The sequence below is a fragment of the Hibiscus syriacus genome, unplaced genomic scaffold, assembly GCF_006381635.1.
Source record: "Hibiscus syriacus cultivar Baekdansim isolate YM2019G1 unplaced genomic scaffold, ASM638163v2 tig00004035_pilon, whole genome shotgun sequence".
Classification (NCBI taxonomy): domain Eukaryota; kingdom Viridiplantae; phylum Streptophyta; class Magnoliopsida; order Malvales; family Malvaceae; genus Hibiscus; species Hibiscus syriacus.
In genome coordinates this window covers 418,890-490,978 of record NW_024061993.1, presented here as the reverse complement: position 1 = coordinate 490,978, position 72,089 = coordinate 418,890, and the positions used below count along the sequence as shown (strand labels likewise).

The 72,089-nt window shown below is 35.2% G+C and overlaps 2 protein-coding genes and 1 pseudogene across 3 annotated transcripts; 1 reads left to right on the top strand and 2 right to left on the bottom strand.

Annotated features, from left to right (window-relative positions):
• Positions 1-35,771: 35,771 nt before the first annotated feature.
• On the bottom strand, positions 35,772-43,294 carry LOC120187014 (phosphatidylinositol/phosphatidylcholine transfer protein SFH3-like). Its single transcript, XM_039190815.1, has 13 exons — positions 43,234-43,294; positions 42,892-43,156; positions 42,701-42,800; positions 42,356-42,622; positions 42,206-42,283; positions 42,003-42,104; positions 41,873-41,922; positions 41,685-41,784; positions 41,462-41,590; positions 41,287-41,377; positions 40,807-41,189; positions 35,902-35,979; positions 35,772-35,807 (listed from the first exon to the last, which is right to left on the bottom strand). The coding sequence occupies exons 1-13, from the start codon at positions 43,277-43,279 to the stop codon at positions 35,784-35,786; spliced, it is 1,713 nt and encodes a 570-aa protein (XP_039046746.1). The 5' UTR covers positions 43,280-43,294; the 3' UTR covers positions 35,772-35,783.
• A 1,095-nt stretch (positions 43,295-44,389) lies between these two features.
• On the bottom strand, positions 44,390-51,582 carry LOC120187004 (annotated as a pseudogene).
• A 6,091-nt stretch (positions 51,583-57,673) lies between these two features.
• On the top strand, positions 57,674-68,688 carry LOC120187165 (diaminopimelate decarboxylase 2, chloroplastic-like). 2 transcript variants are annotated; one of them, XM_039190948.1, is made up of 8 exons: positions 57,674-58,188; positions 65,864-66,038; positions 66,715-66,864; positions 67,145-67,306; positions 67,621-67,806; positions 68,053-68,175; positions 68,251-68,340; positions 68,542-68,688. In XM_039190948.1, exons 1-8 carry the CDS (start codon positions 57,695-57,697, stop codon positions 68,620-68,622), a joined length of 1,461 nt encoding a protein of 486 aa, XP_039046879.1. In that variant the 5' UTR covers positions 57,674-57,694; the 3' UTR covers positions 68,623-68,688. The 2 variants fall into 2 exon arrangements, with proteins under 2 accessions (XP_039046879.1, XP_039046888.1); XM_039190957.1 differs by lacking the exon at positions 68,053-68,175 and having other exon boundaries at positions 57,675-58,188.
• The last annotated feature ends 3,401 nt before the right edge of the window (positions 68,689-72,089 follow it).

Below are 72,089 nucleotides of genomic sequence, written 5' to 3'. Positions count from 1 at the left end.
CTTTTCTTTCTCCCATTCTTCTATGCGTGACTTGAGGGTCACTTGACATTCATGAACTTGGCTTGGAAGCATTGGTGCTAATATGATTTTTCTCCCTTGATGCTAGAAAGAGTACTTGTTAGAGAATCCGTCATGGGTAGCCTTCTTATCATATTGCCAAGGACGCCCGAGTATAAGGTGGCTTGCACTCATTCGCACCACGTCAAAAAGGACTTCGTCTTGGTATCTTCCAATTGAGAAAAGTACAACAACTTGTTTGGTTACCTTGGCTTCACCCACATCATTGAGCCACTGAAGTTTATATGGATGAGGATGCTTGGAAGTCTTGAGATCTAATTTTTCCACCATGTGAGTACTTGCTACATTTGTATAACTTCCTCCATCAATGATCACCACGTAAATTTTATCTTCCACGTGACATTTGGTATGGAAAATGTTCTCTCTTTTTTCATCCTCTTGACTTTGAATGTTCAAAGTCCTTTTGACTACAAAGATGTTGGATGTAAGAGACATGTTAGCAAATAAGGAAAAATTGAAATGTGTGTAGGACCTTACCATAATATACTCTCACAAAGCCTCACGAGTCACTCCAAGAAAACTTGATGTCATTCAATCCGCTCATGTTTGTACTCTAGGACTTTAATGGCTTTTACTTGTCCTCTTCTGATTTCACACATTTTCCAGCCTTTTTCCTCTCGATTTTCTTGTCTCAAGTTCTAGAGAACTTTTCTCAAGACTATATCAAGTAAATTTTACTTGTTTGGCGTTGGCTGCAAAAGGGTTAGTAGGAATAGAAAGCAAAATATAATGAAAGGGTGGCATAGAAATAGAAAGAAAAGAATAAATGGGGTTACTTACACAAGTCACTTTACAACCTCTTATCACCATAATCAATTTAAACGGCTTACTTGACTTGCTTGGTGATGAGAATTGTTGATGAGTTCTTCAACTTCTTTCTTTTCTTTTCTTTGCTTTTCTTCTTTTTGAATGCTGAATTTCTTTCTTTCTTTTGGAGTGCTTCAATTTTTTTCTGATTTTCTTTTTCTTTGACTTTGCACTTCACTTGCACTTCTTTTATATTTTTTTCTTTTTGTTGTTGTTGCACGTTGCTTCTTCCACCAAAGCTCTGATTTCCGCTTGATGTAAGGCTCTTCTGATGCCTTAACAAATTAATTATGGATCTAGGAAGGAAGCAAAACAACCTGCAAAGTGAATGGCTCAAACAGAATGGTTAAGGGTGGTAAACGTATGGGTGATTAGGTAGGCTGTTTAATTGAGAGATGGAAGCGGAAGATGGTTGATATGGCTATGGTTATGGTTTATGAAACAAAGGGATGGTTGTGAGGATAGTATCTTAAAGAAGACTCAAAGAAGAACCAATGCTATATAGAGCAAAGACCCAGACTTTATATTGCTTTTTTAAGGGGTGGTATGAAGTACTTTGACCCACTAGTTATAAAGAACAAGGAACCAGAAGTATCAAGATGAAAAGAAAGAGGTTGATGCCACAAGTATAAATTATACTTGATAAGTCGATAAAAGTCACCAGGACTTAAGGAAGAGAATAATCTCACTTTAATTAAACAAAAGGTCTGATTACAAATGATGAATGCTTTCCTATTTATAGGAAATGGAGAGACATGGCCGACTAATTACAAGGCGATTCGGCCAGCCTTGTGCCTTCCTAAAATGACATAATTTAATTCATAAATAACTTGAATAAATAGGTGTTGGTTCGGTTGAAGTGTAGGGGTATTTCTCATGGCCGAATAGCACTTGAAACCCTTCAAGTTGGTGCCAAATTGGAGGAGTAATGGTGTTTGGCCGAATGGATAGATGGCCATTCATCTTGGTGCCTAAATGAACCATATGCAAGGCACATGGGGCTGATCACATGCAAAACACATGGCTTGGCCGAATAGGGAGAGAACTCTTCATCTTGGCGCCTAATGATCCACATGCAAGGCACATGGGGGCTGGTCATATGCAAGGCACATGGGTGTTCTAGGAAGCCTTGTGGTGCAGCCTTGTGCATGGAATGATGGCTGGTAATGCTCTCTCTCTCTTGGGCGTGCATGTATCTCCTTCAAGCTAGCTTGAGTTGTGGAGCTAGCTAGCAAACATGGGCTGTTTATGAACAAGCTTCCTAGCTAAGTCCTTGTGAGCTCCTCAACATTATGTTCAGCTACATTCAGCTACCTTTGATATCACTTTTGGCAACTCAGCTCCAAATATTCCAACTAGTTAAGTTTAGCTAGCCTTAAGCTCCTCCAGCTGAATCGAGCTTCCCTTAGTGTTCCATGAGCTGCCTTGTACTTTGTAAGCTATTTGTGAGTTGTATATGACGTCCAAATCATTCACCAAGCTACCTCAACGTGCATCATGCTCCAATGTACCTACATGTGCAAGGAAACAAGGTAAGTCCATGATATTGAGCTAAGACGAGCTAAATACCTTGCTGCCATGTTTGATTATGGTAATGTGAGCTAAGTTTGAAGGCCATGAGCTAATTATATCATCTCATAATATGTGTAAGATGATGCATGAGGCTTAAGAGTTAATATGAATGCATATGAACTAACGAAATGCATTATAAGTATGTTGCCTTGATGTATAAATAATAATCATGCTTAATATGTTTATAAAGTTATCCTAACATGCTTAACATATTAAAATAACAATGTGCCAGATGTATTCATACTATGTTATTCTTTGACTATTAAAACATTATATAACATAACATAGGAGGTTGTTAAGTTATTAAATGAATCAAAAGCTTCAAGACACTTAGTTAGGAGAACTTCCCTGAATTGTTTGGCCCTTGACATAGTAATGGGACCTTGCGGCATGACATCCGGATCTGGGGTAGGTGAGATCACATCATACTTCATTCACCATAAACTTCTTAAACCAATAAAGTAGAGTTGCATGTTTATAAAAGAAGACATAAACTTAGCCCATAAGCCTTTACACAACCTAGAGCTAGAACCAAACTTGAATGGATCAAAGAATGAAGAAGAAAATAAATCTCTTCCAAATAATTTACCTATTGTTGCCACTATTGATATACCAATTGCTCAATGAAAGGGAATAAGAAAGTGCACTAATCATCCAATTAATAGAATTATTGCATATGAGAAATTAATGTCTAGTTTTAAGATATTTACAATAAATATTGATAATAATCATATTCCTAGTACAATGGAGAAAGCATTGAAGGATAGTAATTGAAGAAAAGCAGTAGAAGATGAACTCAATACAATTTAAAACAACAACACTTGCGTCATGAATGATCTCACTAAAGGCAAGAAACCAGTAGGTTACAAATGGGTGTTCACTGTGAAGTATAAGGCGGATGACAGTGTCGAGAGATATAAGGCTAGAGTGGTGAAAAAAGGGTTCACTAAATCTTATGGAGTAGATTATCAAGAAACATTTACACCAGTAGTAAAGCTAAACATTGTAAAAGTGTTGTTATCTTCAACAATAAATAAAGATTGTATGTTGTACTAGTTGGTTATTTAAAATATATTTATGAATAGAAATTTGGAAGATGAAGTATACATGTAAATCTTACCAAGTGTGAAAGAGAATTCAGAAAATCAACAAGTTTGCAAGATTTTAAAGTCCATTTATGGCCTAAAACAATCTCCTAGAGCCTGGATTAATAGATTCATAAAGATAATTATTCAAGTACAAACTGTGTTAATCATATCACAATGTTTGTAAAAATCTTACTTAGAAAGAAAAAGACAATTTTAATTGTTTATGTAAATGATATCATGATAACCATAGATGATTTTGTATATAGCAAGATTGTAGAAATTATTGGCAAAAGAGTTTGGGACCAAGGCATTGGGAAATTTAAGGTACTTTTTCGATATGGAAGTTGTAAGATCAAAGGAAGAAATTGTTATCAAACAAAAAAAATTCTAGACTTGCTTTTAGAGATTGGAATGACTTGATATAAGCTTTCAGAAACTCTAATAGAAACAAACTTGAAGATATGTAAGGAGAGATGGAAAGTCTAGTGAAAATTAGCAGTACCAAAGTCAGTACATAAATGATCCGAGAGAAAAACATTTAGAAGTTGTAACAAAATTATAAGGTATTTAAAATTGACATCTATACATGGATTAATTTTAGAAAAAATAAAGACAAAATAGATAGTTTTTTCATATTCAAGTTGGGCAAGGGAATTAACCAGTAGAAGATCCAATCTAGATATTATTCAGTTATTCAGAGAAATTTGGAGACTTGGAGAAGAAAAAATAGGCTACAGTTTCTAGAAGTAGAGTTTAGGGCAATAGCACTTCGAATCAATGAAGGAATTTGGTTAAAAACACTTTTGACTAAACTGGACCTCTGTGACAACAAGCATTTGAACTTCAAAGTGACAGTAAGTCTTCTATATGTCTTTTTCTGATCTATTTTAAGATATATATTTTTAGTTTGTTTTCCATTATATATTATTAGATGTTGATTCATCGATGCACTTTTTGTTGTATTTTACAATACGAGAGATTGTGTTTTTCATGAGATAACTACTGCGGATTTCTGATATTTTTCACGACTTGAAGGTCTTGATCGATAAAATGATTTGGTTTTTCTTTTACTCTAATGCATTTTAGATACATCCGGAAGTTAGTAGGTCTAACAAACTGATGATGGATAAATGAAGAAGAAAGGTAAGTGAATGCTATAAAATATTATAAGTTAGTTATTAAAGTTTATTATTAGAGAATATATTACAATTGAAGTCTATGCCACTTGATGCTAAGTAGCAGCCTAATAATAAATAAAACTGAAAATTCATAATTTCTTTCTAGTTAGTAAATTTTGTGTCTGAGAAATTATTGCTTCGGCCTCTATTTTCAATTACTGCCAACAAAATAACGAATTGGGTGAGTAAAAGGGAATAATTTTTTTGGTTAAAGTATGGTCCCCGATTACAGAGTATTACTTTGTTGAGTCTTTCAACTATTAAAAGTTATAAAATGGTCTTCTAACTATAGGTTGTCACTTTTTTTAGTCATATGACTATTGAAAGTTACAAAAATATCCTCCAATTATAGGTCACTACATTGTTGAGTTCTCCAACTATTAAAATTTACAAAATGGTAACATGATTATAGGTCACTACATTGTTGAGTATGGCAATCCCCATATATCTCTGGTAAAGAGACCCAAGAAGTATTAGATATTCTATGGTTTATGTGATGATGATCCATTTTTGGACTGATCAATGGTTGAGAGAGCCATGAGGATTTTTGTGTGGCAGCTTTATCTTACCCCCCAGGGTAAGCTAGAGTGTGTCACCATATTACTCAAGGGTGATGGTATCGACTCGTATGAGATTGTAGAGATGGCTTTACAGCCTGAGATGCCTATGCATGAGCAAACTCTAACTGAGGGTGAGGATAAGAATATAGGTGAAGAGTATATGAATGTTTTAAGGATACAATCCTCCTAATCATTTAAAGAGATTGTATAATGTATAAGTATAAGATAGAGAAATCATTTGGTTGAATCGATATGCTTCGGAGTCAATTTCAACTAATTCCTTAAGGTACAAAAGGTCATTTGAAAGGCTTGTATAGATGTTCATCCATAGTGGAAGTGAACCCGTATAGAGTCTTTTCAGAGTTGACATGGTAGACTAAAGCCTTGAAAAAGGTACAGAGCATGAGGATGAGTTTTTTGGGTGGGTTAGACACCTAGAGTATGAGGATTTATGTATCAACAAATATATATCAGTCAATTGATATCAAGGCCAAAAGAGCGGAGGAAAATGATGTCAACTTGGTCACTCTATTCGAGTCAAAGGTCGAAGTAGGATCTCATAATAGATCAGTAGTTTCACCGTCTAGCTAGTATAATAAGGTCCAATATAGTTTTGGGTTATCTAGAAGTTGATCATCGTAACAAGAATCATCAAGTGAGGTGTTTTAAGCTTAATAAGAAGTGCTATAGATACGGATCCTCAAAGCATATGGTGAATGGAGTGCCCTAGTTCAGTTAGTGAAGCCTTAGCTCTTGGGGAAGCGATCCAAATAGCTTATCATTGTAGAGGATCTTCACATAGGGTTTTTAGTGTTATGTAAGATCTAAAAAGGAAGTGGATGATATAAATGATTTATCAAGTACATTTTTAGAAACTCCAGTTTATAATATTGCACCAGTATATGCGAGTTCGTTTATTCGTTTGTGTTGTTCAAGCGAACTAAGTAGGAAGAACACTTGCATAGAAGATCCTAGAGTGAGGATTCAAGTGCCTACTCGATGGGCCCTATTGAAATAGAACAGAGTTTCCTTAGATTCTTTCAAATTCTTGGGCGAGGGTGAGGTAGTTGAGCTAAGCAAACCGTTAGCACAAGTGTTGCTTAAACCTCAAGGTTGTAGGTCTAGATATATGAGAATATATGGTTTTTACTTATTGAGTTAAAGGTCAACCCTAAGAAATATATAGCTATAGAATCATCCACCCTTGTGTGTTCCCTAGGGAAGTATCCCTATGTGTTGTCAAGATGGATATCAGATTATAAACACGTTTTTGCATCATTAGTGGAGGGTTTGTGTAACCAATTCTTTAAAGATTTAGCAGTCTCAAGTCAGCATTGGAGATAAGGATATCCATGAGAGTACTAAGAATACCCAATTTACTCCAACTTGTAAGATGATCACCTTAGTTTTTAGACTTATCAGGATATGTCCCAGCTAGTGTCAAGGCACTTCAATTGCTAACTGGGTATAAATGCCCCAAGTACTAAGGGTTTTGTAGGTAAGATAGTGAGTTATGAATCTTGAGGTACAGAGATCCCTTCGATTTCCTCAGGATGCATTCGTGCATGAACAATAAGTGATTTACCTAAGTGAGCCAAGCCTTATCTGTGAGTTCATCATATGGGTATATGATTGCGAGCTGTTTACAACACATAACAATATTAAGTATTGTGTGGTTCCCTGGATTTTAGTGTCGACGACTAAAAGAAACCAAGTAACGTTAAGTGTTGTTTGACTTGTGTTAGTTGTCATATAATAACTCACTGGTGGTAAGTATTAGTGAGTGCATGATGTAGAGTATCAGAATACTTAAGTCATAGTGTACTTACGTGAGGACTCTATTTTGTGAGGCGTATACTCCAAGAAAGCCAAACGTTGCTAGTATTGTTAGACAGTTGGTTGATTCTCATTTGTGAGTACCATATATGCACGATCAAATGAGCAGATCACACATAAATCGTATGGAAAATGAGAAATAAATAGGTATCATTGACGAGTATGGAATCATTTTTGCACAGTAGAAGTGTATAGATCGATGTTTAGGAAGTCGAGAATTATCATCATATAATCAGTGGACAACATAGAGACCATGGATGGCAAGTTTTTGTGAGATCTTGACATGTAGTATGATGAGTTACCTATGTTCAGTAGGAGAGACATATAGATTTCAAATAGTTGACGTATCAATTGTATCGAGTTAAATAACAAAAACAGGTTTAGTTGTAGCGGTTGAAATCATGGAGTAGTGTTGTCCTTGTATAACATTCCAAGTATTTAGTGTAATAACAACCAGAATAAGACTCTGTGGTTTTTTGCTTCTACAGGGTTTTGCTTAAGGTTTATCGTGGTATGTCCTTTGCAAAATCATAGATTGATTTTGAAATGTTCTAAATTACATGTCATGATATGGAAACTTCTTCTATGAGGATCATATTAATATGAGTTTAAGTTCTTTAAAGTTTCTAAGTGTTTGACCCAATGATAGGTAGTTGTTTGGACCAAGTAAATTTTGAGGATGAAATTTTTCAAGGAGGAGAGAATTATAACACCCAAAATTCCCGTATGGTAGTTTTAGGTTTACTTGAGAGGTATGTGAACCTCATGGAGTTCGTAATTAAAATTGTTGGGCTAAGTATGAGTGATTGGGTTCGATCAAGCCCAATTAGTCATAAAAATGGGATTTTTTTAATTAAATGTAAAATACGAGGGACCTAAAGTGTAATTATACTATTAAATGAGAGAAAATGATATCCTAGTCTTTTATTTGTGTTTTGTGTAATGCCCCAAATATCGAATTAGGGACTTTATTGAAAAGATTGAAAAATTAAGGATTTATTTGACTAAGTGATAAAAGAGGAGAATGATTTATATTAGTGGTTTAGACTATAGTGTAACAAAGGATAAGTAAAAGGGAATTTTAGTATTTTATGGGAGAATGAATTTAAAATTTATTTCTTTAGTGAGTATTAAAGCAAAGAAAATGGGAAATTTATGGATCTAAAATCTATCCCTCTTTTCTTCTCCTTCCCGTGGAAAAAGCCCTCCTTCATAGTTAAATGTGAGTTTTCAATTTACTAGTTTATTCCTTCATTTTTGGTTGGTTTTTGAATCATTGAGTATAATAGAAGCTTAAGGAATGATTAAATGAGATCAAAACTAAGTTATGGATGAGATAATAGAGATTGAAGAAAATGGGTTTTTTAGTGTTATGTTAGAATATGAGTTATAAATGATGTTTGTTAGTATATTTGACTTGTCAAATATGTAAATAAGAGATTAGAAGCCTTGGATAGGTTTAAAAACAAGTTAGAAAAAGTGGTGTGATTTTTAGTTTGAAATGTTCATGGGGAATGTTAAGTGTTTTAAGAAGTTAAATAAAGGAAAGTCAGTATAAATAGGTAAAGAATAGTTTAAGAGTATTGTTGGGTGTAAACATAACGAAATTTGACCCCATTTGTGTAATAATCGGGTGGAAAACTGGAAAATCTGGGCACGGGTATCGATATTGATAGAATAATACTGATAATATTGGCTTAAAATAGGAATAACAACTGAGTAGTATCGATACTGATGCAAGAAGTATCGATACCGAGAGGGGGTATCGATATTGTGAGGAAGGTATCGATACCATTGTTAACAAAATGCAAAAATGGTATTGATACCATAATAGAGTATCGGTGCCATATTATAGTAGTATCGATACCATGGTAAGGTATTGATACTAAGGAGCCTAGAATTGTAAGATATGTTGATATTAGTATAGAAAAGTTAATAATTGGTTATATTGATTAATGTTTAAGTGTAATTGTTAGGAAATATACTAACAATTAATATTATACATGTATTTAATGGATATCGAATAGATCGAAATCAAGCTCCTGTGTCTAGTAAAGCAAAAGGAAAAAGCCATGTTCCAAGTAATTAGTTTGCATTTTGGATACCAAAGCGAGGCAAACCAGGTGAGTGCATTTAATTATGTACGTATATGTTACGGCAGTCATAGATGTATGATTGATTGATATATTTATGGTGATTACCAAATGGCACTAAGTGTGCAAAAACTTAAGAAATTCATACTATGTGGATGAATTTCCATACGGGAACTTTATGTGTAAACTTAAGAAATTCATACTAAGTGGATGAATTTTCGTACGGGCAATTTTTGTGTAAACATAAGAAATTCATACAAAGTGGATGAATTTCCGTATGGGCACTTTATGCGTAAACTTAAAATTCATACTAAGTGGATGAATTTCCGTATGAGCACTTTATGTGTAAACTTAAGAAATTCATACTAAGTGGATGAATTTCCGTATGAGCAATTTATGTGTAAACTTAAGAAATTCATACTAAGTAGATGAATTTTCGTATGGGGCCTTTATATGTAAACTTAAGAAATTCATACTAACTGGATGAATTTTTGTATGGGCACTTTATGTGTAAAACTAGGAAATTCATACTAAGTGTATAAATTTTCATATTGGTAATGGGTGTACAATCCACGTGCACTAGAGTAATGGTCTAGAAATGACTATATTAGTATTACAGAAGTAAACTATTGAATGTTTAATGAATTGAAAGAAGTAATGGATATTAGAATTGTCATAATATACTTGTATGTAGAATTGTGCTTATGATTATTTATGCCTCACTAAGAATTTTCTTAGCGTGTTTAATTTTACGCGTAGGTTTTACTACAAGGGGAGTAAATAGATTATCAAGCAGCGAAGCAAGGGTCGCCCCGTCAATAACAGTATGATTGACATGTCTACCTTTTGATATATTTAGTTGGCATGTAAAATATTAGTAAAAACGCTCTGGAAAACATTTGATTTATCATGATGTAAGATAACGAAACACATGAACAATACTTTTTTTTGTAATTAAGTTTAATATATGTTTTATATTAGTTTTAATTAAAATATTTATAAAAGGAAACAAAATTTTACGGGTTTTCATAGGAATAACAATTTTAAAAAGTGATGTGACATCTATATCTCATATTTGGAAAGGTATACGAGAGATGGGTGTTATATTTAATGGTATCATAGCTATAGGTTTAGCCGAATCTCGGTCGAAATTGAGTGTATTTTGTTGTAAAAAGAGTTTACATGCCACTAAGATGTCAAGTTATTGATAGGTTATAGAAAGAATATGATAGATGTCTCTCCTTACTAACTTAAGTACTATCTTTATGTATGTTATACTAGATGTCAGATTCTATGAATTCGAGAAAAGTGGTTGGATGAGAGAGTAGAGATGGATTGGGTAGTGAAAGTTATGAAGAAAATAGTGAAAATCCAATTCCGTCTGAGAACGCCAGTGCACCTGCACCTCAGGGTATGCTTGTTCTGAAGTTTAGAGCTTTTATGCAAGCTCTCGATGCTATCTTGACAAGGTTTCAACCTTCTCCTCCTCCTCCTGCTCCTCCAGCACTGCGAATGTTAATCCCTAAGGAGCTAAGAAGTTTGGGAGCTCCTGAGTTCAGGGGAGAAGAAGGTGAAGGTCATAGGAACACGAATTTATGGTTGAATGATGTTATGATGATTTTGGAAAGTCTACAGTGCCTTGGTCATGAAAAATTGGGCAGAGCTGTATCGTTACTCTAAGGATCAGCTCGGGTATGGTAGACAAATAGGACTATGTATGTATCGCCAGAAGAAGTGAACTGACAATTCTTTCAATATGAGTTCAAGAACAAGATGTCGGGTAACAATTTATGAGGTCAATGCTATTGAAGTTTCTTAACTTGAAACAAGGCGATCGAGCGATGCATGAGTATGAGGCTGAATATAATAAGCTCAACAGTTATGCTACCGAGGTAGTTCCTAATGATAAAGCTCGTCGAGATTGGTTTATTGAGGGTCTGAGGCCAAAGTTGAAAGAGATAATGTTGGCCTTGAACTTGCCTATCCTGCAAGAAGTTATAAACAGAGCGAAGGCTATTAAAAGAGCTCAAGAGGAAAATATGGCAGCGAAACAGAGTATGCAGACAGGAAAAAGGATTGGGATGTCTTCATCTACACATTATGCTAAGAGGAGCAAGGGCTCAGGTTCTCGATACACTGACTAGTTGATTCTGTTGCAGCTTCACAAAAAACTAAGCAGTCTCATTCCTTTACTACTAGCTCGGGTAGAGTTTATCGAGAGAGACCTCTATGTCAGACATGTGGCAGGTCATACGGGGAGTATGTAGATTACTCTCCGGCGCTTGTTTTCATTGTTGTGAATCTTTTCACTTTGCTTGGAATTACCCAAAGAAGCCGGGAGATAGATCAGTACAAACTGAGAGATCAGTGGCCGTACTAAATAGAAGAAGATGAAGAGGAAGATCAGGTGGTTAATATGAGACTAGCCAGAGACAAGAAACTCGCGGAGTGGCCCGAGTTTATAATATAAATACTAGTGAAGATATGGATGATCCAGAGCTTATAAAAGGTAAATTTCACCTTTTTGATGAGCTTGTTTTTGTTTTAGTTGATCCTGGTTCTACACACTTATATATTAGTACAAAGTTGGTTAGAACTAGAGGAATTCTTTTAGAACCATTTTTTAGTGAAATGGTAGCGGTAAACCCTATGGGTCATAGTGTAAGGATAACTCGAGTGTGTAAGAAATGTCCGATTAAGATTCAAGGGGTTGTGTTTTCGGCCAACATAATGGAGTTGCCCTTTGATGAATTTGAAATAATTTTGGGCATGGACTAGTTGTCTCCATATTATGGATGGGTAGACTATCTCCAAAAGCGATTATTTTTTAAGGATCGAAGGCTCCGAAATTGTAGTAATAGTGAGAAAGTGAATCCCTGTCCAATGTGATATTGGCCATGACCACCAATAAACTGATGTCAAAAGGATGCGTAGCTTTTCTAGCTAATGTGATAGACACTCGAGTGCCAAAGTGAGATTACATGATATCCCCACAGTTACAGAGTTTCCAGAGGTTTTTCCAGAAGAGTTATCGGGTTTGCCTCTAGATCGTGAAGTAGAATTTAGAATTGAGGTTTATCTGGGTACCAAACCTATTTCTATGGCTCCATATAGGATGGCTCCAATGGAGTTGAGGTAATTAAAGGCACATTTGCAATAACTACTCAATAAAGGATTTATCAGACCCAGTGTTTATCCGTGGGGAGCACCTGTGCTATTTGTGAAAAAGAATGATGGGTCTGTGCGGTTATGTATTGACTATTGTTAATTAAATAAAGTAACGATAAACAACAAGTATCCTCTTCCGAGGATTGATGACCTATTTGATCAATTGAAAGGTGAAACAGTGTTCTCTAAGATAGATATGGGGTCAGGTTACCATCAGTTAAAGATCAAAAAGGAGGATATTTCCAAGACGACTTTTTAGACTCGGTACGGACATTATGAATTTATGGTAATGCCGTTTCGATTCACTAATGCTCCTGCATCATTCATGGGCATGATGAATAGAGTATTTTATCCTTACTTGGATCAATTCATGTGGTATTTATAGATAATATATTAGTGTACTCCAAGTCAAGATAGGAACATGATGTTTATCTTTGAGTGGTTCTACAAACACTGCGTGAAAAGAAGTTGTATGTAAGATTATCTAAATGCGAGTTTTGGTTGGCGAAAATTGTTTTCCTTGGTCATATAGTCTCTGGAGAAGGCATAAGAGTGGATCCCCAAAAGATTCAAGCCATATTAGATTGGTAATCCCCAAATAATGTTACGAAAGTTCAGAGTTTATTGGGGCTTGCTGGTTATTATAGGCGATTTGTGAAGAATTTTTCAATGTTAGCTTTGCCGCTAACTAAGTTGTTACGAAAAATATACCTTTTGTGTGGACGGGAGAATGCCAAGAAAGTTTTGAAATGCTAAAGAGAATAGTAACCGAGGCCCTACTGCTCTTACAACCTGAGTAGGGTAAAGATTATGTCATTTATAGTAATGCATCCGTAATGGGTTGGGATGTGTACTGATTCAAGAAGGGGAAGTTGTGGCTTATGCCTCAAGAAAGTTGAAGAATCATGAGAGAAATTACCCAATGAATGACTTAGAATTAGCTGCAGTAGTGTTTGCTTTAAAATTTTGGCGCCATTATCTGTACGGTGAGCGTTGCCATGTTTACAAGGATCATAAAAGTCTAAAGTATTTGTTGACTCAGAAAGAGTTAAATTTAAGAAGAGAATATGGATTGATCTCTTAAAAGATTATGATTTGGTTACTGACTATCATCCAGGAAAGGCTAATGTGATAGAAGATGCGCTCAGCCGAAAGACTTTTGCAGCTTTAAGGGCTTTAGATGCACGTATGTCTTTAAAGGAGGATGGTTCTTTGATTATTGAATTAAAGTTAAAGTTGATGTTTTTATATTGAGCAATAGAGCTGCAAGGTCGAGATGAGAAATTCTTGATGAGATTGGCACAAGTTGAAAAAGAATAGGCCAAAGATTTTGAAATGAGGGATAATGGATGTTTATATTACCGTGGAAGACTCTATATTCCCGATGATGATGAATTGAGGAATGATATTCTTTGTGAGCCACACTATAGTCCTTTGGCAATGCATCTAGGCAGGAATAAGATGTATTAGGACTTGAAGAGTCATCATTGGTGGCCTGGTATGAAAAGAGTTGTAACGGAATTTGTGGCAAAATATTTGACATGTCAACAAGTGAAAACAGAACATTAAGTGCCTTCTGGATTGCTACAACCGATAACCATTCCTGAGTGGAAGTGAGAGCGAGTTATAATGAATTTTGTTTCGGGGCTACCGTTGTCACTAGGTAAAAAGGACTCGATTTGGGTAATAGTAGACAGATTGACCAAGATGGCTCATTTTATCCCAGTTCGAGTAGATTATCCGATGGATAAGTTTATGGAGTTGTATATAAAAGATATAGTTAGACTGCATGGAATGCTGATATCTATAGTATCCGATCGAGACCCAAAGTTTACTTCAAGATTTTGTAAGTCTTTGCATGAGGCATTGGGTACTCGATTGAACTTCGGTACAACTTTTCATCTGCAGACAGATGGGCAGTTAGAACGAGTTATACATATACTAGAGGATATGCTAAGGGAATGTGTGATGGAATTAAAAGGATCATGGTAAAAGTATTTGCCTTTAGCGGAATTCACGTATAACAATAGTTATCAATCAAGTAGTAAGATGGGCCGTATGAAGCTTTGTATGGGAGGAAATGCAGAACACCCTTAAATTGGTTTTAACTGAAAGATCGAGACCTGGTTGGCCCAGATTTGATGAAAGATATGGAGGATAAAGTGAAAATTATCCAGAGCAATCTAAAGATAGCCTTAGATCGCTAGAAGACCTATGTAGATTTAAAAAGAAAAGAAATAGAATATCAAGCGGGAGACAAAGTATTTTTGAAAGTATCGCCTTGAAAAAAGGTATTACATTTTGGATTAAAATGAAAGTTGAGTTCGAGTTTAATTGGACCGTATGAGATATTAAAAAGGGTTGGACCTGTAGCTTATCAGTTAGCTTTGCCTCCGGATATAGATAAGATCCACAATTTGTTTCAAGTATCGATGCTTAGGAGGTATATATCATATCCATCTCGTGTTATCACTCTTGAAGAAATAGAACTCCGGCCAAATTTAACTTATGATGAGGAACCAGTGAGGATCTTCGCTAAGAGACCAAGGAATTGTATAACAAAAAGATTGAATTTGGTTAAAGTACTTTGGCAGAATCACAAGTGGAAGAAGCTACTTGGGAAAGAGAGGAAAATATGAGAAAGCGGTTTCCACATCTCTTCGTTTCAGGTACTTCTTTAAATTTGAGGACGAATTTTCTTAATGGGAGAATTGTAATGCCCCAAATATTGAATTAGGGACTTTATTGAAATGATTGAAAATTTGAGGATTTATTTGACTAAGTGATAAAAGAGGAGAAATGATTTAGATTAGTGGTTTAGACTAAAGTGTAACAAAGGATAAGTAAAAGGGCATTTTGCTCTTTTATGGGAGAATGAATTTAAAATTTATTTCTTTAGTGAGTAGTAAAGTAAAGAAAAGGGGAAATTTTTGGGATCTAAAAGCTATCCCTCTTTTCTTCTCCTTCCCATGGAAAAAGCCCTCCTCCATAATTAAAGGTGAGTTTTCAATTTACTAGTTTATTCATTCGTTTGGTTGGTTTTTGAAGATTGAGTATAATAGAAACTTAAGGAATGATTAAATGGGATCAAAACTAAGTTATGGATGAGATAATAGAGATTGAAGAAAATGGGTTTTTGAGTGTTATGTTAGAATATGAGTTTTTAATGATGTTTGTTAATATATTTGACTTGTCAAATATGTAAATAAGATATTAGAATCCTTGGATGAGTTTAAAAACAAGTTAGAAAAAGTGGTGTGATTCTTAGTTTAAAATGTTCTTGGGAAATGTTAAGTGTTTTAAGAAGTTAAATGAAGGAAAGTCAGTATGAATAGGTAAAAAAGAGTTTAAGAGTATTGTTGGGTGTAAACATAACGAAATTTGACCCCATTTGTGTAATAATCAGGAGAAAAACTGTAAAATCTAGGAACGGGTATCGATATTGATAGAACAATACCGAAACTACATGCTTAAAATGGGAAGAACAACTGAGTAGTATCGATACTGATGCAAGAAGTATCAATATCGAGCGGAGGGTATCGATACTGTGAGGAAGGTATCGATACCATTATTAATAGAATGCAAAAATGGTATTGATAATGTAATAGAGTATTAGTACCATAGTATAGTAGTATCGATACCATGGTAGGGGTATCGATACTAAGGAGCCAGGAATTGTAAGATAGCTGATATTAGTATAGAAAAGTTAATAATAGGTTATATTGAGTAATGTTTAAGTGTAATTATTAGGAAATATAATGATAATTAATATTATGCATATATTTAATGGATATCGAATATATGGAAATCAAGCTCCCGAGTCAAGTAAGAAAAAGGCAAAGGCCAAGTTCCAGAGTAATCAGCTTTGCATTTTGGATACCAAAGCGAGGCAAGACAGGTGAGTGTATTAATTATGTACGTATATGTTACGATAGTCATAGATGTATGATTGATTGATATATGTATGGTGATTACCAAATGGCACTAAGTGTGCAAAAACTTAAGAAATTCATACTAAGTTGATGAATTTTTGTATAGGCACTTTATGTGTAACCTTCAGAAATTCATACTAAGTGGATGAATTTCTGTATGGGCACTTTATGTGTAAACTTAAGAAATTCATACTAAGTGGATGAATTTTCGTATGGGCACTTTATATGTAAACTTAAGAAATTCATACTAAGTGGATGAATTTTCGTATGGGCACTTTATGTGTAAACTTAAGAAATTCATACTAAGTGGATTAATTTCTGTATGGGCACTTTATGTGTAAACTTAAGAAATTCATACTAAGTGGATGAATTTCCCTATGGGAACCTAGAGTAATGGTTGAGAAATGACTATATTAGTATTATAGAAGTAAACTATCGAATGTTTAATGAATTGAAAAAGTAATGGATATTAGAATTGTCATAATATATTTGTACGTAGAATTTTGCTTATGATTATTTATGCCTCACTAAGAATTTTCTTAGCGTGTGTTAATTTCATGCGTAGGTTTTAAAAAGTGATATGACATCTATATCTCGTGTACGAAAAGGTATACGGGAGATAGGTGTTACATTTTGGGCATGGAGTCTCCCATTTTTCCTCTCTTCTTTATTTCTTCTTTCTTTCTTCATCTCCCTCCTCCATAACAAGTTCCAAACTCAAAGTAACTGGTTGAGGGTTTTTCCTTTCATCCGTAAGATTCAAAATTGCCCTTAACCTTTTTAATTTCAATCTTTTGTTAAGAAAGCACTTCTTGTTTTACTAGAGAAAATGGTGGATAATCAACCAAGTTCTAAGAGGAGAGGGTCGGTTACTTAAATGAGCTTCATTTAGGGATTCTTTTAACCAAGGTATTATATTTATACTCCTTTGTGGTGTTAAGGCTTTCATAAGCATGATGATTTACTAGGATTTGAGTATTTGAGCATTTTAGGGTTTATATTTGATTTCATGATTTGATGTCATTTTTAGAGAAAAACATGTAATTATTATGACAATTTATAACCCTAAGTAACTCCTTAAATCTTTAGCACATAATTAGGAACCAAACTAAGACCTTTGATATGAATTTTGGGTGTTTTTCGAGCTTAAATAAGACATTTTTGGGTACGAGTATAGATAGTTGATGAACAATATCGATATTGCATGAACTAGGAAAAATATTAAGGAAAATAGCTGAGAGTATTGATATTTCCCTATAGTGTCGATACTCATGGTAACAGTGTAGATATTGAGCCACTTTTCAACAAACAGAAGCCTTTTTTGTACTGATACTCATAGGGTATCGATATTTGATCCAAGGGTATCGATGTTACAAGTAGAGTACTCACTTTGGATGGATATATTTGAACCTTTTAAGGCCCATAAGAGATAAGGATGATCTGTAATGGTGGAACTTAGTCTTTGGGGGACACAAAGGGCCAAGAGGGCTTAGAACACTCACAAGAGTGGGTTACAACCGAAGAAACCATACTAAGTAAAATACTTCTAAGTACCTTCAATCGAGCACGTATTGAGTAATTGTGAACAAAGGATCATTCCGAAGGATATGTCAGCGAATGAGACGATGAACGACGTGACTATTGTGATAGAGAAAATGAGTACTACACGAACACTTATAATCTAATATGTATAAGTTGCCTACATGTTCAGGGGCGAACCAATAGAAAGTATGACGAGAACGAATAGGGAGTCGTTATCAACGAACTATTCCGAATCAAATGTTGGGCTAGTTATAATATACCAAATGGGTGGCAATGATTATGAATTGCCTTAAGGGCATAAAACACTAGAATACTATTAAGCTTTCGCATAACATTCTAGTGGAGAGAACGATCAAGATAATAGTAAGTAAGGTAATGATTTCACCTACTTGTGTTGTAATGGATAATGACAAGATAATTATGAGATAATAATATTATACGTGTGATAATTGTAATAACCTTATGAGGTAAAATTCCATAAGTCTTATGCCTTTGTTTGACACTTGGGAAACGATAAGGACACCCGAGCTACTTGTATGCATGAAGATCGTTTAAAGTATATGAATTTTGAAATATCTGAATATATCAACGATTATGACTATCCCCACCAGTGCTAAGTCACTTTAATATCAGTGCTAAGGCACTTCTGTTACTCGATGACAATGCCACCATATATATTTATATATTCAGTATTATGCTCTGTTTTATGCTTATTGCATTGTCATTTTTGTGTATTGTGGTTACAGACGTAATATATGTATACTCATGGATTAGGCTCTTAGTAGAAGACTAAATGAAGCATGAGGCTCAAACTATACCGATAGGACCTTGAAACTTAAGTAAATAGCACTTGATTCTGATCATGCATATACCTACTACTTATTACCCTAGCTTCTAGAATGCTTATGTTTATGAGATTCATATATTGTTGTAGATTAGCAATTATACTATTAAGCATTGTAAGCTCAGCATTCAGATGTTTTCGTTCGTAGGTTATTAGCTTTAGTTGTTCGAGTAGAACCGTCACAGTAGGGTTTCTAGTATTGCCTTACTAAGTATTATATGAATACTTTAGTAGGCATCTATACTCATATGACCCTTATTTATGTATTATGTTTTGTAAACAGGAGTTGTATTAATTGATTTAAATTGTTCATGGAGCTCCAATTTATAAAAAGGACATTACTATTAATTTGAACTATTAGTTTTAAATAGTGATTATGAGTATTGCTTTCAAAAAAATTACTAACCATTTTGATGGTTTCGTGTGACATTCAAACCCTCTGGACTTCAGCTCAGATCGAATTAGGGTGTTACAATCCCTATGGTATCAATATTGAAGGTGTATGGTATCGATTCTAGAGAAAATTTTAGCACTTTAAAGTTGTTTTTAGTATCGATAATCAAAGGAGAATAAAAATGTATTCTCAATGGTAGGATGGAGAGTTGAGTCTCTTAGGGTTCCAACACTTGTAAGATTCATTGCTACAACCTTCTTTATTGGTTTGACTTTGATGCTTAGTGAGGTTGTGACAGTTTTTATATAGTATAAACTACTCAACCAACTACTCTAAGTGTGACAACACCAATAAAGTCTTCAATAGATAAACTAAGAAGAATAAAATAGTCAACTTTTATGGTTCAGGTTATGACGATTCAATTTTAGTCGGTCGGTAGTGGAGAGAAACCATGAGAACTTTGAGGCAACTTCATTTTACCCTAAAGGTAAGCTATGATGCACCACTGCTTTGCTTAGTAGGAGACTGTAGACATGACTCTAGAATGCAAGGTGCCTACGTGGGATTGGTCTCTTAGTGAGTATAGGAACAAGTATATCAGTAAGGAAAAAATGGATGTCTTGATGATTGTAGTCCACCCAATGAGTTAAGAAGATTTTAGGATATATGAGTACAATATAGATTTTCGTTGGTTAACTCGATATGATTCATAGTTGGTTCCAACTAAGTATTTAAGTGTAGAAGGTTGAGGGGTTCGTATAGGTATTTATGTACAATCGTAGAGTCGCCTAGAGTGTTTCAAAAGTTGATATGACAAACTAAGGTCGTGGAGAAGAAGCAGAGTATGAGGATGAGTTTGTTTGGTGAGACAAGTACCTTGAGTATGAGGACTTGTATACCAACAGATCTATCATAGTTGGATGTCAATAAGGCTAGAGATTCACGTGAACAGAGAAGAGTGATGATACCTCAATCACTCCAATCGAGTCAAAGGTTTAAGATTGGATCTTGTACAAGACCACATGCTTCATAGTTTGTGGCAAGCTTTGGAAGCTCCGATAGAGTATCGGGATATCCAGAGTGTAAGCATTATGGAAAGAGACATTGAGGGATATGCTTTAGACTCTCTAGGATGTGTTATTGATGTGGATTCTTAGAGTGTCTTGTGAGAGACTAACCTAACTAGGATAGCTATGTTATTGGTTGACATCAAAGAGTAATTCCAGTAGCCTAGTATGACAGTGAGTCTGCACAAAGAGGTGTCAGCGTTATGATCGGGCAAGAGAATTGAAGAATAGATCGATTAGTTCCTAATATGGTTATATACATCCTAGCATATCAGATCACCTTGAGGTATTTAGTGGATGTTGATGTCGTAGTTTTGATATGGAATGATTATAGTTTATAATATATTACTAGTAGATTCAATTTCATGTATTCTTTCGTGGTGTCAAGAGAACTACGTAGGAAGTTAATTTCGTATAAGGTATTGGTGCAAGGATCGAAGTGTCTAGTAAAATGGGCCTCAATAGGATAGACAATGTTTACCTTAGAGGTTAATCGAGGGCTTGAGTATCAATACTAGATGAACTAGGATAATTTATGTGAAGTTTTATAGGGAATATCAATATTGCACCTCTAGTATCGATATTGAGGGTGTCTGATACCAAATATTAGAGAAGTTTTTGGCACTTTGAATCTATTTTTTGTATCAATACTCAAGGGAGTATCGATAATTGACTATTTGGTATCATTACTACATGTAGGTTATTGATATTACTCATTTTGGATGGTTAAATTCAACTTCGTTAAGGTCTGTAAGAGTTAGATATTACCCGTAATGGTGGGACTTAGTCTGTGAGAGACTTAAATGGCTAAAGGTGTCTAGAAACACTCTTAGGAGTGGGTTATGATTTAAGTAACCTTAACAGGTGTAATACTTCCAAGTATCTTCAATCAAGCACGTATCGAGTAATTGAGAATGAATGATCATTGCAGAGGATGTACCAGTAAGCAATATGATGAACTAAGTGAATTACTTAATAGAGGAATATGTACTATAGAACATCGATGAATCAAGGACGTACAAGTCAGCCTCCAATTCAAGGGTGAATTGAGGGGAAGTGTGATAAGAGGGACTAGAAGGTCACTACCAAGTAATGAACCTTAGTTGAACGTTAATATATCAAATAATACATGAAGTGAGTAGCGATAACAATGATTGAAATAAAATCATAAAACCCTTAAAGACCTCGTTAGAGACATAAATAACTAAAATGCCCTTGAGTGTTAAATGACCATAACATAGTAGTTTAGTATTTGCATAACATTTTAGATAAGAGAACGATATAGTTAGCAGTTACTGAGGGGATGACCTCACATAAGTGTGATGAGCTATGCTAGTGTGTAGCTAAGCTATCTTAGTTGTCCTGGTAGGGAATTGATTGTTATGTGTGGCCTTTGGGCTCCTAGCTATACATGTGTGATTGCATTAGTATTGTACATCATATATCCTTAATGTTTGGCTTGACGGCTATATGGATTGATCTAATACTATGTTTGGGTGAGAATTATACCAAAACTTATGTGAGATCGGGTTTCCCTCCATGATCTACCTGAAGGCTTTGTGAGACTAGGAGATCATTCGACAGCTTAGTGAGAATTTTACTGAGGCTATGTGATTATCGAGTTCCCTTAGTTGACTAGTATATGATGTCTATATGAGACCAAATACTAGTAGTGTGTTGTGTTTTACATTTAGAGAATGCATAGTAGTTATAGATATTATAGTTAGAAACCCAGTAGAAGTATACTAATGGCGAAGGAAGCATGATATTCTTACTATAGGGATAGAACAATTGGACCTTAAGTAGGTAGCACTTGATTATGATTATGTATGTACCTATCGCTTATCTCCATGTCTTCTAGCATGCTTATGTTTATGAGATTCATATGTTGCTCTAGATTAGCGATTATATTACTAGGCTTTGTAAGCTCAACATTCAAATGTTTTCATTCGCAAGTTAGTATATTGAGTCATTTGAGAAACACTGATACAACAGGACTTTCAATACCCCTTTCAGAGTATTGTACTATTACTTTCGGTGGGCATGTGTATCAAACTTTGACTTATATTAGTTGATTAATATAAGTGTCACAAGCTCTGTTTATAAAAGTGTTATTATAATTGTCATGTATGTTTGTTTTGGTACCATAATAAATATTTTAAATGGAAATGAAAAAGGTTATAAAATTCAGTGGTTGCCCGTTCTGCCCAATGTAGCATTTTACGCCCATTCGGATTTAGGGTGTTACACTTTTAATAGTTGAGTGACTCAACAAAGCAACACTCTATAGTTGGAGGATCATTGTGTAACTTTTAATATTTAGTGGACTCAACAAAGTAGCACTTTATAATCAAGGACCATTTATGTGCTTTACCCTTACTTTTTATTCGCATTTGAACTTTTAAATAAAATTTTAATTTAATTTATAATATTTAATTAAAATATTAATATAATTATTGAAAATATTAATTTAATTATTGAATTCAATCAAAATTTGTTGCATCGATCGTTGTTGACCATTTTCATCAATCACCACTTACATTGTTACTGAGTAAAGAAAAATCAATATTTTTATCGTCTTGATTAAACTTGCAACTAATGATATCTTTTAACATTTTAACTTATAAAATTATATGATTTATATAATTTAGTATGAACAGCTAATATTTTTTATTAAGGTAAAATATATAAATAGTCTTCAAACTTTTAGGGTGCTTGCATTTTGGTCAACCACTTTTGAAATTTGGATTACAGTCATCTAACTTTTAATTCATTTTCATTTTGGTCTCTACCATTACCTGCCATTAGTTTTTACTAACATGGCACTTAATCCTGTTAACTTTTGTGATGTGGCAACTTCTTTTTCCTTCTCTCTTCTTCTTCTTCTTCCTTCCTACTTTCTTCTTCTTCTTCTCCTCCTCCTCCTTCCTACTTCTTCTTCTTCTTCTTCTTCTCCTCCTCTTCCTCCTTACACACTCTCTCAATGAAATATCATATCCAAAATCTTGTCATTTCTTGAATTCTTTTTCTCTCTCTATTTTCTTGAGAAAATCCTTAATTTTTTAGGTGGATGCCTCAATTGTTGATTTCACTTTGATTCGAACAAGACTTAAGCTTATATTTTCCAGTGTGCTTATTGATCACCAACTTGTATTCATCTTTATCCTGCTCTTTTCTTCAATGTTGCCGAATGAGCTTGCAATTTTGGAATTTATACATCTCTTAGTTGAAACCATTGACCGCCATTTCTTCAACATGGTAAGTTCTCCCCTAAGCAGATGTATTAGTTTCAAATCCCCTCAAATTGACTGGAATTGAGTATTTATGCCTTTTACTCGTAGTTATCTCTTTGTTTATCAAAATTTATTATAGTGTGAGCTAGATATCATGTTTCATTTTGAGAAGGCGCATTTCATGTCGGAGGAAATAATTATGAATGTTTCTATGGTTGAGACAAGAAAAGCTAATATTTTATCTCCAATTCAGCTTATGGAGAAAGCATCGTGAAGAACGAAAGAGGTTAGTTGATTTCTTAATTAAATATCATGATTTTCTTTGAGAACCCTGGCAAATCGGTTGTTATTTTCCCGTTTATTTATGTATTTTATTCTCTCTTTCCTTTTCTATATACTTAAACATTCAAAATTTAAGAAGTTGTGCAATAAGCTATATACAAGACAAACTGTGGGCAGTTTTCTCCTTATTGAATCGTATGCAGTGTTTGTGTAACGCCCCAAATATGGGTTAGGAGTTTTGGGTATGTTCAATTTGGACCTTAGGATAATTTCTCTTAGCCCGTGAAGATTTTGACCCAAGTGACTTTTGATTTGGGTTTGGGAATGGCCTAAGAAGCTTTAAAAAGGGTGTTTTTATTGTAACACAAATGAGGAAGGACTAGGTGAACAATTATGCCATTTTTAAAACTAATGTTAATTCCAAGAGAGAATAAAATTGGGATGATATCACGGTCTGTTTCATCTCTTTTTCATCACCTTTACTTTGTCTTCTTCCTCTCTTCTTTGCCAACTTCTTTCCTCTCCAAGAAATCATCAAAGGTCCAAGCTTTAGGAATTCTAAGCCTTCTTTGAGAATTCTATGGTAAGATTCACAATCTACAACTCCTAAGCTTTCAACCAAACATTCTTTTACAATATTTGGCTTTGTTACCCAAAAGGATTTTAGTGGGGGTTTAAGGAACCTTGAGTTCTAGCAGCTTTTATCGGATTTGAGAGATAAGGAAACATTTTTAAATTTGTTCCAAGCATGTCAATGAGTTGGTAACTCATTTCTTATGTCTTAATTAGTGCAAAAAAGGGTGAGAGCTCTAAGGCAAGGGGCAAGGAGAAACTCACTCTTGGGTGATTCAATAAAGTTTTTTAGTAGTTTGGAATCAAGGTAACATGACTCTAACTTGTCCATACCTCATGTAGGTTATTTAATGTGTATAAAAGGTATGTTTTGTTCATGAAATCCTGCTAGAGTAAATTCATGGTGAAATTCGTATTTGTTGTTTGCTAGCATGAAAGTTGATACCTTTTAACCTCTAAGACCCTAAATAAGACTTAAATAAGTTTTTCTAGTCTTAAGAGAGTGAATGAGTAAGTTTTGGATGCATTTTTGTGCTCAACACAGGACACTTCAAGTCGTTAGTATCGGTACTAGAAGAACAATATTGATACTATTCTTCGTGAAAGACAAAAATAAGGCTATTTTTTAAAGGAAGTATCGATACTCGGGGTCCAGAACTGATATTCAGATGGTAGTATTGATATTGAGGTATTTTTTTAAAACATCGAGGCTATTTTTATTATCGATACTCCAAAACATTTTTCAAAACATCTAAGCTATTTTTTGTATCGATACGCGGGTGGGTATCGGTACCCAAGGGCCATTATCAATAATGTTGGTACAGTATTGATACCATTGCCAAAATTTTGGCAATTTGATTTGTTTGGTTTTGAGGTTCGGGCTTGGGTGTTTTGAGTTCGTGTAAGCTACAAGTATTTAATACAAGTGAAAACAAACTAGTTACCTAATTTCTCGCGTAGAAATGAAGAAAGATAGGATGACATAAGATTGGTGATCCCATGTAAATATATTGTGTTGTAGCAGGTAAATTTGTACAAGTATACATAATTGATGTAAGTAATATAGTAGTGAGTGAGTATCGTTTCCACATGGATTGGAGGTATTTTAGAAGCAAGCTATAGCAAACAAAAGTTGTCACGAACTAAATCTAAAACAAACTAAATCTAAGTATATGTCTACAATGGTATAAACAGATGAAAGTATAACTGCGGCAGATGGTATGTATAAATGATGATAGAATGATGGAGAAAGTGGAGTGAAATTGTTGTGGCGAAAGTTGTTGAAGATGTAAAAGTATGTTGAGGCAAGAATTTAAGAAAAGTGCAAAAGTATGCTAAAGCAGTAAATAAATTGAACTCTGGGAAATGAGATAAGACTGACAACCTCACATGATCAAGCTCTCTAGAGGTAAATGGCATGGACTTTCTATGGAAATAATATTATGTGCTATGGATGATCTCTACTTCTATGAGTATGTTGCCCGATAAGATTTGCTAAACATGCTCATAAACTCTCTCAAGAAAGGAACCTAATAAAACTAATGCTACAACAATACCTCTTAGCGTGAACTGCAACACTAGCTTATCGAATAAGTCCTATCCCTTTTAATCAAATGAAACCCTCTCCTTATCTATAAGATGGGTTAGAACCTCCCCATCCTGGTTTGGCTCACATACACACGTAGATCTAACATAGCTCTCTCAATACTAGATATCTATACTTAGAAAATAAAAATCTCTCAAAAGCTCTTATAAGACTAAACATATTGTGCTACATCAAACGAAAATCTCTCAAAAGCTCTTACAATGCTACAACACATGAAGACAAAAACAATGAACAAAACAACATTTAAACATCAAAACATCAAAACCATCCATTAACATAAAATAAAATCATCCAACATAAATCCAACACCAAATAAGGTAATACATGGTTTGGCTAAGTTCATCCAAAATCATTCAAGTTTAGTACAAGCCCAAATAGATATAAAATAAAGCACAAAGAGAATAAAAACTCCCAAATGAGTTGTTATCATGACTTAGCTCCGCCGCTATGCACCGCCCTAACGAGCTAGCCTCTCTCGAGGTCTAGCTTTTACCTCTTTGAAGCTCAGCTATGGAGGATACCATGAAAAGGGGATGAAAAGGGAAGAAGGAAATTGAAATGTGTAGTTGCCTTTATCTTAGGTCACCTCCCAAAAAGCTCTCTTAAAAATCTAGGGTACCTTTGTATTTATAAAGGGAATATTTCTAGGGTTTTAGGCCCAAAATCCCTTTGTACCCTAGGTGGCATCATTTTCACATGATATTTTTGCTATTTTGTCTTTAAAACAAATATTAACATAAGTAAAAAATATATATAATACTACCTTTTTACGGGGTTATCAATTGGCCCTTGTATGATGCTTGGGAAACCGCTAAGACACTTGTATTACTCTATCATTATGATGATCGTCCTCTATTTGTGAAATATCTGGATATTGTTTTACTTGGTACACATCACATGCATTTAAAGTTTGGATCATACCGGTATGCATCCGACGTATGTAAATTCCAGACAGTTCCCTATGATTTAATAAGTCTAGGATGTGGAGTTCTGATGCACGTAAATTATGGACCTCACCCTAACCTCTCGAGTATCTGATGTAGATTAAGGGATAAAAGTTTCAATGCATGTAAATTATGGTTCGTACCCTGAAGCTATCACGTTCTAGATAGGCTAGTGTGTTATCTGAGATGCACTTAAATTCCTTTGACCACATCACTTTGGCCTATCTCATATTTGTTATGTACTTTTGTATGTTTATGGCTCTGTACGCCAACATGTTCATAAAATGAATACATGTAGTATTACATAGTTATTTTTGTGGCACTGAGCTTGTGAGCTCAGCGTATGGAATGTATTTCCGTATACATGTTAGTTAAGGATCGTCGAGGAGCCTATCATATCAATACATTCCAGATCAAACGTTTGCAGAGTATGTCTTGAGTCTATTTTAGGGGCATGTATTTTATATGGATCTTTTGTACGATCGAGTTATAACTCCATTTTGATTATACTCTATGGATATATTTGTACGTATCAAAAGACTCACATGTTTTGTAAACTTGATTTCAATTCCACTTATATTATGATTAATTATTTTGACGTTTATAAATGTTTTAAAAAGAAATTTTTGGGTTGACTATCTTGGTGGTTTCGTGTGGCATCGTAATCCATGGACCTTCGGGTCAGATTGGATTAGGGTGTTACAGTTTGCTTGTGCCTTAGTATTATGGTAGAAGGGGTTGTGTGACATTTGATTACTTGGTGAAATTGGATGAAAATATCAGTTTACACCCTAGCGGCCTAGCCTTACACTTGTTCGTGTTTGTACCAACTAACCATACATCAATATTCACCCATGTCTTTAGTCTCACAATATAATATTTGCTTCAGTCTTATGGATTCTAAATTCACAGTGGTGATTCTATATTTCTATTCCCTATAGGTTAAGACATAAAGTGGTATATTGCTTTGAAAAATTGATATGGTATAAAGCTCATAATCCTTGTGTGAGTATGTATATATGGGATTCTTGCTTCTTGATAGGAAATACATTATTTAATTTAGTCTCCATTTTTATTATTCTTTCAATTGTCATTGACCCTCTACCCATTCCCTGAGGGGGCAACCCTCCTCTTGAGACTTGGATCTCAGTCTTCTGCCCAAGCACTCAGATGTGCCTATCCATCTGCACAAAATATCAATGATTTAAAATACTTTTTGATGTTGTTTGACAGAATTTTCATCAGAAAAAGTTCTTTTTAGTAGTGAATCATCTGCACAAGGAACTCATATCTAAGCTAATCAGACTCATAGCAAATCAAGGATGGCAAACAGGTACAATTTCATGGGTAGTGGGCGGGTGTGGATTTAGAAAGTGGTACCCATCGCGGGTAGTGGGCGGGTGATGGGTTTGAGACCTTACCCGCCCTGCATCCACCCGCCCCACATCCGCCCGCCCTGCATCCGCCCACCCCACATCCACCCGCCCACTAAATATCCATTAATTTTTTGACCATTAAGAATTTAGGTATAATTTTATAGACTAATTTATAAATATTAATATTGTTTAAGATATAATTTATAATTTAACCAAATATTAGGGATAAGTTTATGAATCAATTTTTTCTTTCAAACATCTCGTACTTTTCTTCCTGGTTACTGCGTCGATATTTTGGTAGTTCTTCTTCTCTAAGTTTCAAACTCTGGACTCCAGCTCATTCAGGTACGCCTTCTTCCTCTTCTTTACTCTGGTCTCCTCTGCGGGTAGTAGAGTTGTATGTCACATTATACACAGATCCAAAACCACCTTCTCTAATCTTGTTTGCTACATCGAAGTTGTTTGTGGCTACTTTAATTTGTTGTAAGGTGAATACTCCAGTTTTCAGATCTAATCCTCTTAGTTCTGTTCAAGATACAATGTCAATAGTCAATACTCCGTTATTTTGATTTTGATATTCTGCTGAATCTAAGAGCATTCATATAATGATTTTGATTTTTAAGAAACAAGTTATATATACGTATATTGAATTATCAATTTTGGTATTCTTCTGAATTTAAGTGCATTCACACATTCTGATGATTTTGAAAATTATGAATAATTTATGCATTATAATTTGTATAATCATGCATTGAAAAAAAAAACATCTTGAAAAAAAAAAGCCCAAAACCAATACAACTTAGATTTGATCTTCTTTTTCTGGATTAGGATAATGCAAAGGTAAAGATCCAAACACCGGACTATATAAGGATTGCCCTATTCTAGATAAGGAAGTTTCCCCAAAGTAAATCCAACCAAAATAGGGGTTTTGAATACCCTCGTCCTTTTTTAAATATAAGAATGATTTAATAGAGTCTTTCAACCGTCATTAAACTACTTTTCCCTTATAAATTTGTAACCCTAATTTAGGGTTATACGAACTGGTAAGGCGTGCCCACACCTTAACTGCAGACTTCTTTTGTGATAGCTCAAGATGAATAAGTTATGCCCACGCCTTATGTGAAAACCTCCTCTGGTCTTCGAATATAGCCCAAATTGTTTTCGGGTTTTTGAATAATCCGAGCATGTTTTTTTATCGATCCGTATCCGATCCGATAATCCGAAAAAAATTTGGATACCCGATCTAAACTATCCGAATATTGAAAAACAGATCAGATATCCAAATTTTTGGATCCAATCAATGAATCAACGGATCAGACCAGATTTTTTTACACACCCCTAGCTGTCAGACGGGTCTAGTCGGGTACGTCTCCAGTTGGATAGTGGGTGTGGGGATGGACTTGAGAATGTACCCCCATGGGTGGCCATGGATTTAAAAAATTTTACCCATCATGGGTGGTGGGAGGGTGGTGGATTGGAAAATATTAGGTGGGTATGGGGATGGGGGAGGAGGTATCCGCACCCAACTTGCCCGTTTGCCATCCCTATAGCAAATGTAGGGGTGATCATCGTTCATATGTTTGCCTTTATGTGAACTAAGTTATATACTTTAGGTCGCTTTTTCCCTTTTGTTTGATCATTGGGAAAAATAAATTAATTCCAGGCCTAGTTTGGCTTTGGGGTTTCATGAGAAAGTAGAGAGAGAAACTGATTTTTTTGGGAAAATAGAAAGAGAAAAAGAATTCAAGAAATGACAAGGTTTTAGATTTGAGATTTCATTGAGAGAGAGTGTGTGTGTGAGAAGAAGAAGAAAATAACCAAAAAAAAGAGGAAAATGAAGAAGAATAAGTTGTCATGTCAAAAAATTAATGGGGGATAAGTGTCATGTCAACAAACACTAACGGAAGGTAACGACAGAGATCAAATTAAAAATGAAATAAAAATTTGACGACTGTATTGTAAATTTTAAAAGTTGGGTGACCAAAATGCAAGTGTTCTAAAATTTAAGGGATTATTTATATTTTACCCTTTTTATTATAAGAGAAAATGTTACAATGTCTAATTTAAAAATTACATGTTTAGTAAAAATTCTAATTACAACATGCAATGTTACATGAGTTTCTTAATTGAATAAAATTTATATTGATGGTATCTTTTAATATTTTAACTCAGAAGAATAAAAAATGAGTATAATCGTCGACAATCGAAAATGGCAGATACAACATGAAACATGTCTGTTGTTCACCCATAATTGATATGTTGAGAAAAAAGAAAAATGAGATTTGTTTATATATATATATATATATATATATGAGATTTGTTTATATATATATATATATATGGGATAGGATCCAGTTACACAATGTAAACCTCTCTTAGTTTTACACAAATTTAGGATAGTTGAATGAGTGAAAATAGATGACTAAGATTAACAATAGGAAATGAGAAGATATTCACTGAAAAAACAAAGAGTCAATCTCGATCATCTATTTTCACTCATCCAACACGCGTATGTACGTAAACGCGTGTGTGTACTCGTGTGTGCGTGCGCATGTGTAGATCTAGGTGTCAATCAAACCTAACATGTTGATTATTATATTAAAAACTCATTTATTAAACAAATTATTACAAAAATAAATAAATTGATTATTTTACGATATCATTATTAAAAAGTTAAATATTTTTTTATAAAACTTTGTGATGATCTTAATATTCTTCTAGATGTAGAAGAAATTAAAAATTTTCGAATTATTTTTTTAACTATATAAAATATCTTAAAATCTGGTTCTCTTATATATTATAAATAGTAATAATAACTCAATATTCTCTTAAAGTTTTTAGAAGTCATTTTTTAAATCTTTTCATACAACAAAATATTACTATTTTTAAGAATTTTCTAAATCATTTAAATACTCGTTTTAATATTAATAAATAAATAACTTTGCAAAAATAGATTTTATATAATTAAAGAATTTTTAAAAAAAACAACTCAATATTCTTTTAGATGTTGAGGAAATAAAACAATTTTGGATAAACTACACTAGATGACATCTACTTATAGGCGTTGTATCGTTTATATCACTGAAATTTTAAAATTATCTATTATCGCTGTGAACTATGATTAAAAGTTCAGTAGTATAAACGATACAGCACCTAAAATTCGGTGTCTAATGTAGTTTATCCAATAATTTTTGACATTTTTTAAATGGAGACCGATCATATTTTCTTAGATGTTAGGAATCATTAAGTTTAAAATGATAAACATTCCCTTCATTGATTAAAAGTTGCAACTTTTATGCCTTAAATCTTTGGGATGAGTAGTCACCTTTTGTAATAGGCTTAAAGTAAAGATAAGTAATTAAATCATGCTTATTTTTTTCTTTAGGTACTTGAACTATTTTTTGTCAAACTAGATATTTAAACTATTATATTTAATTATTTTAAGTCTTAAGATTTTTTTGTTAAAAAAAATATTTTTTAACTAATAAGATGTTGCTAAGTCATATAAAATTAGGTACTTATTTTGACCAATAATATTTAAGGGGATTAAAGCAAAAAAGAGGTGTAGTTTAGGGGCTTGTTTTGACCAAAAAGTAGTTGAGATTACAGTGGTTATATATAATAGTTTAAGTCTATAGTTTGACCAAAAAAATAGTTTAGATACCTAAAGCAAAAAATAATAATAATAATAATAATAATAATAAATAGGATAGTTTAAGTACCATTTTTTATTTAAACCTTCTTGATATTATTATTTTTTACTTAAAATAAGGTAAAGTAAACAAATGATCCCCGACTATAGGGCCTTTCTTTGTTGGGCCCCTGATTATTAAAAGTTCCAAAATAGTCCCCCAATTATGACGTTACTTTGTTGAGTCCCTCAATTATTAAAAGTTTTAAAATGGCCATTCGACTTTTCATATGTTCCAAACTCATCAATTTTTGTTAAAAAATTGATAACAGTCTGAGCTGAAAGTTAACATATTGATTGTGATATGATAAAATACGATCTTAAAATCTTAAATGACTATCATATATAGTTAACAAGTTAACGTCCAACTCAGATTGTCATTATTTTTTTGGGTAAAGTATAGTAATGGTCATTGAACTTTTTTAAAGCTTTCATTTACGTCCCCCAACTTTTAAAACTTGCAATACATTCCTCCAACATTTAGTCTGTTTGCAATATAGTCCCCGACCGTTACACTGTCGTTAGTACGTTTGCAATATGGTCACTAAACTTTTCAGGCGCTTGCATTTAGGTCCCCCAACTTTTAAAACTTGCAACACAGTCTTTAATTTTATTTTAAACCCTAAATTCCTTTTCAATCTCGAATTTCCTTTTTTTCTTCTCTCTTCTCATTTCTAGCGTAACATTTCAGCTGGGGATGCATGGGAAATTCTAATCTAACTTTGAATTATGTGGAGGTGTTGACTTGAATAATGGTTCATTGAGAGAAAACCCGGCCAAGGGACTATCAGGAGCATCAATGATTCAAGGTGTAATGTTAGATACAGGTCATCTCAAGTGAAGAATAGATGTTCGATGAAATGCTTGTAAGAAAAAAATGGGGTTATAAATACAAAGTTGACAAATACTACTAAGATGAACTAAGTATCATTGTTGAAAGTCACCCACAAAGCTGGAATTATTTTGTATAAATGGCATATAATAATTTCTTCTTTTAATCCTTTTGGTTAAAGATTTTCCAACAGATGATCAAATATAATGAAATCCCAAACAGTGCATTCACATCTCAGTCTCTTTCACTCACATGAACTCTTGTTTGGTTTTTGTTCTTTAATTTTCCGCCATGTAAAATTGTAAACCCAAGCAGTGCTTTATCTTTCAGCTTTTGATTTACAAAGAAAAAATAGAGGAAGAATTGCTGGAACGCGACATCGATTGCGTTTATTTCTTAGCATATCCCCTCACTTGCAAGAATGTATTTATTTTCTCTTTTGGGATATCCGAAAGTAAGCTTTTCCTCTTTCGCACTTTCCCATTTTTAGCTCGCATTGTGTGTTTTTTTGTTGAAATTTTTATGTTTCTAGAATTGCATGTCAAGGATATGGATATTCAGTGTTAGTTTTGAACTAACCCATCTAATTCTCTTTCCTTCTTCTTAATCAAAACTTTTAGTACTCCTTATAAAAGATATTCAGTCCATTAGAATAGAAGTGAAAAAGGGTCCTAGGCTAAATTTTTTTATCTTCTTTTTTGGTTTTTCTTTAAATCAGAGAATTGGTTGTGAGTATCGACATAGTGAAATCGCCTGGCTCAATCCGAGAGACTACTGGTACTAGTTTACTGGGAATTTTATTGATCCGACCTGTGGTTTTCGGTGTCCTGTGAGCTCTTATTCTTTTTAATAAGTTCATGTTGATTATGGGACTGATATATCGTGAACGAATTGGATTTTTTTACATGTTTTGGAAATTTTACAGTTGAATCTGTATTGAATTATAGTTTTAGAAGACAATTCAGCATGCACGCAACTTGAAAGGCATCATGACAATGTAGTATATTTAGAGCAGCTACTTGATATGTTGCCCGGTCATTCCAAATTTGCACCTTCATTTCTGGCATACATATGTTTGTTACAATGTCTTCTATGTTTTATAATGTCTTTTATTGCTGACATGCCATGAATTTACAAGAATTATGAGGTCCTATGATTTTAGTTCCGCTATTTGCTTTAGATTCTCATCATGTTTGTCTATTGAGAAACATTAAACATGGAGCATTAGAAGCAATTATATGTTAAAAGAGTAGGCCATTAATGTATTTGCAACTGGTAATGTTGTATTTGGCATCTAATGTCTATCTTAAACAACTCATTTGACGCCTTAGCTTTTGGAGTGACTATGACCGAATCTTTTTCCCTTTATTTATTAAGTCCTCCTTTTGAATGAGTTATTAATTCATATTCTTGGTTTTTTTTAGTTATTGTTTGGTTGTATGTTGTAGTCTTATGAACTAAAACCCTTTACTATTTTCGCAGTCATTGAATGTGCATGCTCAAGTTCCATCCAAACCTATTGGATTGTCAAACTAAAGTGTGGCAACTACGAACAAGACAAATTGGCCTTGTTACTTTTACTTCAACGGTTTATGCAATAAACATGATAGATGCACTTTTCATGTTCAAAGTGTGGCAGTCGCTGGATGTGCATGCAATAAACCTCAAATTTATATTGAAGTAAACATTGTCAAATAAAAAATTCATATTCAAAATTCCAAAACACTTCAATTACATTCTAAACCCTAAATTCCAAAATACTTTAATTATATTATAAACCCTAAATTAAAGTATTTTAAAATGTAGGGTTTAAAATATAATTGAATTATTTTGAAATTTAGGGTTTATAAGGAAATTGAGGATTGTGTTGCAAGTTTTAAAAGTTGGTGGACCTAAATGCAAGCGCCTGAAAAGTTCAGTGACCATATTGCAAACGTACTAACGGTAGTGTAACGGTCGAGGACAATATTGCAAACGGACTAAATGTTGGAGGACTGTATTGCAACTTTTAAAAATTAGGGACCTAAATGAAAGCTTTAGAAAAGTTAAGTGACCATTACTATATTTTACCCTATTTTTTAAACGAAAAAGGATGAATTTGGAGCATGAATAGTCTAATGATCATTTTGTAACTTTTAATAATTGAGGGACTCAACAAAGCAACTTCCTATAGTCGGGGGATCATTTTGTAACTTTTAATAATTAAAGAACTCAACAAAATAACGTCAAATAACCAGGTGACTATTTGTGTATTTTACCCTATAATTAAATGACATGTTTATTTTTATTTTAGTATTTATATTTCATCATATGAAGTATCATCTCGTGTGAAATTATTTCTTAACATTCTTCTAGATGTTAAAGAATGCTAAGATTATTTCTTATAAAGAATTTACTTTATTAAAAAAACAAATATTTAAAACTGATTATTATGTAAATTTTATAATATCATATTGATTTAAATATACACTATATCGTGTTCTTATATGGAAGCAAAAATATTTATGATCAAGTAAACATCGTTCTTATTGATCATATTATAGAGAGTGTTAATTCTTCCTCATATAGAATTGTGTCTCGAAACCTAACTTTAGTTTTCGTTGACTTTAACATTCTTTTTAACTAAGCTTTAACTATGTTTATATTTTCCAAAACATAGTCCATTTATGTCCCCCTGTTCCATATCCTGGTAGTAGGATGAAATAACATAGTGATGGTTGTCTTGTGAAAAGCTGCGTTTCTTTTGCATGTATCTAATAGGCTCGGTTTGGTGAGGCAAGTGGAACTGATTGCATGCATAAACAGTGAAGAAGAAGCCAAATTACGAGTATATATATGTCATTTCACTGGTTTTTCTATTGTTTATGTAAGTTACCCAGAATTTCTGTTTTTATTTCTGGTTTCATAAAATGAACTCGGGCAACCAACAACCTCCATTTTGAGCCAATAATTGTTCAACATATAACGGTATTAAAGAAATATGCCAAACTCCTTGGCTTAAAGGGGCTGGGAATTGAATATTTTACAAAGCAAAACAATATTATCGTTTAGCAGTCCATCTGTGGGCCGAAATCCCGACATTTTTTTTCAACTTAGCCAGCGTAATGGGTTCTGCAGCCACAAAAACAAGATAATTAGACGTCAGATAATCCTATATGTTACATACATATAAAGTGTGTGAATGATTTGATGTTTGATAACTTACGAACTTCCTCTTCTTCTTCTTATGCTTGTCGATGTAGGTTTGGAGCTCCTGCTGTTTATCAATGGCTGTCTCAAGTGCCTGCATGTAGGCAAGAAAGGAAAACAAACGATTAAGATTCAAATACAGCGACGAATTCTTGTTTTCATAGGGGATTTGAGTTTTTTTTTTTTTTCTTTCTAAGGCATAATATCAAAATTAACCTCCTACCTTTATCAAAATAATCATTTTAGCTCATTATTTTGTTTGGAGTATTTTAGCCCAATATTTTACATTAGAACAAAAAAACTCATAATGTTTGATAGAATAGTGACCCTACTTTGACCCAACGTTTCATTTTAGAGTAAAAGTAACCATACTTTGACCCAACGTTTCATTTTAGAGTAAAAGTAACCATATTTTGGAGTGTTAAACATTTCTTAACTAATTGTTTCCATTCACAAAAGAATTTTTTTGTCTCGAAAAGAAACGTTAAGAATAAAATACTTCAAAAAAGGAATAGAAATCAAAGTCACTGTTTTATCAAACATTAAGGTTATTTTCTGAGATTAGGAAGACATGGGTAAATGATCGCAACGTCTTGGAAAATATGCTAGTCTTTGCAACAGCAGCAGCCGATTGGAATAGGGATGTGTTCGGCCACATAGGAAAAAGAAAAAGCAGCTACTAGCACGACTAAGGGGCATCGACAAGAAATTACATCAGAAACATTCAGAATTCCTAATCAACTTGGAATCTCAACTTCGAGAGGGACTCATGACTGTGCTAGAGCTTGAGGAATCTCTGTGGAAATAAAAATCATGCTCCCAATGTGTACTTAAAGGTGACAGGAACACAAGATTCTTTCACGCTTCAACCCTTGCACGTATACGAATAAATACTATCTCAGCACTAAAAAAAAGGCAGATGGGAGTTGATGTACCGATCAAAAAGAACTCTCGGCCATGGCTTGCAAATTCTTCCACGACCTTTTCACATCAACAGGGACGACTCCCAACATCCTTGATGACAAAGGAATGTTCAAAGCATTATCCACCGAGGCCTCTAAATCTTTGGAAATGCATGTTACAAAAGAAAAAATAAAAACAACTTTCTTTAATATGGGAGCTCTCAAGGCACCCGGACCAGATGGACTAAACGATTTTTTCTTCGTACATAGCAGGGACAATGTGGGAGACTCAATTTGCAAATATATTGAAGGCATATTTCAAAACAGCACGATCCCCCCGAACTCAACAAAACCCTCCTGGTACTGTTTCCGAAAATAGCTACGCCGGAACACATCAAACAATTCAGACCGATAAGTTTGTGCAACGTGGTCTATAAGGCCATTACAAAAATCATTGTGAACCAACTAAAACATTTCCTTCCTGACTGGGTCTTTGAAAACAAAACAAGTTTTATTCTAGGAAGAGCTATTACTGATAATATCATCATCACACAGGATGTCATTCATACTAAGCGAAGGAAAGTAGGGAAAAAGGGATGGATGGCTGCTAAAATCGACCTTGAAAAGGCATACGATCGATTGGAAAGATTTCATTGATGATACTCAGAGAATTAAACATACCAGACAAACTAAGGATCCTAATTATGCAATGTATATCCAGTCTCTACACGGATACTATGGAATGGCTCGATGACAGATGCTTTTCAACCGCAAAGAGGAATCAGACAGGGAGACCCACTCTAACCTTACCTTTTTATTCTTTGTATGTAGAGGTTAACTCACTCGATACAAAAATCAGTCCAAAAAGGACATTGGAAGCCGTTCTCAACATCCAAACATAGTTCGACAATATCACATCTCCTTTTCGTGGATGACATGATACTCTTTGCCGAAGCCTCAATGAAACAACAATCAATCATCAACACAAATTTAAACCAATTTTGTGAAGCTTCGGGACACAAAGTAAGCAAAGAAAAGACGACTCTGAACTACTCAAAAAACGTCTCAATGGACCTAAGAGGGCAATTAGACAATGCTTTCGGCTTCACACAGGTAAAGGATTTAGGTAAATACCTCGGAGTTCCTATTCTTCACAATAGAGTTTCATCGGCTACATAAGATTACCTAGTTCGGATGGTTCAATCGAGACTCAATGGTTGGTCGGCAAAAAGCCTCTCGTTAGCAGGGCGAATCACTTTAGCTAAAGCAGTCCTAGCTGCTATCCCCAATTATACCATGCAAACATCAGTCCTTCCAAGGAAAACGTGCATAGAATTAGAAAAACTGATAAAACACTTTGTTTGGGGATTCAACAAAGACGGGAAAGGAATTCACTTAGTTCGCTGGGAAAAAATGTGTACTCCACTCTCTCAAGGAGGAATCGGATTTAGAAAGCTCAATGAACTGAATGAGGCGTACCTAACCAGCTTTCAAGGTAATAACAAATAAAGAAGCAATATGGGTCCAATTTCTCCGAGCAAAGTACAAATGCCACGAAAGAATACCATCACCTTCAACGAGTAAGATCAACTCAAGAATCTGGCAAGGAATCTCGTTAGCATGGAATAATGTAAAGGAGAACATTGTATGGAACCTGGGTAATGGTTGCTCCAATGACTTCTGGCGAGATCCATGGATTAAGGATACGGATCCACTATAATCGTATTTCCCCACACACCTTACACCAACAATAGGGAACGAAAAAGTTGCAGAAATGGTTGACCAATCAGAAGAATGGATTTGGGAGAAATTCCAACACCTTTTACCGGTTGACATTCTACTTTGAATAGCAGCAACTAAAGGACCGGTGCATGAATGTCCAGAGGACGCATTAGGATGGAAAGCAAGCAGTAATCAATTATTCTCGATCAAAACGGCCTATGGGATACGGCTTGAATCAACAGTAGAACAGAATGGAAAACAATACACAAGTTTAAAGGACCGCAAAGAATCAAAATATTCATGTGGCTGATTTACCTTAACAAGATCATGACAAACGCGGAGAGAAGGAAACAGAATCTATCAACGGATGATAGCTGCCCCATATGTGCGAATACACCAGAAGATATAAACCATATAGTTTGATGGTATCCCCAAGCAATTAGTATATGGAGCATGTTAGTGATACAAGAAAAACTCAACGAATTTCTCACCATGGATATACGTCAATGGATCCAAACCAAATTGCAAAACCCATATACCATGGCAACTGAAGAACAGGAATGGGACCTGCCAGGGATTTAAATAGCGTTCGCGGTCACGTTTTCGGTCAAGTCGCGTTTATCGCGGTTGCGGACATAACGAATGCAATCGCGATCACTATGGGTGTCGCGGTCGTGAATTTTTTAAAATTTACACAATTTATCCTAAAATATAATAATTATACTTGATGACCCATTTTTCCATCATATATTTTAAGGTAACAACATATGCTTCTAACTTATAAACGGTAACAAGTTTACCACATTTTTTAATTGGATTCTTAATTTAATTTAAAATCTAAGATCCATACACCAAAAAAACAACATCAAATTCAAATTATAAACGGTCCATGACTTTAACAACCCAAAAATTTAAATACCCAAATTGAACCCCAAGCCCAAATCCTTTCCTTGACCTAGACTAAGTCTTTGTCTTCTTCTCCACGACAACACTCCAACAATCCTCATCAGCAAACATATGCAGAGAGCACCAAAACAAAAGAAAAATTAGAAAGTCCCAAAAGCAGCATGTAATTCTCAAACAAAAACAAGAAACCCAGAAAGTATAATCCATAAACAATGCAAATTAGAGCTTCAAAAAAATGGAGGAAAGTGACAGTACATACCATCTTCAGCAACTGAAGAAGAAGATGAATGAGCATAAAAAACGAAGACTCATTTGCTTATCGACAAGCTCTCAGCCATTGGTAAGAGGCTTACTTACTTTCTCTGGCGTTGCTTGCTTTTCTCTCTCTTTAATATTTGTTCTATTTTGATAATGAGAGTGAACTATGGCAATGGGTTTCTTTTACGCGAAAACTTGTGGATAACGGGAATAGCGTCCCGTTATCGACGTTATTTGCCGTTAGACGCTAAATTGCGGCCGCGAAAGACTATTATTGTTGTGATTCCACCACCCACCGCAATTTTCCGATTATCGGTTTTGGATGGCGACGTTACCGCGAAATAGCGGCTGCTATTGCGGTTGCGCTCCGCTTTTTGATTCCCTGGGACCTGCTATTCGGAGCAGTTATATGGAATATTTGGCTGTCAAGGAATGCGGTTGCTTTTAACCCAACCTTTGAAGACAATGGATCCATCATTGACAGAAGCAGCAGGATCCAAATGATGAGTATCCGAGCCAATCAATCAGAACGAGAGTCACACGACCAGGAAGCAAATTGAATTCCCACAAACATGGAGGAGAAGCGGATTATATGGACAAAACCAGTAACTGATTGGTTCAAAGTCAATACAGATGCAGGGAGAAACGCAACCAACGGTAACACTACATGTGCAGGAGTAATCAGAAACCATGATGGGAAATGGATTGTAGGGTTCTACAAATACATTGGCATCTGCTCCATTCTTGAAGCAGAACTGTGGGGGATATACATAGGAATGACGATTGCATGGGACCAAGGAATTCGGCAACTAGAGGTCGAAACGGACAGTAGAGAAGCTCACAGTATTCTCAACAAGAAGGACGGAATCAATGGTGCTCAGACCATCATATCTCACATCCGGAGTATCGAGATAAGAGAATGGTAAGAGAATGGCTAATTCACAACAGCCACGTTCGTCGTGAAGGAAACCAGTAGCTGACTCACTGGCAAAGATAGCAACCCCCGGAGAGCTCTATGTGCACATAATTTACGAACCTCTACAGATGGTGATCAACATGCTCCAGGATGAAGAACACACGTAGTAGTTAGATAGTTACTTTCCCCTACTTGCCAAAAAAAAAAACTAATGTACCTTCTTAGTTGCAGATAGCTCTTCTTCCAGGGTTTCGACCCTGCTTAAAGCAGCATTCAACATCTCCTTCTCAGGCGACAATGTCGCCAGTTTCTCGATGAGTACGGTCACCTTCTCTTCCAGTTCATCCATACGTTTCATCATGGCAAAGAATTCAGCGCCATCGATAGGTGGTTCTTGTTGAGCTGCAGGGCCTTTGATCATTGGATCATCATAGTAATCTTGACCGCCATACAATAGAGCTTCGATTACTTTCCTTGGTATGATGCTGCGGGACAAGCGAACCAAGGCGATGATCCCCATAATAATGGCCAGTATTCCTCCGTAAATGTTGGTCCCCATTCCTTGTGTAACCATCCTAACAACCTTTGTCTGGTAACAAGCTGAAATGTTTTAGGGAAATTTGTCCCGTGAATGCTAACGACTCGTTTTGAAGTAATATCCTTAAAACTCGAGGAAACATATCCGAAATGCAAGTACCTTTGGACATGGAAAATCCTTCATCTTTCAATGAGTTTGTCCAGTAAGGGTCTACCAATGGATCGAAATGTGCCTTTCTCTTTATGGGAGTCTGCAGTATATAAAAACATGTAGTTATGTCGCATGAACTATGGTTTAGCTCAATCCATGATCTAATGACAATGAGAAAACTTACTTCAGGAAAAGAATCTGCGTGGCATTCGGCGCTGTTCGTATCCATCTTTGCATTGAAAGGGAGGCTTTGTTTCTGCTCTGCATCTGATATGTTCTTCCTTATGCACTTGGATTGACCATTTTCAACTTTCTACTCTCATAAAAATGTGGTTCTCAATTTCATTATTCCAAGTACAATATTAGATAGATATTCACCTAAAATCGATCAAGCTTTAGGAGACTACCTTCAATATATCGGGATCGTTCCATGGACCCTTGTCGGAAGTCATGCAACCGCCTTTGTCGGCACAATTACAAGTACCCCCCAAGAACTCTGGCAATTGACTGGTGAACGCCACAAGAAATAGATGTTTTAGTTCTATAAAGGTCGAAATGCATGGCACATTATGAGACAAAAAGTGAAAGAACTCACTCTGCATCAATTACTTCAAGCAATTTGCTCTGGTACTTGTTACCCAAAACCTGGAGAAAAGTTCTTCAGCAACATTATAGTACCAAATGTCAAATTTAGAGTCAGGTAACAATGGTGAATCAATACTTACATTGATCTTTGCAGTGGTTTTTGGGTCAAGGAACGATTTAACTGTGTTCCATAACAACCTAAACCCGGAGCCAGCATTGATGATAAACATGCGGTTCAAAGTCTGCAATGTTGGAACCATTCAATTAGCCTTATTTCGGTGCAAGAAATAACAGAATCTACAGGCACGAAAACTGAGCTTATGGAGTAAGGAGTATCGAGTACTTCGGGATAATTATCACCGTCAATTTTCTGAAGGCGCTGAAGGAGCTCCCTTGCAGACTTGTTGAAGCTTGAAAACCCCTAAAAGTTTATATATGTTGTAGGCGTTAGAACTGCAACGAAACGAAACTATAAGCAGTAAATCGGACATACCACTCCTTCCACGTCCAATATGGTTGTGCTCTGGTTAATTTGCTTCTTTGCTGCAATGGATGCAGCAGGAAACTTAATAGCAAAGGTCTTCTCAAACTCCTTTACATGGTACTTCAAATATCGGTCGATCGTCGTAACTTTAATCAGCTTGTTAACATCCACTTGACCGAGCCTTTCAATATAAATAGGTCGTCCATCCTTATCCACCCCATGATACCCTTGTGGATAATACTTGATCACTTCACTGTATTCCTTGAAATCAAAGTCCTTAACAAAGAAATCCCAAGGACAAAGGTTCAGACACAGTTCATATATATTCAGCAATAAGGGAACAGTTGTATATACCTCCGTGATCGTGTCGGCCCCGAACTCCTTCCTCCATTGGAGCATATCAACCCACATTTGCTTTGCTTTATCAACATCAAATTTCCTAGCCCCAAGAAACCTGTATCATCAGAATGATCAAATAATGAGTCAACTGGCCTAATCTTTTTCATTCAAAGCTTACTAATGAAATAGAGATGAACGATTGCGACCTCAACATCATATGATGATCATCATGTTTAGCAGGCTGTAATTCATCTAAGATGAGTGCTTGGCGGAATGCATCCACGGCCTGCAGCTCTTCAGAATCAAGGTCATCCTCTATATTTACGACCGACATCACTCTACTATGTCTCCTGCTTTTCTTTCTAAACGAATGTTTAAACTTGCTCGAGGCACTCATTGCCTTTTTCTTAAGTGACACAAGCTTTGCTCTCTTGTCATCTTCCGAGTTCTCTAAATCAATCGTTTCGGACCCTGCGAAAATGGAGATCGAAAAGCACCATCAAACCAAATCTAGAAAATCATGTGCCAAATTACAAAGCCCTCACCGCCTATTCGAACTTGTCGTTCCACAGGTTGAGACAAGGTGTCAGCCATGATGACAGTTCCTTTGAGCTCAAAATGCAGCACTCACACAAAGATGTTCAATATTAATGCTCTGCCTAACTAGGTTTTGACTCCTAGAATCCAATCCGAACATCTGCAAATAAGCCATTGGAAATAACATATGATAATGGGATTGAACTGATAACAAATTATAAAAAGTATGAAGATCCAATGACTAAAGTGTTATCCAAAGATTGAAGAGAAAAAGATTATACCATATGATACACTACAACAAATTTTCTTATTAGTGGCATCTAGATTATTGTCACTTAAACTTCAATTTATGTCACTAGATGTATTTTGTGACATAAAAGTCAATGTCACGACGATCGTCACCCTAGGTGTGTCACTAAATGTCAAAAGTGACGATGTATGTGTTATCGTCATGTATTGTTAAATATATAATGACGCTAATGGATAACGTCACAATTTAATTTGCATTCAACGACAATTACTTTTGTCACCAAATGATGTACATTTTTGCCATTAATAAATCATATCATTACCAATAACACAATAATTTCATTGTATACGTGACGAAAAGAAAATTGTCACATTGTTAGTAACGTAGTATATCGTCACCTAATAGTAGCATGGATGACATTTGTATACAACGTGATTATATAATTAATTTTCAATGACAACTAATTATGTCACTAAATTATGTAAGATTTCGTTATTGATGATTTATATCGTCACAAATAATGCATTAAAATCAATTTATATGTATGTGACTAAAGAGATATTGTCACATTTTTAGTGACATAATATATCATTACCTAATAACATTATGAATGATGATTATGCATAACGTCACCATATATAATGTCACCAATATAGTGGCAAAACTAAAAATTGTCACATTTTTAATGACAATATATATTAAAAAAATATTTATACAAATCTAAATAAAAAAATAGTTCACTTGTTGCAAAATAATAAGATTTAAACAAATATTTCACTAAAAACATAATAATTTCATTATGATTGAGAAAAAATCCAACAAAGATCTACATCTTTATAATAATACTAACTCTTTATTTTAATCACGTCCATCGACTTTTATGCAAATCGGCCAAAGACAGATTCTTCCCTTTGAATTTAGAAGTTTGGACCAGCGGCCAGGATCTCCTCAGTCAGTTGTTGTCTTTGCCAATCTTGTAATTGGTGAATGACTCAAAGTTGTTCTTGAACAGTCCGGCCAATTTCAACATCGTCTCCTTGTAAGCCTTCTTGTCATCCCACTGTAATACAATAGTCAGATACATCAAACTTCCAAGGTAAAATCCGAGTAACATATCGTTTAAGGGACAACTTACGGTGTTCTCAGGATGCAAGATCTCGGAAGGCACTCCCTCAATCTCAGTGGGGATCTCTAGCCCAAACACCTCGGTTTTCCGGTAAGTTGCGTTCAAGAGGCTACCAGAGTGAATGGCATCAATGATTTTTCGAGTGTATGGTAACTTGATATGGTTCCCAGACCCATAGCTGCAGAAAAGCCAGTAGTGATTGATTAAACCATTCCTGGAAATATGTAGAATGATACAAACGTTTGCATTGCTGGTTGTTACCTTCCACCAGACCAGCCAGTGTTGACAAGCCACCCCGTTGCCCCATGCTTCTGCATTTTCTCAGCAAGCATGGCTGCATACTTGGTCGGATGCAGCATAATATATTCTGCGCCAAAGCAAGCTGAGAACGTTGTTGTTGGCTCCTTAATACCATCTTCTGTGCCAGCCACCTATATGCATCATCGAACAAGTTCAGCAGTCGAGAGAACCAGATGCCTCTAAAATACATATCACAAAGACAGAAACATACCAAAGCTGTGTAGCCGCTGATGAAATGGTACATGGTTTGAGCCAGACTCAGCTTGCTCACAGGTGGAAGGACACCAAAGGCATCACATGCCAAAAGTATGACATTTTTGGGGTGTGGACCAACGCATGGTATCTTAGCATTGGGAATGTAGTCAATTGGGTAGGCTGCACGAGTGTTCTCTGCAAGCAAAGAAAAATCAATATTAAAGATTACGAGTAGTGTAAAGCATAAATTCATATTATTCTATTATAACATGGCTGACATCAGGGAATTTGGCGTTCAAAGCTTATTTTATCATCTGCTTTCAATTATTCTAATCTTCCATTTGGCATTTTTTAACTAAAATTGAATTGAGAATGTCAACTATGTTCACTACTATCTTTTTCAACAAAAAACTCATTAGATTAATCAGAATACTAAACATGCAGGAAAATTCTTAATGAACAACTAAAATAATCAACCCAAGTCAGTTACATCTCATGATGACTCAGACATGCTTCATCTCATCCATTGGCCACTTTATCAAGTCAAGCCACATGCTAATGTAAACAAAGATTACTAGATTTTGATCGTATATGTACCTGTAACTGATTTGTCACTATAATCCACCTCTCTTGTATGTTCATCAAAAACTACATTTTCCAATACTGCAGAAACTAAGAATTCGAAAGATCAAACCCAACATTACAATTGTTTTCATGTAGTTTGATCATAAACGGGAGAGGGGCATAGCATTTTACCAGTGCCAAATTTAATAGCATTCCAGATATCAGGTTCATTCTCCCTTGAAAGATAGATGCACTTAGCATAACAACCACCTTCAATGTTTGACACGCCGTTGTCACTCCAGCAGTGCTCATCATCTCCGATCAGATACCTGTTGTGGTCGGTAGACAGGGTGGTCTTACCAGTACCTGTTTAAAAATCATCAAAGCAAACTCATTAGTAACGGTGCCTAGTGAAGATAACGGAAAGGACATACATCCTTCTCTTTTCACAAGATAAAAGCTGGAAGAACACATATCGGCCGTGTATTAGAACCGCATTGTGACCTTGACCGATGATACTATACCTGACAATCCAAAGAAGAGGGCAACATCTCCATCGTGTATTAGAATCTGTCTATGGCTTATTTGATGTAATGTAACCCCCTAGACCCAGCATATGCATTTCGACTAAGTCTAGCGGATCACATCCATGATTTTTAAAGACATTTTCCGAAACCCTTATTCGATCAATGTAAAATCACATTATAAATACATTTATAAAAGGATATAATAAATTACGATAAAACCTAACTTATGAATATAAAACTAAATAGTTAAAAATTTAATTTTTAAAACATGTCGTAGAATTTGGATCACTATAAACCAATTATCAATAGCGGAATAATATTCATTTCTGAAACAAATACTTCAAATAAAGGCCCATGCTACCAAAATAAAGTCAACTTGAAATATAAAAGCATTACAAATAGATGTACTTCAAGATATATGTTGATTCTCCAAGTGCTCGATCTGTGGTATCTAACCAACAGTATCTGAAAGGGGAAAAACATTTTTGAAAAGTGAGCTAGGCTCAGTGTGTCCCAATAGTACAATAACCGAGTAATAGTTCAGTAAATCATCATAAAATCATAATGAAGTTTAACTTTTGAAACTCGTAGTTTAAATCTCTTATCCTGTACACCAACCGTAGTTCCCCAGAACTGCGTCCGTAGTGCTACCTTAAGCATACAACAAAAAGAAAGCCTACCTAAGGAAGCCAAAGTCAACGGGTTTGACTGATGATTTGGAGACCTTCGGTTTTGAATTTGGTGAAACGAACTTCGGAAACGGATTCGGCACGTCGAAAAATATCAGAATAGGTATACTCGAACAAAATCAAATGTCATTTAATGACCGTTTAAAACCGGTCAAAGTTATGGTCAAAGGGATTCAATAGTCCACAGTAAAAAATTACAGAAATGTCATTTTTTTAAACAATTACCAAATTATCACTGTTTTAACAATATTTACCAAAATTGCATCGTTTTAACAATAATTACCAAAATATCACTGTTTTAACAATAATTACCAAAATATCACCGTTTTAAAATTAATTACGAAAATAACACCCTTTTTTAAAAATAAATACGAAAATAACACACTTTTAAAAATAATTACGAAAATAACACCATAACCGAAATTAATTACGTATTTATCACTCTTTTAAAACTATTTATCAACAATCTAAACCAACACCAACTATAATATATTTTCAATCTAAACACTGAAATATTATCCAAATTAAACGATCTGACTTTACCTACGACGGATGAACGAAACAAGACAGTTGTTGGAATGGCCAGAATCGACAAAACTTAAAACAACGATCGAGGTTTTAAGTGTTGATTTCCCTTCTCGATTCAGTCTATCTGTGATAGATTTCGGAACTAGGTTAGTCGGGGTTGTACCGATGGTTGCTATTGAGACTGAAGGATACGACGGTGCACCACACCACCGATCGAATGAGGCAGACCGAATGTTCAAGAGTGAGTTTACTGAAAAATTCAGTTTTGGGTTCTGCACGGGAGGGTATTTTTGCAGAATTTATGTGTTAACTCCTAATATAATATAAACCCACCATTATTTGTTTCCAATAAAAAAAACTAAACATGGCATAGTGGGTATGCCTTTGTCTCCACTTCATTTTATTTTATTCTTAGTGCTTATTATTTTATTTGTAGTGCTTATTATTTTATTTATAGTGCTATTAGATATATATATATTTTTCTAGTGGAAAATTATGGGGTAGAGTGTGACAATTCTCCCCCTCTAAAAGAAATTTCGTCCTCGAAATTTACCTTATGAAAATAACTGAGGAAACTGAGCCTCCATTGACTCCAATGTCTCCCAAGTAGCTTCTGAAGGGCCTCGATTACTCCATTGAACTTTGACCATTGGGATACGCCTATTCCGAAGAACTCGCTCATCCATTTCTAAGATCTGAATGGGCTCTTCCTCATAGGATAAATCAGGTCTCAACTCTACCTCTTCAACCTGAATGATGTGACCTGGATCTTGACGGTATCGCCTCAATATAGACACATGAAAGACATCATGAATACGACTGAGCTGGGGAGGCAACTCCAGCTGATATGCAACAGGTCCTACCCTCTTCAATATACAAAATGGTCCAATAAATCTTGGACTTAACTTACCCTTACGCCCAAATCTCAGTACTTTCTTCTACGGGGATACCTTTAAAAAGACCTGATCTCCAACCTCAAATTGTATATCTTTCCTCCTTTGATCTGCATAAGACTTCTGCCTATCAAATGCCTCTTTCAAACGGTTATGAATCAATCTGACTATGTCCTCCGTCTCGCGCACTAACTTGGGTCCCAAAGTCTTCCGATCACGTAACTCAGTCCAACAGATCGGAGTGCGACATCTACGCCCATAGAGTGCTTCGTAGGGTGCTATACGAATGCTGGTCTGGTAACTGTTATTGTAAGCAAATTCAGCCAACGGTAAAAAGTTCTCCCAGCTACCACGAAAATCAATTACGCAGCCCCTCAACATATCCTCCAAAATTTGAATCACTCTCTCAGATTGACCATCAGTTTGTGGGTGAAAGGATGTACTATAATCCAATATTGTTCCCATAGCCGTATGTAGCGCCTTCCAAAATCTCGAAGTAAATCTCGGATCTCGATAAGAAATAATAGAAAATGGAACACCATGTAATCTGAGAATCTCTGAAATATACAATCTCGCCAGCTTGTCCAAAGTATAGTTTACCCGCACAGGAATGAAGTGAGCTGACTTTGTAAGTCTGTCAACAATCACCCAAACTGAATCTTTTTTCGAAGGAGTCAAAGGTAAGCCAGTAACAAAATCCAAAGTAATACGCTCCCATTTTCATTCAAGGATCTTAATAGGCTGTAACAAACCTGATGGATGTTGATGGTCTGCCTTAACTTGCTGACAAGTCAAACACCTAGCCACAAAATCCGAGATGTCCTTCTTCATGCCGACCCAATGATACCTCTCTCTCAAATTCCAGTACATCTTATCTCCACCGGGGTGCATAGCATATGGACTATTTTGAGTCTCATTAAGAATAATCTGCCTCAACTCAGCATCATCAGGCACACAATATCGACCTTTGAAGCATAAAACTTCATCTTGATCAAGGGCGTAATCTAAGCTTGTCCCTTGCTCTATTTGCTCAAAGATGGAAAGCAATGAGCTATCAAGGGATTGCTTAACTTTGATTTCATCAACCAAAGTAGGCTTAACTTGCAATTCTGCTAACAGAGTGCCATCGTCATATAAATTCATCCTGGCCATTAAAGACCTTAACTCCGATACCACTTTTCGACTCAAAGCATCCGCCACAATGTTAGCTTTACCAGGGTGATAATCAATCACACAATCATAATCCTTCAGAAGCTCTGGCCAGCGCCGTTGTCTCAAATTAAGCTCCTTCTGGGTCAGGAGATACTTTAAGCTCTTATGATCCGTGAAAATGTAACACTTCTCTCCATAAAGATAGTGTATCCAAATCTTCAAGGCAAAAATCACTGCTGCTAACTCCAAATCATGGGTCAGATAATTACACTCATGCGGTCGTAGTTGACGGGACGCGTAAGCCACTACCTTACCATCCTGCATTAGAACTCAACCAAGTCCTGAATGTGAAGCATCACTATACACTGTAAAATCCTTCCCAGACTCTGGTTGAATCAACACTGGTGCTTGAGTCAAAACCTCCTTTAATTTCTCAAAGCTCTCCTGTTGTGCCTCGCCCCAGTAAAATGACACGTTCTTCCTTAACAACTTTGTCAAAGGAGCAGCAATGATCGAGAAGCCCTCGACAAAACGTCTATAATATCCAGCCAAGCCCAAGAAACTGCGAATCTCAAAGACGTTCTTGGGTTGCTTCCAATTCAAAATAGCCTCGATCTTGCTTGGATCGACCTGAATACCACGCGCAGAAATAATATACCCCAAAAACGACACTTCTTGAAGCCAAAACTCACACTTACTTAGTTTGACATATATACGATGCTCTCTCAAAGTCTGCAGAACGATCTTCAAATGCTCGTCATGTTCCGCCTCAATACGAGAATATATCATAATATCATCAATGAAGACAACCACAAATTGATCCAAATATGGTCGGAACACACGATTCATCAAATCCATGAAAGCTGCAGGAGCGTTCGTCAAACCAAAAGGCATTACTAAGAATTCATAATGACCATATCTAGTGCGAATGGCCGTCTTTGCAACATCAGATCCTTTAACTTTTAATTGATAATACCCCGAATGAAGATCAATCTTAGAGAATACAGTAGCTCCTCGTAATTGATCAAATAAGTCGTCAATCCTCGGTAGTGGGTACTTATTCTTGATCGTCATCTTGTTCAACTTTCGATAATCAATACATAGCCTTAGCGACCCATCCTTCTTTTTCACGAATAGAATTGGAGCTCCCCATGGTGAGGTACTATGCCTAATAAATCCTCGATCGAATAATTCTTGCAATTGAACCTTCAACTCCTTAAGTTCCTTTGGAGCCATGCGATAAGGTGCCATAGAAATAGGTGCAGATCCTGGATAAGTCTTAATCTCGAACTCTACCTCTTTATCAGGAGGTAACCCAGGCAACTCTTCCGGAAAGACATCAGGGAACTCGCTAACTGTACGAATCTCCTCAATCGTGGACAATGAACCTTTAGTGTTCAAAATACAGGCAATGAAAGTATCATATCCCTTCCTAATCATACGATCAATTTCCATAGCTGAAACTATATTGGAGAGATAGCCACGTCGTTCACCAATTAACACAACAGTCCGACCATCCGAAGTCTTCAGAGTAGCTCTCTTGTATTCGCAATCCAAATTTACCTTGTGTTCATTCAACCAATCTATCCCAAGAATTAAATCAAACTCTTCTAAAGGAAGTTCCATAAGATCAACGAGAAAAATTTCTCCCTGAACCTCCAATGGACAACACCGAAGTACTTTATTCACTAACACTGACTGTCCTACTGGACTCGTAACCGTAACAGTATTATCAGTGTTCTCAATCAAAATCTGAAGGTTTCGAGATACTGAACTCGATATATAGGAGTGTGTCGAACCATTGTCCAGTAATGCAAAATATATAATAAAATAAATAGTAAATATACCTGCAATAACCTCAGGCACATCTCTATCATCCCGACGTCTGGTGGCATAAATCAAAGCTTGTTGTCTAGCCTCTGAAACTGCAGGCTCTCGACTCTGCTGGGGTCGAGCTCTACTATCGGCTCTGGATACTGATCCATAAGGCTTTTCCTGATTATGACCTCTAGTTGGGGTCTGTACTGAAGCCTGAGAACGCACAGGAGTCTGGGTAACAGTCCGCTTTGACGAAGCTAACTGTGGACAATCCCTCTGAAAATGATCATTGGATCCACACTGATAGCATACCCCCATTTTCTTACGACACTCTCATGTGTGTCATTTACCACAATACTCACAAAGGGGTCCATGAGGCCACAATGAAGAACCACCTCGACTGACAACTGAGGGTGAATATGGTGCAGGCCTAGAACTGGTATTGCTTCTCAAAGGACCCGAAGTACGAGTCTTCTTTCCAGGACGTGCGGAGAACTCGTTTGGGCCAGAAAATCTCCCAGACCGCTCTCGATCAATATGGTCTCTTGTTGGAGCCAAGGACTCTACCTCCTCAGCATTCTTCGCTCTGTCTACCAGCACATCAAAAATCTCATCCTAATGGGTCACAACCTGCCTATGCAACTCGTATCTGATTCCAAGGGCAAATTTACGACATCGATCTCTCTCGGTAGGTACCATACTGACTCTATATTTCAGCAACTTCAAGAACTCAATCTCATACTCAGAAACGATCATGTCTCCTTGAACCAAGTCTTGGAACTGCTGTCATCTCTGAGCTAAATAGTGCTCTCCCATAAAACGGCTCCGAAAGCGCTCCTTAAAGAAACCCCAGGTCAAACGATCAGCCAAAACACTACTGACCACTGACTCCCACCAGGTGTGGGCATTGCCATCTAACATCACAACTACACCCAGATATCTCTTAGTTGGGTCCAAACCCAACTGATCCATACGTCTCTCAGTATCTTGGAGCCAATCTTCAGCTTCAGTAGGAGCTCCACCAATCTGTCCCCCAAAAGTTCTGACTCCATTGGTAATTAGAGTCTACGAAATAGAAACCTCGGATACAACACCAGCAGCTCTTACCGCTCCCTGTATCAACTGCAAAAATTGTCTGCCAAACATCCAAAGCAACTCCGGTAGACTCAGACGTAATATCGGTCACTCTTTATGATCGGTAAAGTCATGACAGTAGTAGCAGTATGAGGCAAATTCGTCGGGGTCGTAGGAGCAGGATCACCTGTCGGAGGTGGGGGATCTACTCGAATCTCATCGATCGGGTCTGCGAATCTAGCCACTCGTCCTCGCCCACGGCTAGTTCGACGTCCACGTCTAGTACTCTTTTTGGTGGATCTCGTGTTTACTACAGAAGATGAAACCTAGGGTTAGATAAGCACTTGGAGTCTCGAACACAATTTAAATCATAAAAAACTTTGTGACATGGCCTTAGTAACTTGTTTTTTTAAAATATTTCAAAACCGTATTTTCAATTTGGACTCATACACAGTCCGAGGTTTAAAAACCAAAAGCTTTGATACCAAATAAATATAACCCCCTAGACCCAGCCTATGCGTTTCGACTAAGTCTAGCGGATCACATCCATGATTTTTAAAGACATTTTTCGAAACCCTTATTCGATCAATGTAAAATCACATTATAAATACATTTATAAAAGGATATAATAAATTACGATAAAACCTAACTCATGAATATAAAACTAAATAGTTAAAAATTTAATTTTTAAAACATGTCGTAGAATTTGGATCACTATAAACCAATTATCAATAGCGGAATAATATTCATTTCTGAAACAAATACTTCAAATAAAGGCCCATGCTACCAAAATAAAGTCAACTTGAAATATAAAAGCATTACAAATAGATGTACTTCAAGATATATGTTGATTCTCCAAGTGCTCGATCTGGGGTATCAACCAACAGTATCTGAAAGGGAAAAAACATTTTCGAAAAGTGAGCTAGGCTCAGTGTGTCCCAATAGTACAATAAAATCATAGTAGGTACAATAACCGAGTAATAGTTCAGTAAATCATCATAAAATCATAATGAAGTTTAACTTTTGAAACTCGTAGTTTAAATCCCTTCTCCTGTACACCAACCGCAGTTCCCCAGAACTGCGTCCGTAGGGCTACCTTAAGCACACAGCAAAAAGGAAGCCTACCTAAGGATAAGCTTTTGGGCCTGTATCCTTAGGTCCGTAGGGCTTACTCTAAACACACAGCAAAGAGGGCCAACCTAATAGAGCATCTTGGGGCTCGTGAGCCTACCCAGGAGTCCATTAAGTCCGTAAGGTTTACCAGCTTGATCGGAGCTATACCTCTGTAATTCAATCCAACCCAAAATCAGTATTTCAAAAATACTATTTATGCAGTAAGCATAATTTCCATAAATCAGTAAACATCATTATCATATATTAATGAAAACCAATAGTCATATATCAGTCATTGTCCATAAACCATCAATAAACAATAAATCATAGCTTTCAATGTACTATATTTCAAAACAGATAAAACAATTAAATAGTACTTAGGGAACATACCTCGATAATAGGATCAAACTGTAGATCTACTGAGTACTGGCCTCGTCACGCTCTGCTACAGTTTTCGAACCTAATTCATAATAACACTACATTACTAGAGGGTAACATAATCAATTTCTGAAATTATAAGATTTACGGGTCATACGGGTAAATATTGGCACACACGGTTTAACTGATCTAGAGGAGATGGGTCGAGTTGTCGGGCGATCAGGATAGTCTCTTGTACCTTCAAATAATAATCATTTATCAGTCTCAAGTCTTACTTAATCATTCAAAGCAAAAACTCTTAAGTACATATGCACTTTTTCGGGTTTGACTATCAATTTGGAGACTTTAGCATCTTAATTTGACTAAACAGATTACAGAATCGAAATTAGGACGTCGAAAAACATAAAGTATGACTTTTCAAAAATTCAAATTTTTGGTCAAAGTCAAAGTCAACAGGTTTGACTGATGATTTGGAGACCTTCGGTTTTGAATTTGGCAAAACGGACTTCGAAAACGGATTCGGCACGTCGAAAAATGTCAGAATAGGTATGCTCGAACAAAATCAAATGTCATTTAATGACCATTTAAAACCGGTCAAAGTTATGGTCAAAGGGGTTCAATAGTCCACAGTAAAAAATTACAGAAATATCATATTTTTAAACAATTACCAAATTATCACTGTTTTAACAATAATTGCCAAAATATCATCGTTTTAAAATTAATTACGAAAATAACACCCTTTTTTAAAAATAAATACAAAAATAACACACTTTTAAAAATAATTACGAAAATAACACCATAACCGAAATTAATTACATATTTATCAACAATCTAAACCAACACCAACTATAATATGTTTTCAATCTAAACACTGAAATATTATCCAAATTAAACGATCTGAATTTACCTACGGCGGATGAACGAAACAAGATAGTTGTTGGAATGGCCAGAATCGACAAAACTTAAAACGACGATCAGGGTTTTAAGTGTCGATTTCCCTTCTCGATTCAGTCTATCTGTGATAGATTTAGGAACTAGGTTAGTCGGGGTTGTACCGATGGTTGCTACTGAGACTAAAGGACACGACGGTGCACCACACCACCGATCGAAGGAGGCAGGTCGAATGTTCAAGAGTGAGTTTACTGAAAAATTCAGTTTTGGGTTCTACACGGGAGGGTATTTTTGCAGAATTTATGTGTTAACTCCTAATATAATATAAACCCACCATTATTTGTTTCCAATAAAAAAAACTAAACATGGCATAGTGGGTATGCCTTTGTCTCCACTTCATTTTATTTTATTTTTAGTGCTATTATAATATTTATAGTGCTTATTATTTTATTTATAGTGCTTATTATTTTATCTATAGTGCTATTAGATATATATATTTTTTTCTAGTGGAAAATTATGGGGCAGAGTGTGACATGTAATCAGATGGTAAATAATGCAAATTTTGCAACAGATTTTAACAAAATTTAAAACAAAAAACTAACAATTATTTTGTAAAAAGCAGCAGCATTTAGAAAAAAATCAGAAATCGAATAATAAAACTAACCCTAAATCATATGAATTCAACAATATCGGGAAAAATCATATTTAACAACGAGGAAAATAAATTTAAAAGAAAAAAACAATTACCTGCAAATTAAAGTTGGAGAAACCTTTGTACTACTCCGGTCTGAATCAAAACAAAAAATAATTATAAAAATAATAAAACTATAAAGCAAAATTATCTCAATATAGAATATAGAAAAGAATTTTCTTATTTCACTACTTGTTTATGATAGTATTCTTAACCCTAAAGTAAGTCAAATACATATATGATTTTATAAAATGAATAAGGAAAACAATAATGATTCATTATGAATGAGAAAAAATCTTGCTATACATAAGGAATATTCAATTTTATGATAGGGAACATAAATATTATTTGGAGGGAAGTTGAAAAATTACCTCCAATATATCTAAACATAATTATTAAAAATTATAAAAATATAAAAAATTTAGATAAATTAAAAATAATTTAAAATAGTAAAAAGATTTCTCTTTCGAAATATTAAAAGTATAAAATAATTGAAGTAAATACTATTTTTCACTATTTCATAATAAATAATTAATCCGATGTAAAGTTTGATTCAATTAAAAATGTGTTTGGAGGAACAATAATAATCCTAAAAAAATTTAAAACGAATACATGTGTATGAGAATTATAAATAATTGTATGATTTTTATTGTATCTTATATGAAGTATAAGATTATTAAAACCTTAAATTGATTGTACTATAAATAACCGTATTAATTATATTTATTTTTTATTATATTATTTTTATAATTTAATTTTTTATGACACTTGTTTTACAATATTAGTTTTTTTTTATATAAAAGAGTAATATTTTATATTTTAAAATTATTGATGTTATATGTATCTAAATATACTAAAACTTTATGGGTATTTCTATGATCAAGTATAAATATATATTTTTTCCTAAACACTTTGATTTAACATCATGAAAATCATAGAAGTATAATAATATATAAAAATTCATCTGCTCATTTCTTTTTAACAGTTTATTATTTTATGTTTTACTCTAAAAAAATTTGCAATTGAGATAATCTAATATAGAATAAGGTCAATAAAATAAAAATACAAAAAATATATAAATTGCATAATTTAATAAGGTTGTAAAATTATATTATTTTTTAACATTAACTGACATAATTTCACGACGTCTTTTAAAATCATCATATAAAAAGAGAGATAAAAACAAGTGACAAATAATTGATTTCATCGTGCTAAAACTAATTTTTGTGACAATAATAAAATGTCACTTTTAGTGTCTTATAAAATATGACAAATTAAATTGTCACGAATAAAACTTATTAGTGACAAATGTGCAACGCCACTATTTCAATATAATAAATCGTCACTAATATCTGTTTTTCATTGGAGACGATTTTACAACGTCATTATTTTATCTAAATGTCATTAAAAGGTTTCCCACCAAAAAATTTTGTGGAAAGATTTTGGTGTCAAACATATAGTGACAAAAATCAATGACTATTTTTAAAATTGTCATAAAAGATATACCATTAATTAATAAATATGACGAAAATAAAAAAATGTCACATTATAGTATGTTTTGTGATGATATAAGTAACGTCATATAGAAATTTTGTCATAAATTGACAAATTTGTTATAGTGATAGGAGTCTGGACTAGGGCTAACAGAGAAAGGGATAGGTTTATATAACAAGTGACCATCAAATATAGTTATTTCTTAACATAGATTGTTCAGGTTTACTATTTTTGGCAACGTCTTAAAAAAGAACCTTGAGATTTTGTTTAGAGTTTGGCGATATGCATGCACCTCTATTCAAAACCCAATTTTGTGTCTTAAACTCATCAACTGTCTTCACCCTTTTCTCGGCAGATGCCACATTCAAATAGACTATTTGAATAACATAATGATATATTTTGTCACTATTATTTAGAAAAAGGTTATATTTTGGTCACTGAAATATAGACCGCTAAATAAAGGAGCATATAAACAAAAATATCCCACCAGTGTAAAAATCTATATAAACAAAATCTATTATATAAACAGAATCTCACTGATTTGAATTTTAACTAACAAAATGAAAGAGTAGAAGAAATAAATATGAGAAATATATATATAAACAAAACATATTATTAAGTAGTAATATGTAAAACCTAACACTTGTGAAAATAACATTAAATAGTAAAAAAATGATTTTTTCTAATAAACTAGTCTATTCCCACTGAATAGTTTCCACAATACAAGATGTTTTCCCTTTATTAAGCTACAGCCAACAAACGCAGATTAGTGCATTTTTTTCATCATCAATGGCGGCTACTCCCCATCCCTCTCACTCCCCATCTCTTCCCCGAACCCTAAACCACCCATTAACCCCAAACCCATTTTCCAAACTCTCCGTTTTGCCCCTCAAAACTTCCAAAAATCTCTTCAAGCACCCTTCCTTCTCCCTCAAAGCTATTCTCTCTGAAAACCCTGCTAAAACCCTCAACACCACTTTTCAACATTGTTTCGCCAAATCCCCAGATGGGTTTCTCTGCTGTGAGGATACCAAGGTCCAGGACGTCATGGAAAAGGTAGAAAAGAGACCGTTTTATTTGTACAGTAAGCCTCAAATTACTAGGAATGTGGAAGCTTATAAGGAGGCTCTGGAAGGGTTGAAGAATTCCATTATTGGATACGCGATTAAGGCGAACAATAATTACAAGATTTTGCAGCATTTGAGGAAGTTGGGTTGCGGTGCTGTGCTTGTTAGTGGCAATGAACTCAAGTTGGCTCTTGGTGCCGGCTTCGATCCAACTAAGTAAATTCCTTATACTGAACAATGCTTACTTTTGTTTTTCATTTTGTTCTTGTTCGTATTTTCGTCAGCTTCCCTTTTTTTACTCCGCCTTTAGATTAAAAAATTTTAATTTTGTGAATAAATTCATTATTTTGCTTTCTATAGTGTGCAATTATGATTGATTGCCCGCTGCATTTTTATCACTTGTTTATTTTTAATTTTTTATAATTATTTTGATTAATTTTGCATTTGACTAATGCATCATTTTTGTGAAAAAAGAAGAAGGTAATAAAAAGCTAGTTGTAAAAGCAGCAGTCAAATTTCAAAGAAAGCTTTTGGTATTCAATTTTTTGAGTGATTAGCTAGGTTGTATTCTTAAGCTTGTCATGTTGTTTAGAGTAAGTGCTGCAATCTCAGAAGGAGTGCCTTTTCACTACATTAAGTAACCGCTTAACGTGGATAACCACTTTTGCTCGTCAATTACATATAATATTATACTAGGGCTTTTGAAGTTGATTATTTGAACTAGGGCTGAAAATCGGACGAGTCGTGCGAGTATTGTTGAGTTCAACTCGACTTGAAAGTTCGTGAACTTAAAATTATCAAGTTCGACTCGAATTCAAAATCAAAAACTAAAGCTCAACTCAAGTTCAAAAAATTTGAACTCGAAAAATTGTCACACTTAGCTGGATTGCAGCTCGAATTCAAGCTCAAATCTTAACCTTAAGTACATAAAAACCTTACACTGCAATTTTTTTTAAAAAACAACATATAATATTAATACTATTAATAATTTAATTTAAAAAATTAAAATTTTTCGACAATAAGGCATCATTGTAAGATCTTCCATCCCTAACACTCCTGTTAAAAACAACTTTCTGTATTGACCCTGATGTATCAGCAGAGATCATATTTGAAGTCATCGCCAACGAACTATTTGCCCTACTGACCTGGCCCGAGCTTCCTTAAACCTTGCAGCACCAACTTTGATTCTCCAGCCATCAACCAGAGAGCCATTCAGATTATAAATAGCTCTACTAAGACTTTCCTCATTATCAAAATGAACAAAAGCAAAAGTGAAAAATTTGTATTTCAGATTCCTAGTTTCTCTAGGAATGAACACTCTAACAACTGGACCCTGCTTTGAGAACAACTCCCTTAACTCTCGACGAGACACTTTTTTACTTAGATTATCAACGAACGCCGACCATACTTTCTCGGAAGAAACCTTGCCTTTCAAATCTTCTCTCTCTACGTCTCTAACTCTCTCACTCATTTTACACGACTATGGGAAGGGTTGAAATTTTTTTGGGAAATGTACATTCCCTTAGAGAGTTCCAGCTGGGTGAAAAGGTCATTAACGGGGATCATTAAACATTATTTTGAGTTAGAATCAGTCCAGAAAGCTCTAGTGCTTGCAGGCTTTGAAGTTCAGATTGCCAGTTGGGGTTATGTCTGGAATTCATGTGTTCTGACTTTCAAGTCGAATAAAGAAATGAGGGAGGCATGGCTGATGAAAAAAGATGAGCTATATTTTTGGTTTGATAGATTGGAACCCTTACTAAATAAGGATGGTATTCCAATGGCTTTCTGTCTAGTAGAGCTATTCGGGGTTCTTTTTTCATGTTGGCAAATCTCCTTCTTGGAACGTTTAGCAGGGAATTGGGGATTGGTGGAAGACATCCATGAAGATTCAAAGAATATAGCAGATCTCTCGAAGGTGAAGATTCTGATTAGGGTGGCTAGCCCTTTTGATGTCCCAGATGTGATATCTATTGGTTCTTATGGAAGATCTTCTAAAGTTAAGATTAAGTTGGGTTCGATGTTTGATTATTCCTCAGTGTTTCCTTACAAGTCGCTAGCAGGAAGTTCCGATGTAAGTCCAATTGGTGAGAAGTTCTCTGAACAGGAAGACGACAAGTGTATGTCAGGTAGTAAGAAGTAGGGTCAATGGTGGGCACATGGCTTCAGCAAACACAAGATAATGGGCGGAATGAAGGTGGTGAGGAATATTCTGGGGAAAAGTCCTTCACGAAACACAACATGAATGGGTTGTCAGTTAAGTTGGAATCTGAGGTCTTGGGCTGTGAGAGGGAGTGGCTCAGACTCCTTTAGCCCAATATGTTTCAAATTGGGAATCCTGTTCCCCTGTTTCTAATTTTAGTCTTGGGCCTACTGTTAAAATTATGTGGGATGGGCAAGATAACTCTAATAAGTTCCAGACTCCTTTAGAGTCTAATGAGGAGGAAAGAGGCTTATTAGCAGAAAAGGAAATTGAGGGCGTCCAGGAAGTTGATGGTTATGGTACAGGTAAGGAGGTTAATGGTAAGTTGCTACAGAAGGAGAATGGAATTTGCAAGCAGAGTAATAATCACTGGAAATTGGGATTTCCGGTTTCAGCTGGTTTATCAATTAAAAGTATTGATGGAAAGAGGAGCAGAGGTCGCTTTACAAGAGTCTACAGAAGATCAAGAGGTAGAAGAATTTGGTTAAGATCGAGGAAGGAGGATAATAAAATTTTCTCTCAGGTTATTCTGAATAAAGAACAAAATTTTTCTGAAGGCACTATTAGCTGGTTTCTTCAGAAAACAGGGGAACTAAACAGGATGTCGATGTCATTTGTTCTGTTAATGATCAGAATACATCTTTGGTTCCTTTTTTTTGTAATAATCATTCTGAGGACTGGTTAATATTTATACTGTCTTTTCTCCTTTCTGCTTCAGAGATATGTAGGAATTACAGAAGGGAAATGAGAGTTTTAACCAGGGAAGCTGTGGACCTGGTTAATATTTATACTGTCTTTTCTCCTCAGTTTTCGAAATTGGTGGAGGAAGCAATGGCAACTTGGGAAGTTTGTCAGTTGCTAGGTATTTCTTTCAAGGAGGGGAAGAAGACTTTCATTGAAAAAATTATAAGTCTTGAGTATGGCTCGGAGGTAGTTAGGGAAGGTTGATTTCTCAGGGAAGATTAAGGGGATTATTTTTGTTTTTCTATGATGAAGTTAAAGCTATCTATTATGACATGGAATGTTAGAGGATTGGGTAGAAAAGAGAAGCAAAGGGCTGTGCAGAGATTAGTGTCTAATCATTGCCCTCATTTTCTGTGGTTGCAGGAAACTAAATCGGATAATATTCACAAATCTTTTATTAGGTGTGGTTTAAACAACTTGCAAGGGTTTATTAAGTCCCCTTCAGTTGGTGCTTCAGGGGGTTTACTAAGTTGCTAGAATGACAATATTTTTGAGTTGGAAAATCAGTTTATTTCCAGTAGATTCATTGCTATTACTGGGAGGTTTCGTGCCAATAATTTCAGATGTAGATTCATTAATGTCTATGGTCCTTATGTTGAGGAGGAGAAAGGAGGCTTCTTTAAAGAGTTAGGCATGTTTATTGGAGGCCACAGTGATCCTATTTGTGTTGGAGGGGACCTAAATGTTTATCTTCATGAGGACGAGAAGATGGGTAGAGCTCAAAATAGGAATTCAGTAGAGATTTTCAGTCAATTTCTGATCATCACAGGTTTAATTGATCTGCCATTGAGTGGAGGTCGGTTTACTTGGTGTATAACCAAGATTCCCCAACCTATGTTAGACTGGACAGATTTTTTGTTGATAGTCAATTCTTGGCTGCTTTTCCAATTTAATTCAATCTCTACTGCCCAGGTCTGTGTCTGACCATAATGCAGTAATTATTGAAAATGGTAGGGTTAATTGGGGAAAGAAACTTTTCAAACATTTTAATTATCTGATGGATGAAGCTGGTTTCGAGGATTTGGTCAGCTTCTCAATTCGAGATTGTAAGAAAAATCAGAGGAATGCTGGAATTTTCAACATTCTGAAAAATACCAAAATTGCAATAAAAATTTGGGCAGGGAGGAGAGACAAGTTTCCAGGGGATTTGATTTCAGATCTTGAATTGAAGATTCAAAAGCTAGAAGCGGATGTTCATCATGGACTTATTGGTTACAATAATGAGATAGCACGAGTTGAAGGTGTTAAGATCAGAATTGTGGAGGCTGTATAGATAGAGGAGCAGATTTGGTTCCAGAAATCAAGATCGAAGTGGGTAGAAGATGGTGACAGAAACACGAGATATTTTCACACATGTGCTTCAGTTAGGAGGAAAAGAAATGCCTTGAGTGCTCTACTTGTCAATGGAACTTTGTTCATGACCCGATTGTTATTAAGTCAACAGTCAGAGATCACTTTTTCAAGGCTTTCAATGATCAGTTTACCCTACAAGTGGAAGACATGGGGTTGGATTTTTCCAATATTTCACTCGAGCAGAGTTTGAGATTAGAGAAAGAATTCACTGAGGAGGAAATTTGGGAGTCTTTAGAGTCCTATAATGGGAATAAAGCTCCTGGGCCATCCGGTATAAATATGGGATTCTTTAAAAGATTTTGGAATGTGCTTAAGGGAGATGTCATGAAGTTCTTCAATAACTTCTATTTGGGGAAAGAGTGGGAACATGGTATTAATCATACCTTTATTACACTTATCCCTAAGGTATCTAATAGCGCTGACCTTGATGACTTTAGACCTATTAGCTTAGTTGGTGGATTATATAAGATCCTCTATAAGTGTCTTTCGAGGAGGTTGAGGAGCTGTATTTCAGAATTAATCAGTCCTACACAATTCGCTTTTATACCAGGTCGACAAATATTAGATTGCTCTTTAATTGCCAATGAAGGAATAGACTTTTTGAGGAAAAATGAACTCAAAGGTTGTGTTTTCAAAGCTAATTTCAAGAAAGCTTATGATTCGGTGGATTGGAAATTTGTTTTTAGTTATGGAGAAAATAGGTTTCGGTTCCAAGCTGGATCAGAAAATGTGTTACCACGGCTTCTGTTTCTGTTCTTGTTAATGGAGTCCCTACTGAGGAAATTCCTATGGCAAAGGGACTTAGACAGGGATGTCCTTTATCCCCTTTGTTTAATTTTATTGGTGAACTCCTTAATTTACTGATTTTAAAGGCTGTTTCACAGGGGTTGTTTTCTGGACTGGTTATTGGGAGGGATGAGGGGTCTTTTAATCTCTCTCACTTACAGTTTGCGGATGATCTCATTATCTTTAGTGGTGCTTCGAAAATGCAAATTCTAAACGTGAAAAGGGTGCTTAGAGTGTTCCAAGTTATTTCGGGTTTACATCTAAATATGAAGAAATGCAAGCTGTTTGCTGTGAATTTCAATGATAAGGAAGTGCATGAGTGGGCTAACACTATTGCTTGTTCAGTTGGTAGCTTTCCTTCTGAATATCTAGGACTTCCTTTGGGGGCTTCTAGGAATTCTGCTGCTATTTGGAATACAGTGATTAGTAATATTTCCAAAAAATTAACAGGATGGAAGGTTGCCTCTCTTTCTTTAGCAGGGAGACTGGTCTTGATTAAGTCGATTCTATGTTCGCTCCCTATTTATTATTTATCTCTATTTAAGATACCAGCATCGGTTCTTAAAACCCTCAATTCAATGATGTCAAATTTCTATGGGGAGGGGAAGTTGATAAAAGTAAGATCCACTGGGTTAGCTGGCCGAATGTATGCAAATCAAAGATGGAGGGGGGTTTGGGTTTGTTGAACCTAAACTTGATGAATAGAGCACTTCTAGAAAAATGATCTTGGAGGTATGCAAACGAAACGGGGTCTGTTTGGAGGGATTTTATTTGTTCTAAATATAATTTGGATCCTTCTTTGTTATTGTTTGACAGTAAGACTCCAAATAAAGTTTCTTGGATTTGGAGATCAGTGGTTAATAACCACTTTAAAGATGACCCTATTGGCTCTAAGTTGAGAAGTATGTGTTATGTTTTAGTTGGAGATGGCAAATTTATTCGGTTCTGGCAGGACATTTGGGCTTTGGATTATCCTTTTCTGCTTATTTTCCCTAGACTGTTTTCATTTCCATCAACAAGACAGGCAAATTATTTGAGTTTGGGGAGTATAGATCTTCCGGCTGGATTTGAGACGTGTAGTTTCGTAGGAACTTAAATGACTGGGAGATAGAGCAGTGGGCTAATTTGATGGTTGTCATCTCGACTTTTGCTCTATCTATGGATAGTTCGGATAGGATGATTTGGAAAGGGTCTGGGGATGGGGTGTTCACTGTTAAATCTGTTGTTAATCTCTGTTCATCCGGTTCTTTAGGTTCGGAGGAGGCCTACTTTTGGAATAAGATTGTTTGGAGGGGTCAGCTGCCACCAAAAGTAGAGTCCTTTATGTGGCAGGTTGTTCTAGGGAGGTTGGCTATTAAAACAGAACTGGTGAAAAGAGGAATTTCAGGAATTCATAACCTGTTATGCCCTCTTTGCATGATGGAGGAAGAGTCTCCTTCGCATTTGTTTTTCTCTTGTTCGGTGGTGTGGTCTGTTTGGAACAAATTCCTCAACTTTTGGAAGATTAAAACAGTTTTCCATTCTAATGCGAAAAGTTTTCTCCTGGCTTGGGATGCGTTGAGGACTGATTCTCCGATTTGGTCTCTCATTCCAGGGGTTGTTATTTGGACTACTTGGAAATTGAGGAACTTAATTGTATTTGAATGAGGGAAGTTGGATGAGGTTGAATTTTTCTTCTTAGCAAGGTTTAGGCTTGCTTCCTGGTTCCTAGCAAATAATAAAGGGGTGTATATTCTTAAAGACTCTTATTTCAGACTCCTCTTTAGGGGACTCTTGTTCCATCCATTCTAATCTGATTATGTCTACGCTTCCTTGGCATCCTCCTCCTATGGGTTTTGTGAAAATTAATGTTGATGCAACTACGACTAAGGATTGGAAAAAAGCGGTTTAGGAGGAGTTTTAAAAGATTCCTCTGGATCTACCTTAGGTTCTTTTAAGGAGCCTGCTCGTCCGGGGCCTCCGACCTTTATGGAGTTGAAAGCTATTCAAAAGGGGCTACTATTCTATGCTGATTTTCGAGAAAGGCTACAGGACCGGTTGATTATCGAAAGTGACAGCAAAATGGCAGTGGATTGGGTTAAGGGGTTGATTTCTGTCCTGATGTTTATGCTTCTTTGGTTAGAGACATTGTTCACAGGTTTAATATGTTCGAAGGTGTGGTTAGATGGGTAAATAGGACAGCCAATCTTGAGGATGATGCCTTAGCTAAAGAAGGAATCGGTTGATTTAATGTTGATGTATATGGGTCGCAAGGTTGTTTTGTGTTTACCTGCCTATGTTTAGTGCATTTATAGGGATGTATCTTATGTATATTATTGTTATATTCAATAAAATCCTAAGGCACTCTTTTCCTCCTTCCGCTGATTAAGGAGCTTACCTACAAGCACCTTTAATCAAGAAGGAGATTTTAATGAGCCTGAAATTCTTATAAAAAAAATTAAAATTTTTAATATATCATTTTTTAAGTTACTAACAAGCTTTTCGATTACTGTATCAAATAGCTCGCTTCGGCTCGTTAAGAACTCGAGTCGAACCCGTTCGAATCGAGTGTTGACTGAGCTTGAGTTGAACTCGAGTAGCTTGCGATCTAGCTCGTCTTATTGAGTCTTGCTTGTCATTGTCAATGCTAGACTCTTTAGGTTGGTGTTGCACTTGTCATTACAATGAAATATGATATTTAATGGATCTATCTGGCTCTAAGATGCGCTAGGCTATGTTAAATTTGTTTGTTACTATGAGTAGGAATCATTTGGTTGTTCCTGTTGACTGTTTATTTAGCTTGATTGGTGTTATTATCTAAATATACAGGTGTATATTTAATGGGAATGGGAAGATCTTGGAAGATTTGGTACTAGCTTCCAAAGAAGGTGTTTTTGTGAACGTGGATAGTGAGTTTGATCTGGAGAATATTGTTGCAGCTGCAAGAATTGCTGGCAGAAAGATTAATGTTTTGCTTCGGATCAACCCTGATGTGGATCCTCAGGTAATGTGGTATTTATACTATTAACTACATGGCCATTAAGGTGTGTGGTCTAGACATGTTTTTATAAAGAAGATAACTTTGGAAAACTCAATTGATCAAACTTGGTTTTAAGCTGACCTTAGACAATACATGTACACATAAAATAGTTCGAAACAACTTGCATTCTAGTGTAATTATTATATGGCGCATGAGGACCTAGTTCTGCCGCTATACATGGCTCTCTCATAGTACTACATATTGGTTTACTGAAGTGTGATCAACAGAAATTTCAACCCAATTTTTGGAAAACCAGCATGCGTACTTTAACCTCTATCATCTAATCCTTTGCATGATGATATTCTCTCCCTTAAACCACCTCATGGCTGCCTTTTTATCCCATTTTTCTCTTGCACCAGTTTTAGTGTACTCAAGAACCAGATTATTGTTCCTTAGCTTGAAATCCATCTGCCTACTGCACTCTACTCTCAGCTCTCAAGTTGATGATCCATGATGGGATGGCTATTAAATTTACTTAAGATGATTCCTTTTTGGTAATGCAACTTAAACCTAGCTTTGAGGATTACATTAATTCTAGGAGAGGACATTAAAGAATTAAGATAGACGTGATACCGGGAGCATGCTTTTCAACTGAATTTTAATTAGGTTATGACAATATGACTTTGCAATTAATCTGCAGGTTCATCCATATGTTGCTACCGGAAACAAGAACTCTAAATTTGGTATTAGGAATGAGAAGCTGCAGTGGTTTCTGGATGCTGTAAAGGCACACCCTAATGAACTGAAGCTTGTGGGGGCCCATTGTCATCTTGGTTCTACCATTACCAAGGTATCAACAACATTAAGTTTATTTTACTTACCTTTCTGCAAGTTAAATCTGGCAAGAGAGAAATTTGAGGGTAGGTTTCTGTGGTTAATACTTCTCGGATTACCAAGTTAACTGATGCTAGATCAACTGGTACTTGTTGATTGTTACAAAAGTTGTTTCTTGGATTCTCCTATCAGTTTGTCAACATTGTTTATTTTGTGTGTTACATTGTTGTTTGTCTGAATCTATTTCACGAATTACTCATCAAATTCTAATGAAACTCTCATGTATTGTTGTTCAGGTGGACATTTTCAGGGATGCTGCTGTTCTTATGGTCAATTACATTGATGAAATTCGTGCCCAAGGGTTTGAAGTTGATTATTTGAACATTGGAGGTGGTTTGGGGATAGATTACTACCATAGTGGTTCCGTCCTTCCCACACCTAGAGATCTCATTGACACTGTAAGGCTCAGACCTCTAAATCTTGCAAATTGTTGTCATAACATCTATGGCTGGCTTATTCATGCATGAATTTTTTTTTTTTGTCTAGCTGGTGGAAGAAATAGGAGTTCCGTAGCAGCCACTTAATGGTTTTTTAATACTTTAAAATAAACTGATCTGCGCATCTTGAGTTACAGTTCAAAATATAAAATGCTATGGTATTTACCATGTCCATGTTCCTTTTTCTATCATATATGAAGTACCGATATTGATATGCTAGGAGTGTTCATTTTGGCTAATATTATTTCTTTTTCTTTATTCGCTGGTTGTTGTAGGTCAGAGAATTGGTAATTTCAAGAAATCTTAATCTCATCATTGAACCAGGGAGATCACTCATTGCAAATACTTGCTGCTTAGTCAATCGTGTCACCGGAGTCAAAACTAATGGAACAAAAAATTTCATTGTTATTGATGGCAGTATGGCTGAACTTATCCGTCCTAGTCTTTATGATGCTTACCAAGTAAGTATCATTGGTTCCAATCATCAACCATCAAGTTTGAGCTTTGATGAACATGCAAATACAGTCAAAATTACCTAGCAGTTGATTTTAACGATGCCTCTGTCCTAGGTGCAGTCCATTGAACTCAGGACCAAATAGTTGAACTTTTCAAGATATGAATTACAACCCTAGTCGAGTTTTGTTGTGTTCTAAATCATAAATTTATATCCGTACTGTTTCAATAAACCCATTCATATATGATTGCAGCATATAGAGTTGGTTTCTCCTGCTCCTCCTGATGCAGAGGTTTCTACCTTCGATATTGTTGGCCCTGTTTGTGAATCTGCAGATTTCTTGGGAAAGGAGAGAGAACTTCCCACCCTAGCTAGGGTATCTAGTTTTATCCATATAATGGACTGATTGAAGTATCAATTATCTGGATTAATCAAGATTCTATTTTCGCAGGGGACTGGCCTGGTCGTGCACGATGCAGGTGCTTACTGCATGAGCATGGCATCAACTTATAATCTCAAGATGCGCCCACCTGAGTACTGGGTAACACAATTTAACCTTGTTTCTATTTATGGCAAGTTCATTTTCAAATCAGCAATTATCCTCATCAGCATGATCATTTCTTAGCATTGGTTCGTGTTAAATTGATTGTTAGACGAAAGTTTCTGCATATAGTTGTTGAATGATGATTTCCCTGAAAAAAAGAGAAGAAGATAAATTAGGGTTTCAAACTAATGGTTTCAGGTTGAAGAAGATGGATCAGTGACCAAGATACGGCACGGGGAAACATTTGAAGATCACATGAGGTTTTTTGAAGGTCTTTAGTTTGATCAAAGAATAGATGCTTGTTCGAGGCTTGAAATTGGATTAGAATGTATTATGTGCATGAGTTTTCATTCAATGAACTGTTGATTTTTAAATAAAGCCTATTCAGTGTTCCGACAATTAAAATGATTAATGTTGGTAGATCCTTCGTTTCCGTTCTTAGCTCTTCATCTTCTACTGCTTGGACTTGTTCCGGATGCAGTGCGGCAGCTGCATCATCTCGACTGTCGTTTAGCTTGGTTTCAAGCAACTGAATTGGACCCTCTAACGCCGCTTCAATCCCGTCTTCAATCAACAACTCATCCACTTCTGCAGGGGTCACCTTCGTTGTCGTCAGCAAATCCTTGATCTCCGTGAACCGTGGCTGCTCTGTTATCCCGAGGTAATTGGGAGCCAACGTTCTGAACCCAAATGGAGTTATCTAGGACATCTGGATCTGCACATCGATCCTCGATCCGATCGGGATTGTAGAAACGCTGGGTCAAGTCGGCCCTTGTGGATCGTTGTGAACTCTATTATCCTTTCATCCTCATAGCTCGACCATATCCCATCTATGCAGTTCAGCAATCCTGACGGACCTGATTCTAAAACAAACAACAATTTTTTTATTTTTTGAAACAAAGCATCGGCCACCTTTATTCAAAAACAGTTGGACCATGTCTAGGTGTAAAGCACCATCTTCACCCGGAAAAACGTGTAAAAAGCAATAAATAAACACAACCCCAAAAAAAACGAACTGGAAAAATCCAAAAAGTAAATGCTGGCCTTTCCTCTTCCCTTGCTCTTCTAACCAGGTGAACGCCATTGACAACACATGCAGCAGGGAAAACTAGACAAAAAAATAGCATAAACAACCCGAAAACAAACCCCTCGACGAATCGCCTCTATAGGGGTCCAAACATCTTCTGTCCATTGCTATCTGTCTCAAGACCTCCGTCGAAGCCTCTTCCACCCAATAACAATCATTCGGTCCCGAACCAGAATGGGCTGCCATGAGATGCACAGCAACGTTGCCAGACAGAGATGAAATTGACGTTACAGGTACGCAAAAACTTCATTCTCTGCTTTGCCTCCCATACCACTACACTAATAACCGAGTAATCAAGTTTTGACGAGATTAGCTTTTCCACCATCGATCTAGCATCTCCTTCGAAGACGACATCTCGGAAACCCAGTAACTGTCCTTCATGGTCCCTAATAACAACCCCTGACCAAGCTGCATGTTGTGCTTGCAAAAACTTGGCGTCAAAATTCACCTTGACCGAAGGAAAAGCTGGAGGTTTTCATCGCACCGAGGGCTGGTGAACATGGCTAGTGGTACGGGCATTGGCTTTAGCAAATTCCAAGTAGTGTGAATGAACAAAGGTAACAAATTTTCTTACCTCAATGTGTTTACCTTCATGATAATATTTGTTGCGAGCATATCATAATCCTCAAATGATAACTGATATTTCCACATGCCTCGAAGAATCATAATTTGAAAACAACCAAATCAACCATTCCACTAAATCGGCATTTGAAATCATCGAATTCCAATTGAAATTCATGTTTGACCAAACCAAACGGGCCAGGTGACAATCACGCACAATATGAATGCCCAATGCTATAGTGTTTGGACACTTCGCACAAAACGGGGTATTGGAGATGCGTTTTGTATGTAGATTTTGCATTGAGGGAATAAAACTTTGAGTGAACTTCTATACATGTATCCGAAATTTTCGATGATAAGCTCCGGCCCAAATGTGGCTCAACACAGTTTTTGTTGACTAGGAAATAACACCCTCCCCTAGCAACATCCGATACCCACTAGGGATGTAAAATCGGGTAATCGTTCAGGTTTCAGTCGGATCCTGTCAGGTCGAGTAAAATCGGATACAGGTCAAGTCAGATAAATTTGATGCTTCGACTCAGATCAGGTCGGGTCCAGGTCAAATCAGGTCGGGTTATTTTTAGGTTGATTTGACACCAGATACAGTTCGGGTTCAGGTCGGTTACTTTCAGTTCGGATCGATGTTAGTTCAGGTCAAAACAGTTCAGGTCCGGAGCAATAAATACCATGTTAATTCAGGTTCGGATGGACTTCATGCGGATCTCGTTTAGATCGGGTGACATCATTGGCAGATAAAATTCAGGTCGGATCTTTAGCAGATGCGGATTGAGTTCAAATCGGGTCAATTTTTATTTTTGGATTAATTATTTTCTTCTTTCGTGGACGTTGAATTGAAATTTGTAATTGTATATGATTTAGAGTAAATTACTAAGAATATAAATAATCATTGATTAATTTTATGAAAAATATAAAATTAAGGACTAAATTGAATAAATATGAAATTACAAGTAAAACTTTAAATAAATTAAACAACACGCATTTATGAGGGACCAAATTAAAATAATTTTAAAATGAGGTTGAAATTAATATAAAAAGTACTAAATTATACATATTTAAAAAGTTATGGGTCAATTAAAAAATATAAATAAGTAATAAGTATGGGTCAATTTCAGATAAAATATAATTTTAAAGACTAAATTGAATAAATATGAAACTAAAAATAAAAAAATTAAATAAATTAAACAATCACAAATTGATCAAATCAAAATAATTGTAAAATGTGAAGAAAATCTATAAAATAGACTAAATTGCATTCATTTCAAAAGTTGAATTTTTTTTTGAAACAATTATAATATATATATATATATATATATATATATACATATATATCACCTATATATATTATATATAAATTATAGTTTATATATAAAGTATATATATTATATATATAAACTATATAGTTTATATTTACATTATTATATACTATATATAAATTATATATATTATTTATAAACTATATAGTTTATTAATATAAATTATTATATAAATTATATAATATTTATAAAGTATATATATATATATATAAACTATATATATAAACTATATAGTTTATATTTATATTATTATATACTATATATAAACTATACACATATTATGTATAAACTATATATACTATGTATAAGCTATAGAGTTTATATATGAATTATTGATCTACCGATAAACTATATAGTTTATTAATATAAATTATATATGAATTATATTTAAATATATACATCTTATATATATATATTATGTATAATTATAAATTATATATACTATGTATAAATTATATAGTTTATATAGTTTAAATATAAAGTATATAAGTATATACATAAACTATATATATATATAAAGTATATATACATATATAATCATATAAAGTATAAGCATATAAAGTATATATATATAAAGTATAAGTATGTGTATGTATATATATATTATAAAGTATAATTATAAAGACTAAAGTATATAAGCACATAATATAAAGTATATAACTATATAATATAAAATACATAAGTATTAAATATAAAGTATATATAATAATAATATAAAGTATATAAGTATTAAATATAAAGTATAATTATAAAGAATAAAGTAT

Coding starts and splice junctions, on each gene's coding strand:
- LOC120187014 (XM_039190815.1), bottom strand. CDS start 43,279: ATGGCTGACACCTTGTCTCAACCTGTGGAACGACAAGTTCGAATAG. Junction 42,623..42,700: donor GGGCCGACACGATCACGGAG/GTATATACAACT, acceptor TTCTTTGTTAAG/GACTTTGATTTCAAGGAATA. Junction 35,980..40,806: donor AGCTATCTGCAACTAAGAAG/GTACATTAGTTT, acceptor GCCTACATGCAG/GCACTTGAGACAGCCATTGA.
- LOC120187165 (XM_039190948.1), top strand. CDS start 57,695: ATGGCGGCTACTCCCCATCCCTCTCACTCCCCATCTCTTCCCCGAACC. Junction 67,807..68,052: donor GTCTTTATGATGCTTACCAA/GTAAGTATCATT, acceptor ATATGATTGCAG/CATATAGAGTTGGTTTCTCC. Junction 68,176..68,250: donor AACTTCCCACCCTAGCTAGG/GTATCTAGTTTT, acceptor CTATTTTCGCAG/GGGACTGGCCTGGTCGTGCA.